Source organism: Excalfactoria chinensis, chromosome 2, assembly GCF_039878825.1.
Source record: "Excalfactoria chinensis isolate bCotChi1 chromosome 2, bCotChi1.hap2, whole genome shotgun sequence".
Classification (NCBI taxonomy): Eukaryota; Metazoa; Chordata; class Aves; order Galliformes; family Phasianidae; genus Excalfactoria; species Excalfactoria chinensis.
Genome location: NC_092826.1, coordinates 25,231,828 through 25,303,916, shown reverse-complemented (window position 1 = coordinate 25,303,916; position 72,089 = coordinate 25,231,828). Strand labels below are relative to the sequence as shown.

The window sequence follows — 72,089 nt, the reverse complement described above, 5'->3', positions numbered from 1 at the left end:
ACACTCTGGGGGGTGAAATTTTCTGAGAATGCTAGAGGATGTGTTTTCTGTCAATATGTTTACACATCACATAAAACCAGAATGTTACCTTACTTCAGAAAATATATTCCAGTTCAGTTTACTGGGGAAATGTCATGGGTAAATATTAGAGCATAATCTCTACACAGATGTACTTTGTTTCCCCTTCAGTTACATGCTTGAGACTGAGCATTCTTTTGGAAGCAGTGTTTATGGACACTTAATGATGCTTCTTGTCAAAGAATAATATCTTGTAAAGGGAGGTACAATGGAATAAGACACCAGAAAATAAAATCTTGCAAAGTTTTCCATTTGACTATTAAAATATACATTTCAAGTATATCAGAGATCTATGTAATAATAGAAACAAGGTAAAATGTAACGGAAGAGATTAAAAATTCATCAGTAAATTTGTTTCTGCCTTCCTTCTGGTTTTGGTGTCTGTTTGCTGTTAGGTTAGTTTGCTGCCATTTTAAAATGCCACTTCTGCCAGAGATCTTTGTCCCAGGCGAATGAAGGGAGCCACCCTGCCACCCCAGCCACAATCACTGCTGTCCCTGCAGGTATCCTGAAGCAATGTGCTATTCGTCCATGGAGTTCCAGGTTAAAAATAGGAATAAGAGTATCAGATCTCTTTTTGTGTTAACCCAGCTGCTTCTAAATACTATGAGTGAAAATTCATGTTTTATATTGTATCTTGGCAGTATTGAGAGGAGGTTGAGAAGAACACTGTCTTGGGACTTACTTGCTTCTGTCAGTTTATGTCACAACATTACATTTATTTTAATGAGGGGGTGTTAAATTTCATGTCTGCTTATGATAACTAGGTTAAAACAAACGGAAAAAGACAGGAAAGCCAGCAAACTCTAAAGCATAAGACATTGTTGTAGCTAACAAGACCACTCTATTAGATTAGAAAAGATAATCTATTCAATTAGAAAATAAAAATCATTGACTTTTGTTTTCTTTACATCTTCATTAAGCAGCAATGAAGCCATATCATGCTTCTTAAAGGGAGACTGAAATGTCAATTCCTGTTCCTCTCAGAGCTTCCATGAAGTATTTCCTCCAAAGTTTCCAGTGCTTATTGACTGTAGAGAAAATAGAACCAGGCCAATAACATATTCTAGTATAGCGACCTCTGCAGTGTTAACAGTGTCTATGCAAATGTTATGAAGAATACACTAATAATGCTAAGTAAAAGTTACATTTAGCTGCTGAACAATGGGATCCTGGGCTTTACCCTATCAACCAAGCAGTGCCTGCAGCTCTGCTGTTTGAGCTGAGAGCACTGTGCAGTGCCATGCTGCATGTGCAGTGGTAGTGCTTCTTTATTTGCCATGTATCTTATTGTCCCATGCAGCAGGGTCTGAAGGGGAAGACAACTGCCTGCTGTTGGCCTTGAATCCAAGCAAATTGAGCGGGTTGTATAGTCATCTCCATTACCATCTCACAGAAGTGGAAAGAAACATCTGTTTCCTTGAGAATGCATTTGTCTCCAGATAAGAACCGTCAAAATAAAGCTTTTTCTCTTTTTCCTTCCCCCGCCCCCCCCCCCCCTCCCCACCCTCTCCACTCTCCCCCCCCCCCGCCCCCCCCCCTTTTTTTTTTTAAGCTTTGTTGTTAGACTACATAACAAAATGAAAAACAAAACAAACACACAAAGGCTCTGGACATTGTGCCAGGTTGTCCTTTGCACTTAGAGGGTAAAAGAATTAACTTGCCATTTGCTGTATGACAGACAAATACTAAATAACAATTATAAACTAAATGCCACCCAGCCCATCATTCTTACAGCTTGAAGTAACATGTTATGAACTACAGCTGTTTCTACGATTGAAAAATATACTACTTTGAATTCAGACAGGAGATAATTGAAAAGTAATTTCCATTCAATCTTCTATCAACTTTTACTTCCTTTTATGCTTCACAATTTATTTTCCCTTGGAAATACTACTCTACTAATTAGCAATTTTTTCACTCTTTGCATGACCAAATAAAGTTGAATGCACATATGTTTGTTCATGAGTTTTTCATACTGTTAACTGAGCTATATCACTTTTTGGACAACCTAATTAATGCATTCTCTTCATTAAACTTCATTCATTTTTATAAATCTGCCACTTGTGCAGCATTTGTTTATAGAAAAAAACTGAGGGATTTTTGTATAAACAAGATGTGACTCTAATCTTTTATTCTTCATTTTCATTTCTCTCTCTGATAATTCTGCCTCAAGGAGCTAATAATATCTTTCTGTTTTTCATCACCAAATCAAATAACATATCATTCTCTTTCCACCTAATCACATTGTCTATTCTTCAGAAAAAAGAATTCTTGCAATATATCTTTTAATCTGTCAAATTATTCTTCTGTACTGCTCATTTCTGTAAACACTCAGCTCTGTGTATTTCTGGAAGAATACAAGCCCTTACAGTGTACTTGTCTCTTTCATAAAAGACCTGGAGAGAACTAGACTGCCTGTAGTCAGAGATTGTGCATCCTTGAAAATCTAGAAAGAATCCTCAATCTCCTCCATCTCATATTTGAAATGGATCCTGTGAACTTGACTTCCCTGGTGATGAGCTACTAGTAGAGCTCTTATGAGCACAGCTGGGCAGATTGTATCTAACAGAGACACAGACTGATGGATCAGATGCACTCAACTGCCTGTACACATACCCTTCTCCTGATTCTGACACCTAGAGCATGGTGCAGGAGGGGTTAAAATCAATTTTGCCCTCTGGAGGAACAGTAGTCAGCCCTAACTGATCATGGCTGCAGGTCTCCAGTCCTTTTCATCTTATAGCTGAACCAGGCCCTACTGGGGTGAGGTGAGCAACCTCCAGCCTGCTGGAGGAAATGGAAGTTAAGCTTCCAGTCTGTGCAGCTGTCATGATTTGAGATGAATAATTTTGACCCTGAAAGAGAACGGTTCTTAATGATCAGATCAATTGAATTGGCAAGGAAATCTTGATGACAAGCCCTTCCTCCAACAAAAGCATTGTTTAGTTTACATATTTTACACATTTTACATAACTTACATTTTCCACATAATTTACAGAATTTGCATATTGGATGCTTCTTAGAACAAGCACTAGAATCAAAGACCTCTTAAGTGAGGCCACCAGATATTAACATTCAAGATCAGTTGCACAGCAGATCATATGAGAGCTTTTATTGGGCTTCATCATGACTGCACAAATTCTACTTTTCCTATTGCCTGAAAATAAGGAAGAAAGCAAGGACATCTCTGATAGCCACTGAACAGCTCTAGTCCAACACTGGCTTTGTGCTTTTCCTCCATAAAGCCTCCTGTGTTGTTGCTCTACAGTACAGCAGGATCAAGAACACAGCTTGTTCATTTGAGTATGAGCTCATTCTCCTTCTATGTGTTTCAGTGATTTTGGCTGCATCAGTCTGTTCTGATCTTGAGATATAAACCTTATCCATAGCACTATATGCCACAGGATATGAGATGAACCAGTGTTGGTGCAGACAGAGAAAGAACATTTTATTTTAATTTTAGCATAGCTGATGCACTCTCTCAAGGAACCTTCCAGCTGCTCAGTTCATGCTGATTCACCCTGAGGAAGGATTCAGCTGCAACTTGAGTGCAACTTTTAAAACTGCACAAACTCCTTTGGGTTCAATTAATTGATACAGCCAGTCTTTGGTGAGAGCATTTCCTATGAAGTTTATGTGATATTTTTATGCAAGCTATGCACATTCTGTTGACGTACCTTTTGATAAAACAAAGAAACAAACAAAAACCTTTAATATCCGTGTCAATTTATCTTATTGTTCAATGACTTCTACAGCACTTACAAGCACATCATTTTTTCTATGCCTTATCAGAAGGAAATAAAAATAGACCCTCTCATAAAACTTAATCTCTCATGAAACTTCCTAGACATGAATCAATGCAGGGCTTCCCATGAAGTCTAGTCAGGGTGGCATAAATTATACAGTGTTTGTCACCTAAGTCTGCAGAGAGACAAATAACAGCTTTGGTAGAGAGCTGAGACAGCTACTCACTAAACAAAACCTGCCATTTTTATTGTTTTATTCAACTTCCTTCTTTCATTCTGTTTTGTGACTCCCAAACCTATTAACTTCTTACCTTGGATATCATCACATTTTTACTACATTTGTGCAATGCTTTACTCTGTAAAAGAAACACTTCACAGTGTCCTAGTGTTTTCTGGAGGAGGAGCACAGGAACAAGCTGTCTGACAGCTGTCCAAGCCATCAGAAAATATAAATGAGGTCTCCAGAAAGCACAGCTGCTTTGCCATCTGCACTGCACCTCAGACTTGAGGAACCCATCCAAGGGAAAATCTTCTTGAGGCAATATCCAAGTCACTTACATTTCAAATACTGAATCACAGAAGAGGGACTGGCTGCCTTAGTAGGTGGTTCTCATGGTTCCCCTTACTTCATATCCTCTCACAGGTCAGGTAAGGCTCTACCTGCATGTCACTGCCATTTGCAGATGGTCTTGTCATTGTACACTGTCACATTTCAATGAAGTTCTGAAGTTAGGTTACATTAAAGGAACAGGTCATTCAATGCAGGCTAAATCTCACAGTATCTGTAAGGGAATGAGTCTGTACCACTCCCTTTAGCCTTCCTCTGCTTCTTATCCCCCTTTTGATATATTTTCTTTGTTTGGGCTTTCAGGTTTCCAGTCTAGGTATGCAGGTACCTTCACCAGAGAAATCATGATATCTAAGGTAACTCTAGAGATTCTGAGTAGAAAGAGTGCTTAGCATCTAGAAATAACAAATGATGACAATTCCTTGCAGTTTTTCTCTTATTTTTTATGTCTTTATTTCCTGTTATATTTTCTCTCCTTTCCACTGTTAGGAATATAATTTGCTTTTTATTCATTGCCCACTGATTGAAATCATATCATGACTTTCATGTCCACAGCAAGTGGAAGAAGCAGTGCAGAAGCATTGGCTATATGCATACTACACACATATTTGTGAAGTAAAGAGAAACAGGACGTGGTCTTTGGTTCTGACAAGGGGCACAGATGGCTTGTGGCTATGCAGCTAAACCTTCCTCCTCCTGAAGATATGCTGATCTTGTCCATGCCATCCACTTAATAATTTCTGCCTTGCAACAGCCAAGTTAAGCATTTTCTCATCCAGCACCAGTTATAAAGATCTAGAAACAGATTTTCAGTAAACAGTGAATTCACTGGGGAGAGGATTGCCCTGATACTACTGCTTTGGAAAGATTTCCTGGAAACCTCATAACCCTGACTGGTTTATTCTGCTCAAAAAGAAAAACTATACACAATTTGTACTGTTGGGGAGCTTAACCTAAGCATCCAGATTTATTTCAGTAACAAAACACTTATATGCTTTCTTCCCCTCTCTTCATGGTATTTAAAAAACATAATTCCACCTATTTGTCATTTGTCACCCCACTTTATTATGGAGAATTTGTTATTCTACAAGGTTTCTTAAAACTACTGTAAGTGGCAGAGAGGTGATATACAGAGCTTCAGACTAATTCATAATAATCTAGGAAACATGTAGCAGTGGTGAAAATATGAAAACCTCATGAGAGAAAAAAGACAAGGACAGAAAATTAATACCATGCAATAAAGTTGCACTGAGTTAAGCTTATTCCTCAATTTTCAGGAATGGCAAAATATGGAAAACAACCAAGAACTCCTTCCAAAATCTCTGAGCTCTTTGCCGTTTTAAATTATTCACTGAACATACACAAACTAATAAAAAGGAAGCACATTATACATTTTCCAGAAGATCTTATCCTAATTTAGCACTCAGATTACAAGTAAACCACTTTGCAGTTCACGACAAGGATCAGCCTAAATTGTTTCCAGATATTCATCTCCATTACTAGTTTTAAGTCTAGAAAGACTAATGTGAAAACTGTCACAGCTTGCTTTTCTGTAGTAACAAGATAAATTCATCAGGCTTCCAAAACATCATACTGAAAGAGAGAATGCTGGTGAGCTCCAAGATTAGTACAATATTTCAGTAAGGTGGAGTGAGACAGGAGAATATATGAGTCAGCAAACACGATGTCTCGACTTTGAGATTCATGCTTGTTCTCTTGCAGTTTGTGCTTGAGACCTTCAACTCAGCCCATGTCTGTCTCTGTTCTCAAACCCAGGCTCAGCACAACTGATATCTGATCACTGCCTCTTCCATGTCAGTCATAGCTATCCTTAGTCTTATCATAAAGTTAACAGGTCCATCGAACTAACCTAAAGCTACAAGTCCATATCTACTCTGCCATCTGCTTTGCACTCATCTAATCCTCCAAAAGCAACAGCTGTCCACAAAACAGATGTTCTTTTGCAAATTCCTGTTCTATTTTTTTTTTTTTTAATTTATTTTTTTTTTTCACGATTGCTATTTCAGTATCCAACAATGTCAGTCAAATACTGGTACTGCTTTAGGAGACTTCTGTTCTGGCCTGCCAGTATTGTTTGTTCTGGACTGGGCACAGACAAAAGGTGTTAGAAATGAATTAGCTCCCAGACAAATGGTGGCTGAATAATAACAGAACCTGAATAAGGTCATGGTGGGGAGGTGGGGGCTTTGCCTATGTAGAATTGATGGAGTGAAAATTAACTTCAGGCTCCTGCATCTGTAGAAAATTGAGAATTGTTTTTTGAATATCTGTGAACTGAAAAGTACATTATGTTGTTTATGTTGTGATTGGTGAGTATTTCCTCCATCACTGTGTTTTGAAGAATTCCTGTGCTCCTTTACAAAAGAAGAAATCTGTCCTTCAGCAGTCCATCAAAACCACACTGATCAAAAACTACAAAGATGCTTCTCCCACAAGACCAGAGCTCAACATCATCCATAGCAATATGGCAGCTACAGTAACAAAGGTGGTTTTATGGTATCAGGTCTTCTCTTAGCTTTAATGACACGTTCATCTACTACCCAAAATCTTCAACTATTTCCATGTCCTCTCTGAAGGGAACTCAGTCATAATCATCTTTTTGTCTCCACCTTATTCCTGTTTATCTTATTTGTAAAACTTCGTTCAAATGCCACATCTGCACTTCTTAGATGGAGACTGATTTCTTTATCCCAGACTTTTCTCCTCATATGCCAAGTTAAAATATTACTCAGTCTGTCTGACATATTCTCATGTTTTTGCAAGGAATTCAAAGAGCAGCAAGTAAAAGGTTGCAATTCATTGCATTCTTTTCTTAGTTATGAAGGACCTTTCCTCTTCTCCCTGTGTGACCAGGGATTGTGCACTTGGTCCGTCATGTCACCTTGCAGCGTCCCCTGCTTCAGCCTTGGCACTGTTCCAGAATTGCTCGGGTACCTTTAAGAATTTAAGGAAGTTGAGGAGGGCAGGAAGACAGCAGGCAAGGTTGTTGATTAGATAAAATCAGTGCACACTACCTGAACTCCTGTAATGTTTTAAATACATCACATTGCAGAAGCCATTGCCTTCTAAATGAAAGCTCATGTTCATACTGCATGGATTTTTATGAGATATAAGGTCTCATTTTAATGGAGAACATTGGAGCTGAATATATATTTAAGCCCAAATTGTGAAGCCATTACGTATTTTCCACTCTTCTATGTTTTACTTTAACTGACAATACCCAGAATTGTATGGGATAGCTATCTTCCTTGAGCTACAGACGTTCTCTGTCTTGGTGATCTGCACTTAAAATTCTTCTTTTAATGTTTTCTAATAATATTTAAGTAACAATCTCTAATAATATTGATGCTGCTGTTGAAGTACAATTATCTTTCAGTGAAAAGCGTGCTCTGCTTTTCATTGAAAAATGTAGTTTGCTCAATGATTTCCACAGAAGCTGAGCTTTGTCTACGGTAGCAAAAACATTATAAATGGCTAGTGGTCCTAGGTGTGTTAAAAAAAATAATAACAATGCAGAAGCAAAACTGGCTGAGGGAGAAAAGCAGGAAAATCTCTTTTGATGGTGGTTTTCGTTGTTTGTGTTGAAGTGAGTATGTACAATTTTTCTTTTCTTTAGTTGTATGCTTGCAATTGTATCGGTACTGGGAGGAAAATTGGACTAGGAGATCTTGTAGGTCTTTTCCAACCTATGATTCTATGATACAGTTACTGGCCACACATTTCTAGTGTGTTCATACCTATGAGTCTTACTGCCTGCTCCAGCACCAGCTCCTTCCTGCTGTACCCCTGTGCTGAACCTTGACCTGTAGAGATTAGCTCAGCCTATGGAAAGGGTCAAGGGGAAATTTCATCTTGCAGCCCTTTTGATCTAATCTTTTCTTCTCAAACTTTCAGGAGCATTACCAGAAATTTTGGATTCTGCTAGCAACCAAGTGACTTTTCTGTATATTATACTTGTATTTTCCTTTGATAAAATAATATTAAAATAATCCATTTTGGAATGTGAAGCGATATTACTGAATTGTAACTGAAGATATGGTGAAAGAAGATAATTAATTATTTTGGTGTTAAAACGTGTTGAAATGATGACAAACATATAAGGGCATTACTTCACATTCTAAGTGCATGCAATATAAAGGCACCAGCATGACTTTGAATTTTAAATAGAACACAGAATCAAATAATCATGCAAAAAAAACTGTTTGAAAAGATTTGTGCAGATCAATGAAAGACCTTTTGCTTCTCCACCCTGCTTCTAATATTACCTTCTATTCAGACATGGAGTTATTCCTTTCTGGCTACCAGGGTACTCCATTTGATCTTTCCACACAGACGAAGAAAGAATTATATTTATCACAGCAGTTGCAACACTGAGGTAGCACTTTTGTTCAAAGCCACACAAAGCTACAGCGGAAAAGCACAAAAATAAATTAATTACAGAACAGTTACAGTACTTTTTGTATTCCAAGAAACCACAAAATACTTTTAAGCACATCTGTATGGTAATGCTTATTTGTGTCTTCTCTTGATCCTCAAGCTAATGTATCCTCCTCCTAAAACTGACAGTACTTTCCCACCTGAACATCTGCACACATGGTTCACCTTTGCACCCACATCTGTTCAAGCATTCTCATCTAATTATTCACCTCGTTCTGTTCTATATGTATGAAAGGCACAATGCATCAAACATCATTTTGGCCAACTGCCCTTTTAAAATCCAGGTTGTGAACTGATTATCTCTGTTTAACCTTGATAAAATCCCTACAGTGAAGAGCCTCGACCCCAGCTATTCAAGTTGCTCAAGTGGCTTCTCCTGTGTCATAAACAGCCAACATTTTTTATTACATATATTAACCTACATTGCATTGTTTAGCTGTGTTTCAGAAAAAATACACATTTCTAGGAGGTATTTGGGCCTTTAAATATTTGCTAATTAATTACAATCTGCACATACCATATTGTGCTCTGAATTCAAACATCTCCTCTGTTCTAGATGCTCTGGAAATCTTGTATTTTTAGTTTGCATTTTCACCTACCTAAGTATCATGGTTTTAGGTTTAACCCATGACACTAAGCAAAAGCAATGCTATGCCAGGAGACTCACATGCTTCCCATACTCAGGTATTCAGTTTGCTGTCAAGACAAAAACATGTGTTCTCAGTATCTAAGTATGGTAGATGAACCTTTCATTAGACAGATTTTCTTTTAATGAGACTCTGAATCAAGTGACTTGACAAACCTGATTTTCTCTCCACAAATAAAAAAACTCATTTTACCTTAGCTACATTATTGTCCAGCAACTAGATGTGAGTAGATGTTATAGTAACCCATTATTTCTGCAAAGGCTGTTATCGTTTATTTCATGTACAGAACACCAGCATAGAGGGTTTCATGTGCTTTGTTTTACTGAAGCTTTTATGTTGCTCACTGAACTGTGATCTTTAAAGGAGCTCAACTCTGATACCTTTATGTCCTACCTGATTTCCATCAAGAACACTAATAAGTAATGGGATCCTTATCCCATTACTGTTCAAATATTTGTGTTAATGAATTATAAGCAACACAGGCTGACACGTCAGCTCTGAAAGGAAGCCCTAGTGTTACACTCCCTCAGTTTTGTACTTGCATTTCAACATTTATTAAAAAGATTTGTAATGACTATTCAGTGGTCTTTCATTTATTTTCCTCTAAAGCCTGGAGGGAGATAGATCTCCGTAGAACCTCGTTGACATCTTTGACACTATCTGGACTTCAATAAGGCCTTTGACATAGTACCCCACAACATCTTTCTCTCCAAATTGGAAAGATATCGATTTGATGGGTGAACTGTTCAGTGGACAAAGTTCTGGCTGCAGGATTGATTCCTGAGAGTGGAGGTCAGTGGCTCAGTGTCTGGATGGAGATCAGTGATGAGTGGTGTTCACCGGGGGTCAGTGCTGGGACTGATACTCTATAGTATCTTCATCAGTGACACTGGCAGTAGTCAAGAGCACCCTTATCAAGTTTGCTGATGATGCCAAGCTATGGGGTGCAGTTGACACATCAGAGGGATGAAACGCCATTCAGAGGGACCTAGACAGGCTTAAGCAATGGGCCCAGGTGAACTTTATGAGGTTCAACAAATCCAAATGCAAGGCCTTGTACCTGGATCAAGGCAACCCTAACTACTATACAAGCTGGGGGATGGAAGGACTAAGCACAGCCCTGCTGAAGAGGATTCAGGGATACTGGTGGATGGATGAGAATCTGGACATGAGCCAGTGATGTGCCCTTGCGGCCCACAAAGCCCACTGCATCCTGGCTTGCATCAAAATTAGTTTGAAGTTTGAGGGAGGTGATCCTGCCCCTCTACTCTGTGCTGGTGAGGCCTCACTTGGAGTATTGCATCCAGATGTGGAGTCCTCAATACAGGACAGACATAAACTTGTTGGAGCATGTCTAGAGAAGGGCCACAAAAATGATCCAGGGGATAAAACACCTTCCCTGTGAGGACAAACTGAAAGAACTGGGGCTGTTCTGCCTGGAGAAAAGAAGGCTGCGAGGTGACCTGATGGTAGCATTTCAATATCTAAAGGGGATCTACAGGAAAGAAGGTGACAGACTTTAGTTGGTCTGTGGTGAGAGAACAAAGGGGAAGAAGTTTTAAGCTCAAAGAGGGTTGATTTAGGTTGGATTTAAGGAAAAGAATTTTACAGTGAGAGTGTTAAGGCACTGGAACAGGTTGCCCAGAGATGTGGTTGATGCTCTGTCCCTGAAGCCCCTCAAGGCAAAGCTATATCAGCCCCCGGAAAGCCTGATCTAGCTGTGGTGTCCCTGTTCACTGCAGGGGAGTTGGACTAGATGGCTTTTAAAGTTCCCTTCCAAAGCTAAAGATTCTATGATTCTATGAAATAAGTTATGAAAAATTATGGACCGTTAAAGACAGACAACTGTGTCTAAATATGAAAACAGATCATGGAAAGTAAATGTTTTGTTGTTTCTGTTGGTGTTCTGTCTTATTTTAGGTTGTTCAGAACAAAACAAAGCAAAACCAAACAAAAAAACTTGCTCAGATTGTAACATTCATCACAATGATTTCTCTTGCTGCTATTTATGGCTTGTGAAAGCTGCCATTTTTCAGTGATCAAAATCTGCTTCTCTGATTCATCATCATGAAAAGAGCTCCATCCTCTTTATCATCAAAATATAAGCCTAAGATGGTTTAGGCTGTACTGCCTAGAAACTAGCACTGCGGGACTCAGGCATGGCTTTCCCTGTTGCCTAACTTCCAAAAGAAGGAAGCTGGGTCCTGGAACATGCATTTTCAGGGTTTAGCAAAATAGAATTTAGCACATCCAGCCACAACTGATGCATTTTCTTTGTCATTTCCAAAGGTGGCTTTGCATTTTTACTCTGAGTTTGGTGATCTTCACTACCAGAGAGATTCCAGCAGATCTCCTCTAAGAAGTCTGTCTTCAATAACCAAAACAACACTTTTTGCTGGGAGACTACCTTCTAAAATAATTTAATAGTCTTTCCAATGGTTTCATCCATGTCTGATTAAGTTGCAAATTTCAATATGCTACAGAGTTACAGTAGACTAAGATTTAGACTAGACTACACTAGAATAGTTCAGTTGGAAGGGATCTACAAAGATCATCTAGTCCAATTGCCTGATCCCTTCAGGGTTAACAGAAGTAAAAGCATATTAACCAGGGCATTGTCCAAGAAGCTTGAACACTGACAACCTTGGGGCACTGACCCCTTGTCTAGGAAGCCTTTCCCAAGGGTTGACCATCCTCATAGTAAAATAATTTTACCTAATGACCATTTTGTCATACTTTTATGCTGTCCCCACATTTCCTGCTATCAGTTCCCAGAAACAGAGCCTTGCACCTCCCTCTGTGCTTCCCCTCCTCATAGAGCTGCAGAGAGAAAAGAGGTCACTTCTCAGTCTCCTTTTTTTCCAAACCGGGCAACACAAGTGTCTGAATTAACTTACTAATTCCTTGCTTCATCACTCTTTGCACTAAATCGCATGCACTCTGGATATGATTAGTAAACAAAGTAATTTCAAGTGTAAACACTTCAGCCTTAGGGAGAACTGAACCAACCAGTGTCAGCCAGGGAAAGGGAGGAAACTTGAGAGTACATGATAAGAAGTGAAAAGCCAGTCAGAACAAGGATCTGGGTTAAAACACAGCCCAGAGACCAGTGATAACTTAGGGAAAACAAACATAGCTAGTTTGACTACATTACTGCAAGAGTCACCTTCTAACCTTCCTATAAATTGACTGAGCTGTGTGGTTTACCCCCTAATGGAATATTAATCTCATTTTGTTGTAATGAGTAAAAGCAGTCATCATTTAAACTGCAAACATGTAAGATAACTCTCAGAAAGGCTTTCTTTATGCCTATGGATTACAGCAACAAACACACAGATCTTCTTAATGGTGACTGTAACCTATTCAACAAGGTTTTACAGAAAATATTAACAGTCAATGATCACTATTAACCATGCGCACTCTTGCAGGTACAGCCTGAAATACACTTTGAACACTGGCTTTATTTCCTTAATTCATAATTCAAGAGCCTTGTTACTTATGTGCTGCCTTAGCAGCGCAGCTGGCCAGGGTTGTGCTTGCTTCCTGGTTCCCTGGTGTGCCTCCTCCCAGAAGCAAGCAGCAGTGCCCAGGGTGCCCAGTGCCAACAGGTGACTGACAGAGAACAAATAACAAATGCTGTAATAGCAATGATAACTTTTTTTCTTTCATTCATTTTTTTTTCTCATTAAAAATAATTATGCATTAATCCCTGGGGTTATTAGATATAGATACTAGCTAAATAGTATCTTCTTGCCTTCTGGTCACAATATGTCTACAGTGACCCCTCACCATATGCTAAAGTGCTGTAAACACTAATTTTAACACTAAATCTTTTGAACAATACCTAGCCTACATCATTCTCAATGGCATCCCATGAAATTAACTGTCTGGGAGGCTGCAGTATTGCAAGAGAGTCCTTACAGTTAAGTTTAAATCAGTTCAATCGGTGCACACGTGGTTTCACTGGGAGGAGTGGATATCAGTCTAAGACATGAAGTCTTAGAAGAAACTGTCAACTGTTTCTGTAGTTTGTGTTCAGTAAAAAATAATTTTGTCACTCAGAACATTAATACTCACCAGTAGCCTTGGAAGATTAAAACTGAGATGGTCTTCCATGCTTCAACTCTGTTGTAGAAGATATATTCTTGAAAACTGTGGTCTAGAAGACACTAAACAGAATCTTACCACATTTTAGGTATTTCTATATATTTTGTTGGCAGACAGGTATGAGCAGTGTTGAAAACCTGCTGTACATCCAGAGCTCAAATCCCACTGACATTTTTTGTTATACTTATGAAAAAGCAGAAGGTGGTACAGCTCAATATCGGGTTCCTGCTGTTAAAAATAAAGATCAGTCAAAAGAATCAGAGGGAAAAAGGGAAGAACAAAGGAAGGAAGGAGTGCACATTAGATCAGAACAGAATAATTTCTGAGTTTAGCCTTCCTATTGGCAAATCTTTGAAGAGGATTAAAATATTTCCGCAAAAGAAAATTTCATTAAAAACATCCCACATCAAGCATGATACAGTTGGTTCATATGTATTCATTAGCTGACTGCTGATTGATTTTAGCAATGAGGGAAAAAAAAGAGAGAAACTCTTTTGGCGTATGCATATTTTATTCATAGAAGTGTGTAAATATCTGAACCCACAGCTCGTAGGGCACAGAATCCGTGTGCAATGGGAGTCTTGGTTCTTGCTTTAGGCCCATGTGTGCTAAAGATGTGGGAGAGTGGCGCTGTAAGAGCAGAACAGACACAGCTGCTATAAAAGTTTACACGCCCTGTTTCACAACTATGAACTTCGGCAAAGGGTGGCAGTTACAACACGCTTCTTGTGCCAAGTCGTACTTACACATTTACATATCTGTCTTTGCCCTCCTCCCTCTCTACAAATGCTCAGATGGGTGCAATGAAAGATGTCGAACAAGCTTAAGGCACGTTTCTCTTATCTGACATACGAAGAATGGACATGAGATACTTTCTCAGGTATGACAGGAAAGCTGAAACACAGGGGGAGACAATGGTAAATGCAGAATATTTCTTTGATGCTATAAACCTGCATGCTTTCACTGAGAGATGACATCCTTAATTCAGGTTGGATATCAGGAAAAGGTTCTTCACCAGAGTGTGGTCAGGCACTGGAATGGGCTCCCCAGGACAGAGGTCACAGCTTTTTCTGTTGGAGTTCTAAGAGGTCTTGTGACAACATTTTCAAACATATGGTCTGATTTTTGTATGGTCCTGTGCTAAACTCAGTGATTCTTACTGATTCCTTCCATCTCAAGCTATTCCATGAATCTATGTTTCTTACACAGAAAGCTTTGAGGGGGATGAGGAAATGCTGGGGTGGATGGCAGGACAGCGCAGCTGTGCACTAGCAGAGGCAGAGGAACTGATGAAGACAGACAGCCTCTCTCCTATCAAAGTGCAAAAGAGTACAGTGATCTCCAGATGGTTTCTCACTGTTGTTCTTTCCAAGATCTTTTCATGTAGCAGAAAGAGCTATGTCCCATTTTATACTCTTTATTCCTAAGACCAAATCAAAATTCCTCAAAGTCACAGATCCATACTAATGTTCAGTTCAAGAAGACTGAACTGAACCTTGATTTCATCTAGGATTAAGGGGAGATGATGGTGACACCTGATTCTAGCTAAATCAAAATTACTAACCGATATGAGCTCTCAATTTATGGTGGCGGGAGGTATCAAGGTAATGAGTATTTCCATATTAGATTAGCCCACATCTAATAAGCCAGAAGATCTGTCATCCAATCAACACCAAGTTGCATATTTTTACTGTTTTAAGTGAAATTCTACATGGAAACAACTTTTCTCAAAGTTTGTTCTTAGCTCTTCTTCAGTAACTTGCAGCAATATCAGGTAAGGTGTGGTGTCAACACAGGCTGGCACGCTAAGGATAACACTGTCCTTTTCATTAGTTACTCCATTAGGAGGCAACAGATTGGAGTGGCTAAATTAGTGAAGCATGATTTGAAGGAAGGTGATAGCTTCCTTTTAGCCAACTCACATAAATGGAAATGAATAAAAAACAACAATAAAACACAGAAAGGTGATCAGGGAAAAATGACAACTTCCAGTGCAGCACAGATTTAAAAAAAAAAAAATAGCAATGAGTTTAATTCTGGATTATATTAAAGATGTAGACATTCTGAAAGAAAAGATACTGACATCTGTAGAGAACAGGAGAGTTTAAGAAGGGAAGGCATGGATGAGTGGGGGAGAGAAAAATAACAAACAGCAGAACCTTGAGGAGTTTGTTGGCAGATAGAGATGGTAAGGCTACGAGTTACAATAACACAATAGCTCTGCTCCCTGACTTTAAAGCACATCAGAATTAAAACCTTTTATTTCTAGATTCGTCCCCTGAAGGTGCTTCATGTCTTCCTTCAGAACTAGAGGCAGCTCAAAGGCGCTGTGTTCTTTCTGTGGAAAATGCTTATTCTTTAAGATTTTATGTCATACTATTTATAAAACTTCAGTTATCTTGACGCTAGAACAGGTTGCCCAGTGAGGCTGTGGGTGCCCCTCTCTGGAAGCATTCAAGGTCAGGTTGGATGAGGCTTTGATCAACCTGATCTAGAGGGAGGTGTGTCTGCCTCTATAGCAGGGGGTTGAAACTACATGATCTTAAAGGTTCCTTCCAACCCAAACCATTTTATGATTCATTATATGATCTCAGTTTTACTTACTGGATAAGAGGTTGATGAAGTGAAATTAAAATGAAATAAAATTCAGTGATAAATGCTCTAATTGTTAAAATATCCTGAAGTGAGTGAAAAAAACAAATGCAAACTGAAACTGAGTGACCTTATGAGCTCATATACCAATGCAAATCATTTGCTGTATTCCAACTGGGAGGTTACCTCATAATATCTTAGTGACAAGTTACACAGAACTCACTAAAAGGAGTAACTACTGGTGCAGAACTCATAAAGGCACCCAGCACCACTGACTGGAATCTAACATAGGTACTGCAGCATCAGTCTGAAGTCACCGTACTTAACTCACTCATACTTTCCAGTAAAATCTATGAAGCATCTGCAAGCCTATTGCAGATTTGTTTTTTTTTTCCTTCTTGAAGCAGTTTTAGTATAGAACCTGATTTCTAAAAGCATATTGTGAGGTCCTATTAACCCTGCAGGAGAGTGACAGCATTTTGAAGTCAATACTTCCAACATCTGGTGTGTGGTCCCTGCTCGAGAGGTCACATTACTTCCCTTCAAGTGGTATGATAAAAGGATGAGAGTCATATTTAGCTACTAGTTCTTGAGTCATAGGAAAGTCATGATGTTACAATAACAATTTTACTCTGTAGGAAGGATGGAGTGGTACCCTTCTCAATAGTTTTGGTGCATTCATTCAGGAAATCCCAACTCTCTAAGATGAAAAACCGTCTTTCTTAAATACAAAGTTAATTTTCCAAAACAGTGCCGGATATCCTGTAGTGAAGATATCCTGTGGAAGCAGGATGAGCTTAGAAGAAATGAGGTGATAATGAGTCTGTTTAACTTCATCTTGGATTTAACTTTTACAAAACATTGCAGTTCAGAGAATGCTTTTAGTGGGCTACATGGAAAGAATCAGTAGTTGGCAGAATATTATTAGGAAATTATCTAAGTAATCTGCGTGTAATAGAGAATATTTTTGCAACTATAACAAGTATTTAGAAACCAGTGCTCCATAATATTAGCTTTGCTAGGAATATAAGCTCTTTTTAATTTTAACAAACAACAACATAAAAGAGAATCTATTTTGTTACAACACTCCAACTTTGAACATTTGTATTAATGTGAAAACACAGTATTTACTGACTTTCTAAAAATAAAAATTGACATTTAACAGCCCCCAACACTTTTCCACAGAGGAGATTGTTATAGATTCAACATCTCATGCACACAGTTCTAATTAGAACTAGGAACAAAATGTACCTTTCCCTCTGAAAATACATTGCATTAAACTGTATTCAAATACATGAGAACATGTCACTATAATTGTTTACACTGCAGAAATACTTGCTTTGCTATTCTGTACTTCAAAGTAATTTTTCCAGCTGAGAGCGTTGGTTGTAAATCATCAGCAGATTTCTTGTATGGAAAAACTGTCATACACCAAATAGAGGAACACTGGTAAGGTGATAAATGATGGTGCAAACCATTTAATGAAATGAAATGAAAAAGATATTTGGATATTTTATATGCATTTCAGTGGGCTTTTTGGATTTCCATCTGTGTAGAAACTGAAGGGAATTTTTCCAGTGAAGATAAAAAGTCCTATCTTCAGACCTCAGCATCCCATGATGGGTCCAATTTGAAAGTTAAGTACTTAAGATTTTTCCACAAAACAAACAAACTAACTAACAAACAAACAACAACAAAAAAAAAACCTTTGTAAAATATTTTCATAGATATATTAGCACTTCTTTTCTCTAATCAATGTATTTTTCGTACACCATTTCTGCACTGAGAAGTAGCCAAATAAAGTGGCTGAAAATTGCCATCTAGTGGCTTTGCAGTGAGTGTCTCGAGCTGGGTGATGGCACCATGCTGCAGTCTAAAGCAAAAGCGGTTCTGGTATGGTCCTTTTCAGGCCACGACGGGAAAGATTAGGAAGTCGGTAGGAGAAAACAGCACTTTCTCCCTTAATTTGTGTGCTGCATCAGACTTGTGGGTTTTCATTTGTATCAGCAGAAAGATTTCCACTTGTAGAAAGTCTCTTCAAAAGCACTGACCTTTCATGAAATGCATCACTAAGCACATCATGCTTATGGCTTTAACAGTTACTCAGGCATACAGTTAGCTCTGTTTGGTATCTGCATACATACTTGCATATTGCTGTATACAAACGTGTGTGTGTATCAACACATTGCTCATCATGTTGCCTTTTTGGACTTGGCACTCTGTAAATAATTTTACGCACACTTCCTAGCAGCACAGTTGAATTTTAGTTATTAGTCAAAGACACTAAAGTTATTGCTGTAAAACTGGTTTCTACATCTATTTCCTTGTTCTTTTCATTCTTGAACTCTTTTCCATTTCTGCACAATGTTTTGTATGAGATACAAAAACCCTGGCTTGTATTCCCTTCTTCAGATGAGTTATTCCTGATATGACCATCCCAGTTCACTCAATTTCTAAACTAGATGTGGTAGCTCTTTTTCTTCTATTCCTTTAGTGTACTGTCATCCTAAATCTGTGGGGGGGGGGGGGGGGGGGGGGGGGAGGGGGGGGGAAGAAAAAGAAAACAAAACAAAACCCCATCTTTTCCTTTTTATTCCATTAGAAACTGTGATCTTCTAAAATAGAAGATTTATTGCATGCAGGTTGAAATGGTGGTGGCAGCACACTGAAATACTCCAGTTATAACTGTTTTTCCAAGGTCCTTGAAAGCTGGAGGTCTTTCCAGTTCCTGAGGATAATAATGAGAGGAAAGGAATGCAAAATAAGAAACAGAAGAAAGGTTTCTGGAAATAGCCTCACTGAAGAGCCTGAAGGGCTCAATCTGAGTTAAATGTGAAGGTCTTGAATCAGACTTTCATCTACCAAATCCACTTACTTGTGTTTTTTCAGTGGTTTATTAAACATACATTAAGTCTCAGTTCACAGCGATATGGCTGACAACTAATCGCTAACATGAACGAATTTATCATGGGGGTCTGAAGAGGGCTGACTGTATAGGATAACTTAGTGAGAAAGTTTGGCTTGTATATGAAGAGAATTATCAATGATTGCTAAGATCTTGCTCCAAAATTTGGTGATGCTCAAAATATTGAATTACTTTTCTTATGAGTGCATATGTAAACCTTACTAGAGCATGTTCTCCATATTAGATCGGATGGTTGTTGCTTTTTTTTTGTGCATCCCAACTGAATTTAATCTAGAGTTCATATTCTGTAAAAGATAAAGCTGCATATACTTTATATGATGTGACAAATACTTCTTGTCATAACAGAGGCACTTGAGACATCCCTGTCAGCCAGCTGAGTTTCCTGTTCCCACAGTGGTTGAAGTGAACCCGATCTGATGCATTTTGCAATAGAAGGAGGTGCTCAGTCATTTTCTGCTTTATAGCTGTATTTCAGTATTTACTCACTGAAGCAGCAGTAACTTCCATCTGAGAAGATAACAGTACAGAAAGCAATTTGTCTAGTTTAAAATAATTACACTTATAACTGAATGGAACAGCACAGGTAGATAACTCCTCTGAGAGAACACTTTCGAAGGTTAGGTGATGGCTACATTCAAACTACAAGGAGAGGTACAGCTTTTTTTTTTTTTTCTCTGATACCCATTTCTGAGCATCTTCTGATATATGCAGGTCTCCCTAAAAGTAATGCCTCCTATTTATTTCCATGGAAACAACAACATATATGGAGCAGAATAGCACTATTTGATAGAGCAAATTCTCAGCTACGAGACACTATTTTTCAACACATTCACCACCATTAGTTGATTTGCACAGATGAGTTTATCAATACATTCTTCATTTTGTGTTGTGACAGCCATCCAGAACATGGCTTGTCTTCCACATTGCTGTCACCACAGCTGAAACACAACCCCTCACTGTGCTCACATCCACTGTTCAGTCTTCATAAACATTCAGTAAGTGTTGATGAATGCCACTGGTTGCCATGTTTTCTGCATGGAGGAATTCAGTGACACATGTTTGCTTCATCTGCACTTTCACAGCAGACCCCCATTGTGTGCCCCTCTGCTTCCATCTGTCATATGGCAACAAAATGTTACAGAACCTTGGTGGGAAGGTTCGACCTCTGCTGCAATACCACCAACATCTGCCTCTGACATTGTGGGCCAACATAATAACATAGAAGGCATTACTTTCAGTGAAGCCTTTCCATTCAAAATTCAATGTATGACCTCTTGACAAGATTAACTGTCCCCCCCCCCCCCATCACCACTACCTTGTTTTCTCATACATTTTTGTGCACTCAGCATTTCTCTCAATAGCCTAGCTTGAAAAATAGTTTGAATGTAATTCAGATTTATAACAGGAGAAGAAAAAAATCACACCAAAAAAACCAAACCAAACCAAAATAAAACTCAAACCAACAACAACAACAAAAAAAAAACAACCATGAAGAGCCCTTAACATTTTTACATATACAATTCAGTCTTAAAGTTGGAGATATTTTTACTTGGCTCAAGGAATTAAAACTTGCATCAGCTCATCTGACAACTGATTTGTGTACTCTTTGTGACAAAAGAAAAGAAAGATTTTGATTGATAAAAGTTTTAAATGCCACTGGATTTGTGACAAGAACAACACCATCAATGAAGTGTAAAGCCATTTTTTTCTCTCTTTTTTTTTATCTGTAGGATGTTTGTTACAGTCATAAAACACTTAGTAGCTCTTGACAAATGAAGAACATTTCCCTGTTACCTGATAAGCCAAATGACTTATCTCAGTAGGTCTCTGAATAAAATTTCCAGATTTGCTGATGAAAATAGGAAATAGGTCATTACTGTCTTGGTGAATGGGAGAGATTTGCAAGGAAGCCTTTAGAAATATTAAGGAAAAACTCAATTCCCTTTTTTTGTTCTTTTTACATATGCTCCTCCTCAGTGGTTGGGGAAGGGATTGTCTGCATGGATTGTTTTGGAGGAACACAATTCCAGGTCTGGGAACACCTGTGTCACAGCAGACAGAACAAATAAATGTGTTGTTTTATCTCAGGGAATAGTATACTTAATCTCTACCTGTGTGGATGAGACTCTTGTATAAAATTAAAATTAATCTATGAAAAGCTAGATATTCCCCTCTGTTCAAAGGGGAAAATAGCAGGAAATAAATAAATAAATAAATATGGTCTACTTCTCCAAAATGCATTTTCATATGTTACCTACTAACAGATATGGATAACATAGCCCATAACTGTGATGGCTTTGAAAACTTAGGACAACTATAAATAAGAATTTCTAAAAAAGATCCCCTGTAAATAAACTGAAGCAACATCAAGCACGTTGCCACAGTCAGATGCATTCTGCCCTTTGCCATGTCTTTTCTCCTGGTATCATAAAGCCTTTACAGGCTGCCTGAATACTACAGCTTTTCAGAATTATGAAGATAATGAAGACTTCTGTGGCTCTGTGCTCTTTTTGGTTTAGATACAGACACGTTCTTTTTGTGTGTCTTTGGTAAAATGAATAAACTAAACTAAAAAAAAAAAGAGAATGAACTCTCCCCCCCCAAAAAACCTGCTGCTTCCGCAATGTCTTGGGTGGAGGATCTCACTACTTTTCAACACTGTAGAAAAATAAGAAAAAAAAAAACCAACAGATAATCACTGTTATTACCATCTATTGACATCTGTCAAAGGAAGTCAGGTAGAAATTATTAAGGCTGAAAATAGATAGGTTATTTCTACTGTCTATATTTGGCACTGAAGCAATTATTTTGGGTGAAAGTCTCCATTCAGTCAAGCCCAAAGACACATATTACCTCTTTCTACCTCATGAAATATTGAGGCATCCAATGCATTGGTCTTTTTGCATTATCCTTCCCCCTGCACTCTCCAATAATCAGTTGAAAAATATGTTCTAAGTGAAATAGAACCACAATAACATGTGAAAATCACTGAGAGCTAATAGTGACAACTGTTACACACTCACATATCAAATACTTGTATCTTCAAGACAACATGACAATATAGGAAACATTATAAACTATGTCCAGGCAGCATGAAAATACTGTAGAAGAAGCTACATAGAAAATAGGATGTTCTTCCAATAACTCTGAAGGAAAAGAAGTGGCAAAACTATCTTCATCGTGTTTCTAAAAAGCTGTTGAATAGTTTTCCACCACATGTTCCTCTTTTTTAGGGAAGAAAAAAAAAACCAACAAAAACCAAAAAACCTCTTCCAAGCTCTTCTAACACATAACACACTACCCCCAGAGAAATCTGCTTCTGCTTTCCAAAAATTATAAGTACTGAACAGAAATGTCACATTGAAAAGTTACTGAGAGCTGTTTTAAATATCCCAGTCCGAAAACCAGTACAGTTTTTCTCAATTCTGTATGAAATGAAGTCTGTGGAAAGCATATCTCAGTGGTCATGCAAAAAGCTCCTTCTCTTTCTCTTAAGGAGGAAGAAATGGAAATAGAAGATTTTCAATCATTTAAGGCTTATAAGGTGTTTCATCAAGAATGCCAACACTGGCTCTTTTAGATGCAAGAGTGGGAGAGAAACAGAAACACTTAGTGATCCACCCTGAAACTCTCGCAACCAAAACTGTTGTAGTGGTACCAAGAACTAGATGTTAATCTGAACAGCCAAAAAGCATGGGAGAATAGAGTCTTGAGAGGTTCAACTACAGAATAGTGTAAGCAATAAAATCTAAGGTAATCTTGTGAATTGGCAAGGAAGGACATAAAACAGAAGATGAGAACTGCAGAAAGAAAATAAAAGTAGAAAGAAATAAAAAATTCTGAAGGGAGAAAACAGTCCTATCCTTTACTATCTATATCTGCATCTACAGCATCATGTTTTCATCCCTGTTCCATTTTATAGATACATATCCAAGAAAATAAACTCTCCATTATGTTGTTGATTATATCCCATGGTAGCCAATGCACCACAAATCTATTCGCTTTCTAACCAACTTCAGCTCTGCTGTTGTTTCTCCCCTGGCTTTGGTAATGCGTCATAGTAACCCTGGCTACAGGGCAGCTATTGATTCAAAATCCAAATACAGTGTGAGAGAGTTTTACTGCACAAGAGGTTTGCTGTGACTGACCTGAGCAGCCCCTGTTTCAGCAGCAAAGGAATTCAAGTATTTGATCACCTTATACAGCAGGTGGATGTTTTCCTGTATTTGTTCATGAACTTGCAACTGAGTAGAAACAACAAGGTACATGCAACACACTGTCCTAATGGTGTGGCACAAATATAGTACTGGAATAGCATGCAGCCAGGCTAATATATTTTCCCATTGCCAGAGAAAGAACAGCAGTATAAAAATCACAAAACTAATAAAACAGTTTTGCCACTAATGCCATCACTACAGTTGTTATGCAACAGCAGCACAGACAGAACTTCTTTGCATCCTGCATGTTCTGCAGCTACCTGGTATCCTACCTACCATGACTGATGCTCACATATTTTTCTCCAAGCTTTTTATTAACTCATTTTCATGTCATTATAATAGTAGCTCTAACTCTTAGTGGTGCACTGCTAGTCAAAGACAGTGGTCTGAATTAAAACTTTGGCTCAGATGAATTATTCTTTTTGAACAACAAGAAAAACCCTGGTTTTGGAATTATTTTTCAGCACACCTACAGTTGTAAAAATTTGATTACATACTCTAAATTATGTTTCAAGACTTTTTCACGAGCACACAGTTTGTGAAGAGTCTATACACAAACTTGTAGAGATAATCTTTTTTACATCTGACTGAAGTTATACAGTCATTTATACTCAACTGAGTGCAGGGTGCAGGTAAAACAATACCCGAGCAAAGTAAGAGCATTTCATTTAAGTGTGAGCAACGAGTAGCAGTGAGTCATGCCCAGGAGAGCTGGTTTCAATCTGTTCCAGGCACGAGCAGATTTCTGCCACTCCCAGCAGTGCTGTCTGTACAACCTCTTACAAAAAGGCTGCCTTTTCATTCAGACCTGTGGAGGAGGATTTGTGGGTGTTTACCTCTATTTGGTGTCTTCCTCTGTAGGCTTTCTTCTTGACTCAAGAAGATGTGGCACTGAGGGGATGTAATTGTCATGATTTTTTCTCCAGGATGTAATATTGATAGCTTGAGTAGTATTTTCAATAAATTTCAGGGCTGAAAGGGTATTCCCTGATATAGCATATCAAAACAATCACAGCAAAGAAACATTTCCTAGTCATCCTCAGACTTTGTTCACCATATTCTTTTCACATCAATGCCAGAAGACACTTTTCATTGCAGCCTACAGAACAAAGCTCCCATCTGACAAATGCCATTAAGGTTATTAAAGGTGAGATTCCAAGAAGACTCCAGCCTTCTAGAAGCGTATCCTTTCTCAGTGAGTAAGGCTTCGGAGGGAAAATATTAATATTTACCAAATACAACTAAGCAGTGCTGTCTTAATAGCCAAGTCCTCCAAACTAGAAGTACTTTAAAGTTTATGAGCCATCAACCTCAGTTGGAAATTTCACATTAATTGAAAAGGATACATATATTTCAGAGTGTGTTCTGATCTGAATATTTTGAAACATTCACACAATAATTTTTTGTTATTAAAATTTAATTTATTCTGGGGTATGATTGCACTCATAGCTATCGATGTAAAAAGTGCATATTTTTACATATTTAAGCCACCTGACCAGGCTGAACAGAGCTACATCCAACCCATTTTGCTTTTCTGTGTAGAAGAAATGGGGTACTGTTCTTAATTCATCGTGAAGGTTCTTATTCTACATGATAAAGACTTCATACCGTGTATGTAAAAGATCTTTCACAAGAATACTTGCTTAATGTATGATCTTACTAAACATATTATAATTAATGGAAATTACTTCCCTGGAAGCATTCAAGGCCAGGCTGGATGGGACTTTGAGCAACGTGGTCTGGTAGGAGGTATCCCTGCCTATAGCAAGGGGTTGGAACTACATGATCTGAAAGGTCCCTTCGAACCCAAACCATTCTATGGTCTGTGAAAATATTAATGCAGTTTGCTAGGCCTTTAATTACTTGCTTACAAATCACCATTTAAAAACAGAAAAACAAAAATATAACAAGAATGAAAGCTGACATTCCTTCATCTTTCTGATTTACTGGGTCCTTTCAATTCTTTTTTTGCATAAGAACATGGAGCCAGAGATAACTTATTTGTAATAGATATGCTAATAAGGGTTGAAATGTTTTACATTTAACTGCGTGACACTTCCAGTTGCAAAAAGAGATGAGGTACTATACACAGTGATTTCACACTATGAACACTTGGCTGTACTTCTCTATGAGAGGAGGTTCAGACTTGCAAGTTCTTAATCTTTGTCTTACCTCCCCACATATTTTGTATTTTTAACACAGAAAATGAATTTTTAATGAAAGTACTCCTGGAGACCATCCTGCTGTTCTTTTCACAGCAGCAAATCTTTGTGCTAACTTTGCACAGGGAGCTATAAGCTAAGTTTCTAAGCCAGCTAAAAGGCAGGCAGAGGAAAGGAATCCCAAGTTACTAATATCAAATGAGGGCAAAGATCCAAACTTCACTTGTACAAAATGATTTACATTGTCAGTTTGGATCTGAACAGAAGAAATGAGAAAGAGTTTTTGCCTAAAAAATACTCTCCTCTGACTCCTTACTCATGTTGTCAGTTGCTCTCATAACCCAAATTTGAAAGAGAAAATTATTGAGTCATATCATAGAATCATAGAATGGTTTGGGTTGGAAGGGACCTTTAAGACCACCGAGTTCCAACCCCCTGCTATAGGCAAGAACACCTCTCTGTAGATCAGGTTGCTCAAATTCATATCCAGCCTGGCCCTGAATGCTTCCAGAGAGGGGGCATCCACCACCTCACTAAGCAACCTGTTCCAGTGTCTCACCACACTCACAGTAAAGAATTTATTTCTAATATCGAGTCTAAATCTATTCTCTTCCAGTTTAAAGCCATTTCCGCTTGTCCTGCCACTACCTGCCCTTATAAAAATTCCCTCCGCAGCTTTCCTGTAGGCCCCCTTCAGATACTGGAGGGCTGCTATGAGGTCACCTCACAGCCTTCTCTTCTCCAGGCTGAAGAGCCCCAACTCTCTCAGCCTGTCCTCATAGGGGAGGAATATCTGGGGTTTTTAAGTATTTTAAGTATTGACTTTATTTTATTCCATTTTTAATTCATGTTTAATTGCTTTCCTTGACTTGAAAAAGAAGTAAACAGAATATACATGCACATGCAATCTCTTAATAATATATTATAATAATATTGAAAATGTAAAAACATATTAGGAAAACAAAGAATAATCCCTAGAGAAAGTAAAAAAACAAAACAACAACAACAACAACAACAAAAACCACAGCAAATCCCTAAAAACAAAAGAAAACAAAATCCACACCCACAAAACCAACTAAAGCAGCTGTGTTTCTTTTTGTAGCAGTAAAAATGTGCACTTCCTACTAACAAACTGACATTGACAATGCCTTATAATTTATATGAAATTATTAAAAGAGAATGTTTGCTGAGGAAAACTTTTATGTTCTTGCAGTGCTTCAATAAAGGAAAAAATATAACTGACAATGTTCAGAGCAGTATGGGCAGTATCATTATCAAGAAACAGGAGCTGGGACTATGCCAAATTGTTTGGCAGCAGTAGCAAGAATATGCCCTAAAGCCTACTCTGTGATGAAGGACATTTATCATACTTATGCAAATATGATGTAGGAGATAAAAGAATTTTGATAAGATTATTTTTACTCTCCACCACCCTCCAGAAAACAACCTGGATCTCAGCTTATATGTACATTTGGGTATTGATGATATCCAGGTGCAGACTTCAGTGTGCTTCTGCACGTCTTTGTGAGGCCATATTCGAATGAAAATGCTCTGTTTGTGCTTTGAACTTCATGGTCAGGCAAGCAATAACATGTGTAGCTACCCTAATAGAAAAGCATTTTAGAAGATATGAATTAATACGGAGGATAAATGAAAAATAAAAAAGACTAACAGGGTAGATTCAGGATAATTCAAAAATTGAAAGTCATTCACAAGTTCTATCTTTGGTCTGCACAGTTTCAGAAGTGTTTAGACAATATAAATAAGAAAGAGGTACATCAAAAATATCCACAGATCTCACTTTGCAGAGCCAGACAGTGAGAGAAAACAATGCTATAGGCAGGAAAATAGTGCAACAGTTTCCAAGCACTTGCAAACAGGATTTTTTCAAGTATTCAAAACATTTAATGCACTTTATTTTGTACTGAGCTAGGACCGCTGGTATGCTGCATAGCAGCATGCTTAGTAGCCTTTATCTCACTTCTGATATCACTTTTTTAGGATTCAATGTGTACACCAGTATTTGGAAACACGGCACAGTAAGTGGGGTTGGTATATCATGGATCTGAAATAGTTTATTGATGCACTAGCTGCACTAGAGATACCAGAAGTATATTTCTTTATCACATTTTCACACATTTGTAATGAGCTAGTTCTTAATATTAGCTATTAATAATCTTAACTAAGGATAATGTGTTAAAACGGGAAAGTAACATTTCTGTATATATGCTGTTTGCATTGTGCTTGTAAAAAGAATCTCAGTGAATGGCGAATTCAACTCTCGTGAATTTACATGCATGAAAATGATTTTGAAAACAAGTTCTACCAACATCCATATCCTGCACAAGAAAGTCATCGCAGCGAAAAACGTGCTCTAAATATACAGGCATCTAACATTTATACTGATTATGTAAAATGGTTTATGCAATAAAGAAAACTAATAAGTCGTAAAATTTAGCAATGTGATTGTGAATCTTTGCTAATTAAATTTTGCAAACTGCTGCCCACTAATGAGCACGCAAGCTGATTTAGTAGAATTAGTCCTTTGTATTTGACAGAGTAATATATCCCTCTTTGTACTGCAGGGACAAAAGAGAAGTGTCGTCAGGGAGCTGCCTGCCTACACACACAAACACTCTCTATAGAAATTGCCATGTTGTTGGAAGCATGGAGGAATGCCACTATGAAAACACAGGAAACCCAAGCCAAGATTTGACATAGCTAAATACAATTATCTGACACTTTCCTTCAGATTTGAGAGAGGTGTTTCAAAAAGCCACTGCTTTGTTGCTGCCTGCTAAAAGCCCCTATGGCATTCTTTATGATTATTAGTGGAACAGAAATTAAATGGCAACTGACCCGTACCATGTTCACAGGAGTCACATGTTGCAGAGACCCAGATACTACATCTGCATCACTGTGTGATGAATGTCACGTACGTTCCAATTAGGATTTGCTTTGAAGAGCCAGTAGAGATGAATGAAGGAATTTTGATGAGACTTTTTAAATTAGGCCACATCAGGAATGAATGGTCTTCTTTTCTGTTTAAAACTATTTATGATTGGTTTGTAGGCTTCTGTTCTAGGAAGGAAAAAAAGAAGACAAATGATGCTGTAATATTTAATACAAAGAAATGAGGAAAACACAAGTGCAAAATGCTCAGTGTGCTTGTTGAAAGAAACTATAGGAATTATAATCTCAGGTTTACTTTGACTATCTCAGATTCTGGAAAACCATAACAATGCAATTTTTAATCTGCAGTAGCATAACGTCAGACAACATAAATCTGCTAACAGAATTAGTCAGGAAGAACATTGTTTCTCCAGTGAGATATTCTTATTTCATGCCTGCAAAATATTACCACACTGTCATCCATGGTCTTTTAAGACAAAGCCAAGCTGATGGCAAACTGTTAGTGCCATCAACTACTTCTGCTTTCAGCAGCAACCTAACACTGCTAGCACCCATTTCCCACCCTTCTGTTTCTGGCAGCAATCAGCCCTTTTGTAGCAATCTAACAGGCCACAATAAGTCATGTGCTGTTTGGAGATGTCCAGGCTGAAAAGTTCGTTATAATGATCTCTAGTGGTTTAACTGATTCAGTGCATCTGAAAAAATCAAACGTTATTGCTTTTCTACACATATTACTCATGCTAAACTATATACTGCCTCATAATGTAGAAGTCATAATTATTACTTTCACCCAAGTATTCCAAATTACCTTTTTTGTATAAGACATAAGAGGAAGTTATAATTTCCCCATTTCTTAATGCTCTCCAATAAATCACATCTACAATTTAAGTTTTTTTTTTTTCTTTTCACTCAAAAGACAAATGGCATGTCAACAAGGCCAGCATATCTCAGCCAACACACACTGTTGTTCTGGGGAGAACAAGTCTCCAATTATCAGTTTCTATCTGTAACAATTGCTCACAACTTTGTATTCCACAATGAGTGCTTTACATGGCTGTTTGATGTTAGAATATGTGTCTTGATAATCTCCAGTGCAGCCTGAGGAACTGGTGTCTGCACAGCTGTTTTTTCTCAGTCCATTGAATTTACAGGGCCATGTTTTTCATAATCAGAGGTGTTTGCTTCCCCACATACAACCTAGCTAACTCTTTTTGGAAACCCTTCCCTTAAGTGTTCTCTAATGATTTCCTTGCCACGATAGAAAAAGAAGATGTAGGAATCAAAATCAGGTCCGTGCCAGCAGCCTGAGCAGCAGTTGAATACCGGTCAGGCATAAGACATTTCCATTTAAACTTCGTGAAGACTGATTTAAGGTTTCTCTACAAGGAAGCCTTGAATTGCCATTGTTCAGCAGTATTTAGCATTTTTTTTTTCTGTGAGGCACTAACTAGCTTGGGCAGATGGAAGCTGGATCTCCCTACACCAGACAAGGAGCAGCTCAGGTTGTCGTCCTGCATAATCATCAAACTTACCAAAATCAAGTGAACCTAAAATATAACTGCATCTTTAGGCAGACAAATGATTCTGGCCATTGAAATTTCATTCATAGAGGCTTGTCCAAATAATAACCCTCTGTCTGCTGTCACTTTCTTATAAACAGCATAATTTAAGATGGTTTCAGGAGCATAAAATCAAATCATTCACAGTGGGTAGATCTTCTAATAACAAGACACTTTTATCTCACAGGCAGCAGTGTTTCAGTACTTGGACTTAATTAGGACTAGCAATTGGTGATTTTGCTGTAAAGAAACTGAACAACAGAAGCTTTTTTAAAATAGACTGCAATTAAAATCTTTAATATTGATTCAGATTGTTCATTTGGAAACTTTCACACACAGTATTTTGCTTTGCTACATATTAAGGTGCATAGAGTTTGAGGTAATTTTTGCTTTCTAACCAGTAACTTCCCCTTTGAATTCCAGAGCTGTAGTTACAGAAATGTCCTTGTACATCACTGACAGAGGAAGCAAATTTATCTTCTGGGATTTTGAAAAACATAGACACTTAATAGCATCTTTAAAGGAAAATAAACCCTGTCTTAACCTAAACTGTAGGGGGAGGATAATGAGGGAGGCTAACATTTTTAATGAATTAACTGAGAGACATAAAAAGCCCATAGGAATGTGAAAGAAAGTGAAGAAGCAGAATACATTAAATGATAGGAAAGTCCAAGTTAGAATTAATATTTGAAATTAAGAAACTTCAAATGCACTGTCAGCATTCCCCTCTAAAATGCACGCCTACTATACAACTTACCCTACAAATACAAACTGGTTTTTTATGAAATCTACATTTCTTTTACCAGTTGTGATGTTTTATCATTTCAGGTCTCTATCTCCTTTCATAAAAATTTCATTCATATCAAAACTCGCTAGATACAGATCACCTTGAATTTTCCTTAAACTTGCTTTCCTCATCAAGATATTTCAGTGTCACACAAGCTTTCTTGTACGCAAATACTTCAAAGCACAAAGACAAAGTGATTTGCCCAGGACATAGAAAATAAATGACAGAGCAGATTAAAGGTGACAGATGTTTTGAGGTCTAAGTCAATCAGAACATAGCTGTAAAAAAGTTTATAATCGGGTTAGAAATTCACAGAGTACTCAGAAACGTTTTTATATCAGACGCGGTTATATAACTGCTTTTATTTTATCTACTTTCTTTTAGTTTGAAACCATTTTCCTTTGTCCTATCACCACAGACACTGCCAAAATGTCTGTGCCCTTCTTTCTTGTTGCGCCTTTAGATACTGAGATGCCACTATCCAGTCACATCACAGCCTTCTCCAAGCTGAACAGCCCCAGCTTTCTCAGCCTCTTCTCATAGGAGAGGTTTTCCATCCCTTGAATCATTTTTGTGGTCCTAAATAATGAACTTCAAATATTTTGTTACAGATGTACAAGTCTTCATTCAAAGTCCTTGTCAAAATTCTGTATTTCCATCTGGAAATTTTGTCTGAGCAGAAAATAAGACTTCCTACTGTTGGGGATAGCCATATTCTTCAAATTAGAGCATTTGGTGCAGCAAAACCACAAGAAATCCTACAAGAATAGCTATTCATACACCTGTCTCCACTTCCATTCTCACACCCAGATTTTGCTGGATTCACTAAGCAGGAGTCAGTTGTATATAAGCCTGACAAATATGAAGTATAGCATTACCTAGGGTTGTTGTTGCCAAAGTGCAGGACCTGGCACTTGGTCCTGCTGGACTTCATCCCAATGGCCTCAGGCCAGTGATCCAGCCTGGCCAGATCACTCTGTAAGGCTTTTCTAGGCAGAGTGACCCTTCCTGCCAACTTGGTATCAACTGGAAACTTACGAGGATGAACTCAATCCCCTCATTCAGTTCATCAATAAACATATTGAACAGGATAGGCCCCATATCGACCCTTGGAGAACACCACTCATAACTGGTTGCCAGCTGGATTTAATTTCATTCACTTCCACTCTGGGCACAGTCCTCCAGAGAGTTCCTTATCCAGCAAAGAGTGTACCTCTCCAAGCCATGAGCTGCCAACTTCTGCAGGGAGGTGTCAAAGGCTTTCCTGTAGTCTAGGTAGACTACATCATCAGCCTTTCATTTATCCACCAGGTGGGTCACTCAATCATAGAAGGAGATAAGGTTGGTCAACAGGACCTGCCTTTCATGAACCCTGCTGGCTGGGTCTGATCCCCTGGCTGTCCCACACATGATGTGTGATCTCCCTCAGGATGATCTGCCTCATAACCTTTCCTGGCACAGAGGTCATGTTGATAGGTCTGTAGTTCCCTAAATCCTCCTTATAACCCTTCCTGTAGATGGGAGTCACGCTGGCAACCTCCAATCCTCTGGGACCTATCCAATTGACCAGGAATGCTGACAGATGATGGAAAAGTAACTTGGTAATCACCTCCACCAGTTCCCTCAGCACCCTCAGGTGGATCCTATCTGGTTCCATGGACTTGTGAAAAGTCAGGTGGAGTAGTAGGTTTCCAACTGTTTCCACTTGAATTCTGAGGGGACTTACTCTGCTCCCTAACCAATGATGCCTCCTCCAGATGAGGAGGCAGTACATCCCAAAGAGAATTGTTCTGACTTTTAAAGACAGATGTGAAGAAGGCATTGAGAACCTCAGCTTCTTCTGTATCTTCAGTGGTGACATTCATCCAAATAGAGGATAGAGATTCCCTTTAGCCCTCCTCTTACTGTTAATACATTTGTAAAAAAGATTTCTGATTTCTTTTACCCTAGTAAAAGAGTTACCAAGTTGATATCAAGCTGGGCTTTTGCCATCTTCATCATCATATAACACAGGGGGACAGCCTGGTCCTGTGCCTTTAAGACTTCCTTCTTGAGGAGTGACTAGATTTCGTGGATGACTTACCCCAGTGATTTCTGTTCCAAGAAAGCACATGCTTTCTGCAAGCATTCGGATCACACACTTGCAAATCTGCTCTTGGCCAGTCAGTACAGATCTGCACCATAAACCTGAGGGAACAGGGCACTCACTGTGACCCCTCAGTCCATGAATTTCTGGCTCCTTCCTTGACCCTTGCTCACAACTGTTCTGCCTCAGGCTCTGCCTTTTACATGTCTGGTGTTTCCCTCTCTTCCTAGATGCTAGGGGCTATTGTCTTAACTGTTTATTGCTTCCTAAATTAGACTGTCAACATAAGCTGCTAATGACCTTGCTAATCATACAGCCCCAGGCCAATCTCTTTGACTTTCTGCATATCTAAGGCAATTACTGATTGTCCCTAGGGTTTCTATCACCCTCTGGTCTCCTGCACCAAATGTGTTGTCAGAATTGTAAGAACAGTTGTGTAACAATTTTCGTATCTGCATCTTTATTTTCCACCTCATATTGGGTTAATTTAGTCGGTTCTCTAACTGCAGATGAAGTCAAGATCTCATTTATTTTTCAGTCCTTTGGGAATGTTTGATTTTATTTTTTTTCTTTTAATTATATCTACTCAGAATTTCTGTTACTGTAATTTGTTGTGTACTCTTTTCTCTGCGTACTTCTGAGAAGAGACTGGTTTTATTTTCTCTATAAATTTTTATTAGATATATAGATACTCCTTACCACAGTGGACATCTTTGCTGACTCATGCTTGGTCTGCTTGCTCTCCTTCAGACCTTGGGTCTTTTTCTATAAAATTGTTCCTAGCCAATTGGCCTCCTGTTAGAATCACAGAATGACCTGGGTTGAAAAGGACCACAATGATCATTTAGTTTCAACCCCCCTGCTATGTACAGGGTCGCCAACCACCAGACCAGGCTGCTCAGAGCCACATCCAGCCTGGCCTTGAATACCTCCAGGAATGGGGCATCCACAACCTCCTTCAACAACCTGTTCCAGTGCATCACCACCCTCTGCATGAAAAACTGTTCTGCTGTCGAACTGAGTTACTCCATCCCTAGTGGATGAAAGGCATTGCATTTTTCTTTGTTGATCTTCCTGAAGTTCCTGACAGTGTATTCCTCCAAACCTGACAGCTCTCAGTTCTTCCAAGTTTGATATAATTTACCCATCAAGGTGTTTAAGGTCACCCAGCTGTGGGATTACAAAATCAACACAAGCTGGCAATGTGTGCTTGCAGCCCAGAAAACCAGGATGGTGGTAAAATAAGCAATTGGTTACAGCTTAATATATGCTTAATACACTACTTGTTCCCATGTGACCTCATCAAAGGCTTTAGCTTTCTACAAAACACTTTTTCTCCCTTTAAAAAAGAGTTGCTAATAACTGCGTACTTTACTGTGGCACTCCTTTCTCATTTTGAAAACATAAGTATGATCATCATTTTCCCATTAGCACTGAAGTAATTTCTTTGTATACATTTATACTCCATCATCTCTATCATTAAGCAATAAGGTTCACAGCAAGAAATATATCTTTTCTTTTTTTTCTTCTTGAGATAATGAAGCCAAATTTATGTGCCAAGTTAACCACAAAAGTTCATTCTGAAGGAAGTTAAAACAAGTCGCAGGATTTCCATAACACGTTTGGAAAAAGATGCTTCTCTAGAATTCTACACCAGACCAAAAATCATATATCAGGTTTGGTATTTACATCCAACTGAAGCAATAAAACTGTGTATTTCTTTTTCTGAACTTGTGTTGTAATTTATTATTGGGTGTGTGGACAACAATTAAGACCATAATTATCTAGAGAGAGTTGAGGAAACAAAATAATCTGAAGTGTGATCTTTTCAACTCTTGGAAACAAAAAGCTGATGTCTCAGAGAAGTATTCTTTTCTCTCAAGGAGCACGGCAACTGAATCATATCTATGGCCTATCTAATTCTCCAGCAGTGCCAGAATCTAACAGCATGAAACATTTACAGTGGCCCCCATGGAGAAAACATCAGACAGTTTGTCTGTAGCTTGTAACCTGAAGAAAGGCATGGGGATTTAGACTGAATTTAGATTTTATAAATGAAATTGTAACCAATTCTAATAACAGCCATTGCTTTCTTTAAATTCAGAATACAAGTAGTGAATACAGGACTTACCTATCTCAGTGAAACTTCAGAAAGCACACAAAAATTTCAGCTTTTCTGCTGCATGTCTAAATGATGGAAAATAGATACCCCAAAATAACAATTCAACGTTAGCAGGGAGAAAATTTAAGATTTTCACTGAAATTCAATTTAAATAGACATCATTTGGTGCAGAGGATGAAGTAACCATTGTTACATGGTGAAAAAAATAATACCACTCATGCAGGATTAGAAAAATGCTTGTACAATATTCCACATGCTTCTCACCTCTGATTAAAGCTGAATCTACTCACTGCAATCTCTGAACTCCAAATTACAGTAAAATTTTGCAAAGTCACTTGTGGAGTCCCATCCTGAGTAGCTGGATATCTGCTTAGCTTATGGTTGTTTGGACTGTGATATTAAAGCATATCTGCAACACGTTACAAAGGAGGTGAACAATTATTCAGTTGAAATACTAAAATCAAAGTAGCTTAAATGGCATGGAATGTTGGTGCAGCTAACACTCATGCTACTTTTGGTTTTCTGGAAGTATTTGGTAGATAAACTAATTTGTTTATGTCTACATGATCTTTGGAATGGATAAGCAGAGATTATCACTTATTTAGTGAATGTTTGTAATTTCACGAGTGTTTGATATTTTCTGGAGCTTGAATATTCTCCAAACACTTGAGATAACAAAGAATGTGTAGTAGATATAAAAGTAAAAACAGTCTTATTGAAAGGTTGGTATTTGTAACATCCAGAACTTCACTTTGGAGTGCACTTAATCATGTCTTATGCCAACCCAGCACAGACATGGGCAAAGAATTTAATTACCACCAGGCAGTAAGAGGAAATGTGAAGCAACAGAAGAGAATCCAAAGGAGAGCAAAAAGAAAGATCAGGAGTTTAAAAAGCAATTTTGATAGAAGATACTATACTTTGCTGAAGATACTATATAGAACACATAGAGATCAGGGAATTAAGTAGGCATTTCATGGTATTATTTCTAACAAGTGCTTTACCTGTCTTCTATGACTGTTTGCATGAAACACTTCAATTTCATTATAAAGCTTGAAGTCAGAGCTTGGTAATTCCACTTCTATTTGTGCAGACATAAATGTGCTGTTTATTCATCTTGCAGATCAGAACCTTCCCTCTTGAGGTATTTTAAGGTTTTCATGTATATTTGTTACAGTTACTGCTGTGATAGCATCAACTTCTACCTGAAGTCAAATTTCTGACCTGTTTCCTGGCATTCCTCCTGTCCACAGGAGAAGGAAAAGCTTCATAATACTATGTTTTCTATCAAACTAGGTCTGGAATCAAGAAGACCTGACTTGAAAATATCTGGTCATTCTATTCAATGTATCTGGAAATGTGCATGACGTTTGCAGTCACAGTAATTAGTACTTTTTAATTCTAAATCAGATTACAACTTCACAACTAAAGGGGAAGAAAAACATTTTCTTTTTTACTGCCTCCTGTCCCATGGATCTCTGTAAATTATAGAATCATAGAATTGCAGAATGGCTCAGGTTGGAAGGGAAAACAAGGATCATGAAGATCCAACCCCATTGCTGCATGCAGGGCCAGCAGCCTCCATATCTAATACTAGACCAGGCTGCCCAAGGCCCCATCCATCCTGGCCTTGAACAGTTCCAGGGACAGAACATCCACAACCTCCCTGGGCAGCCAGTGCCAGCACCTCACCACTCTCTAGGCAAAGAACTTCCCGTTGACATCCAACCAAAATCTTCCCTCCTTCAACTTAGAACCATCATAAATTAAATACGGATAAACAGGCCATAGAATTAAAAACGTTTATTTAATTATTGCGCTCCCTGGTGGTCTAGTGGTTAGGATTCGGCGCTCTCACCGCCGCGGCCCGGGTTCGATTCCCGGTCAGGGAAGGTGTTATTTTTCAGTCGGCCTCCGCCGCTAGAACGGCGTCACGGTTGCGGGCCCCCCTCGGTGTCAGGGTCCCTGCTGTCCCTTGTGCCATCGACAGGCACTACTGAAAAGAGCCCGGTCCCATCAATTTGATTCCAGCACCTTAGGTCTGTGTAAAGATTGATGAGATCCTCTGTCAGTCTTTTCCAGGATGAATAGTTCCAGGTCTCTCAGGCTTTCCTTGTATGGGAGATCCTCCAGGCCCCTAATCATCATTGTGGCCCTAAACAACGGTAGTGACATGCAGAAAAATAGTGTTCTGTAGCTGTGAATGTGCTCTGTTAGGCAGCGTCATTGTGCTCTTTCTCAGCACAAGAAGGACATGGAGGTACTGGAGCAGGTCCAGAGAAGGGCAACAAGGCTCGTTAAGGGCTTAGAGAATCAGCCCTACGAGGAGAGGCTAAGGAAGCTGGGGCTGTTTAGTCTGAGGAAGAGGAGGCAGAGGGGAGACCTTATCGCTGTCTTCCAGTACCTGAAAGGTTCTTACAGTGAGAGTGGGGCAGGTCTCTTCTCACTAGTGACATGTGACAGGACGAGGGGAAATGGCCTCAAGTTGCGCCAGGGCAAGTTCAAGTTGGATATTAGGAAGAACTTCTTTACAGAAAGGGTGGTTAGGTACTGGAATGGGCTCCCCAAGGAGGTGGTTGAATCGCCATCCCTGGATGTGTTTAAGAGCCGTTTGGATGTGGTACTCAGGGATATGTTTTAGCAGAGGTTTGTTGTTGTGGTGTTGTTTTGTGGTTGTTTTTTAAGAGATAGTCTACTGGTTAGGCTGTGGTTGGACTTGATGATCTTCAAGGTCTTTTCCAACCTGAGTAATTCTATGATTCTATGATTAGTAAAGGAAGTAGCTCCAGCTGTAAAAATGAAAGCATGTCCTACGATAACTTCTCCCATTACTCATGTGCTCACTTGGACTTGCAGAGATAGTTAGAACTTTTATTCTGGGCAGTATTTGAGTATTTTCTATTGTAAAAGCCCTTCTAAAGCATTTCAGTTCCTTCTGGCAGTTCAGTCACTCAATGTGCAGCAGCACTGGAGTACAGTTTTCTTTAACCCAGGAGTAAAGGGAACAAATATCAAAAACACTCAGTATTTGCTTAAAACCAATGTTGCTGTTCTACTGAGATTAATTTACAAACAGGATTCCAGTGTGCCTGAGATCGAACAATCTACCAACCAAATAATTTACACAGTTACTGAAATGTAACAGAATATCATTTATATGAGCTTTCTTCCCAATTTAAGGTTTACTATGTTAAGTCTTTTCAGCAGAAGACCTAGGCTACTCTTACTATATCAGTAAGTTATTCATTTTCTAGTCTTTTTGTGTAACTAAACAAACATACTTTTAATTCTGTCGCTTGTGTAGGAAGTGAAGCAAACAAATGCATTGCCTTCCTTGGATTAAATCAATATTTGAAGTGTAGATTTCACTTTATGGGCCACAACTGCTTCTTCAAAAAACATCAAACACCAAACTAATGCAAAATTTTTAAAAAATAAAATAAAATAAAAGCAACCAAAACCTAAAAAAACCCAGCCATTCATATATTACCACAATAACATACCTTCGGTTATTTCTAAATCTGAGGCCAAAGGACAACAACAAAAAAGCCTTTGAGTACTGTATAAAAATTAACAACTACCGCCTTGAGATTTTCTTGTACAATAATATTGCTATCCTTATTCTAAAAACACAGCCTTGCAGGAAGCAGATTCATTATGTTTGATAAGGAATCACATCTGACTCGAAAATCAAGAGAAGGATTTCCTTATTGCAAATGCTGGACCCTGACGTATTCTAGAGCTTACTGATGACATTTCTCAAATGAAAGATCTTGAGAGTTAGACTGAAAAGTTTCTCATATATTTTTAATTTAAATATCACTGTCTTTTAAGGTAACCCACATTGAGATTTTTGCACAAGGCACAGAGAAACAATGGCCTAAACATTTACTTGAATTGGCATTTTTGGGGAATCGGAATTAGCCAAGAGGCTATGCTGCAAAGCAGCTGGAATGTATTGCATTAAATTTCCATATACTAAATTAAAAATATAAACATACCAAGTTGTTACTGGAACTGTTTTCTGTATTGCTTTTCATCCTCATTTTTAACTTCTTTGTTTGTTTGTTTGTTTTTAATCTTACTGTGTTGTTTCCTCATCATAAGGATATTAAAGAACTAAAAATTAGAGTTTTACATTTGAGTAATTCTTAAGAGGTAGTAGAGTTAGCAAAATGAAATGAATAAAATATGAGAAAAAGAAATAAATGCCCAAGTTTAAGCGGCCTCTTTACATTACACAGTGATTTATCTCTGAAGTTTATCTCAAGTTCTTTACTATGAGAGTGGTGAGGTGCTGGAACAGGCTGCCCAGAGAGACTGTGGATGCCCCCTCCCTGGAGGTGTTCAAGGCCAGGTTGGATGCACCCTGGGCAGCCTGATGTAACATTAAATGGGGAGCTTGGTGGCCCTGTCTGTGGCAGGGGGGTTGGAGCTTCTTGATCCTTGAGATCCCTTCCAACCCGGGCCATTCTATGATTAAACGTCCTCGCATTCGAGAAATAGGCCGCTCTCGGCGTTGTCCGGCTGGAATTTCAGAAGGATATCTGGCTCCATCTAGTGACAGATATGTCGCACATCGGGCTTCACTCTGAAGCTACACAACGTCCGAGTCTGAGCTCCGGGATTCGGGCAGCCTAAACATATCCCTCTCGCACCTGAGTTATTTGTCCCCGTGTTAAACAACAGTGCGAACTCTCAGTACATCAGGGGTTTGAGAATTTATTCACGTTCGTATCAGATAGAAGTAGGAAATGGAAAGTGGAGCAGTAATTAAGATGCACATGTGGTAGGATGTAGATGTTCTCCCTTCCAAATGACTGAAGTCATCACAGTGTCCAGCCCTTCCCCAGCTGTTCTCTCTTGCAACAAAATCTTCTCTGATCCCTACTTTTAATCTATTTTTATTCTATCTTATTCTGCCTGAAATTTTAATAACACGTCCATCCTTTGGTATCCTGCCTTTTTTTATCCCAGTCCAAGCTTTTCTCACAGCTTTCAATAACATCCATCCTGGTCAGTGGTCATTTCCTCATATTCATTTTTCTTTGTGCTTTTCATTGTCAGCAATACACATCCACATCATCTTCACTCATAAAGCAGTGGGAAAGTCAACAAAGCTAAAAATACCAGAACACCATGCCATCAGAAGTGCAGTTTTTATCTTCCCTGGTTGTTCTATTTCTAGTCAGGTCAGGAAATGTAAACAATAGCTCCAGAGCTCGTTGATTTTCAAATTCATTTTTGTGTTGTTTGCTCTACAATGAACAACATACAAAAAAATATATATACACATATATTTCATTTTGGATGCTTATATGTTCTGTTTATAGATAGGAGTGTTTTATGGTAGTGATGGTTATTTGTTTTGGGGGCAGATTTCACATGTTAAATCCCTGTTAGTCCTCGTGAAGAGGCTCTTCTCACTTTTGTGTACTTTATTATTTCCTCATGATGCATCATGCATTTAAACATAATGTTTGTACAGCAGAAAATAACACAGAATATTGTGAGAACTGGTGCAACAACCTAGATTCAATGAAGGAAGAAATAATGAGGGGTCTCCCTTCAATACACTGAATATGCAGGAGCTCTTTCCAAATTAATTATTATTTAACAGGGACTTAATGTAGTTAAGAACACGTTACTATCCAGCAGATTAGAAACCAACTTGAAAGTGACAGCATAATACAAAGAGCTTTAATGATTCTAAATTAATTCTCTTTCATTCTGGGTCTGAATGTTTAACATTTCACACACTGCTTTTCTCTCAAGTCAAGATCAGATGCAATAGGCATTAAAATCTGAGTTTTCATCCTGCTTTCCAGAACCCGTTTTCAAGAATAATAACTTAGATAGGTGGTGGCAGCCAGCAAAGAGAAAATAACAAATCATAGTAGGAACATTCTTCTGCATTTAGTAAATTCTTTATATCGGGGTTTAAAACTGATAGAGTTCAGAAACCGAAAACGTAATTATGTCACCAGAATTAATCATCCATATGCTCAGTGCTTTTTGTCTTATGATTTGCAATTATCTGCCATAAAAAGACAGAAAGCAGACTTCTGGTGTGATCCGCATTGCAACACAAGCATACTCGGCCATGCCAATTGCATTGGAGTGCTTAGCTGCTATGTTTAAAGAGCAAGAAGCAAAGGATCTTTCTGATATCTATCACAAACTTGATCCTATGTTAGCTAAATTCTGAATTCATCTTTGTGTCAGTGCTGAAAATTATTCACACCAAAGTAGCCCAGTTTGGTAACCAAGTGCATAAGTTTTGTAAAATTCCAGCCTCACTTCTGAAAACATTCCAGAGCTTTGTTAATTCTCTCAAATCTTCCATAGTTTTTCAGCTACTGATAATGGTTTTCTCCTGGCTTCCCTACACGGAATTACCACTTTAACTCTCTGATAAAATCCTTCTTATTACAATGGTATATAATTCCCTGAACAAAGACCAAAAACCAGGAGGCTTGCTGACCTACAAAGCTGCAAGATTAATTTTTGAAGGCATGGGAGGGGAAGGTATCAGTGAGATATGTTTGTGAACCCAATATCAAAATAACACTCCTAACAAGGCATAGGAGTAAAAGATGCATTTCACATAAATACAAAAGTTAGTCAAGATAGGAAAGTTGGGAGTACATAGTTGCTGTGAAGGCTCTAAGCAAAGTCAGAGTGCATTAGCTGGGAGTGTTAGCATTGGGTGTGCCTGCTGGGTACAGAGCTGTTGTTGGCACAGGAATACGGCCTCCCGTGTACAAAGGCTTAGCTATCTGCAAGATCTTGCTTTAAAAAAGCCACTCAGCATGACAGATGGATTGTGTCTGTTCAAGTGTAGCCTATCATAATTCACAATTCTCATATATTTTAAGTATCTGTAGTGTATTGTGTTCAGATGGCAAGGTTTTGGTAGTGGGGGGGCTGCAGGGGTGGCCTCTGTGAGGAGTCACTCCCCACGTCAGAACAGATCCAGCTCCAGCTGCTCCAGATGGGACCGGTTGCTGCCAGAGCAGAGCTGTCAGCAATGCTGGGTGTGCTCTGGGAGTGCAGATTTAGGAAAAGGAAAAACTGCTGCACAACAGCAGCTGGGAGAGAGCAGTGAGAAATGTGAGAGAAACAGCACTGTCAGCGCAGAAGGATGGCAGGAGGTGCTCCAGGTTCCAAAGCAGGAGCCCAGGAGAGGCCCATAGAGGAGCAGTCTGACTTCCTGCAGCCCATGGGTACCAGGTGGAGCAGATCTCACCCTTGCAGCCTTGGAGGAGCCTGCTGGGCAACAGCAGACAAGGCCTTAAGGAGCCACAGCTAAGCTACAACTCTGCTGCCCATGGGAATACATTGCTGGCTACTTAGAGTACTCAGGTGCTTCAGGTGTGTTTCATATCCATCTTACAAGAGCTGTGGGTATCCAGGATCCTCAGAAGAGCAGAATCTCAGTCTACATCTTACAGTCAGAATTGTTCTGCTTTTGTTTCAGAAAAGAGGGATTTCAATAGATCATATTCTGGAAGGATTTTTAGGAATGGGTCACATCCTTCCATCAGAAATGTACTGCAGACATCCCAACATTTACCAGGTTTAAGGAGTGTTGACGTGTTGAGCTTTCAGTGCCAATACAAATATATGTTAAAAAATCCAGAGCACTTGGACACGTTGCATTCCAGAAGTCTCTCAATCCATTTGCATACTATTGAGCTACATCAGAAACTGAAAACACTTTTAATCTGCCTAACATACCGTTCCTAACTATTTTTACCTAGCTGATATAAGTAAATAAATAAATGCATAGGTAAAAATAATTTGCCAGGCAGAACAGCTGAAAGAGAGTAGACCAAAGGTTATGTCTTTAACATCACTTCTGATTTCTCAGTAAGGGAGGTGAATTTTCTACTGACTAGGTAGGAATTAGAGAGTGTTAAGTCAAAAATCTTCCACACGCAAACAGAAAGAGTCACACAGAGATGAAGAAAACTTTTCATGTCACACAAAGAATCAGCTTTCTACACTGACAGTAGTGAAACGGGAACCTGATTATTATATATGTAAGCAATTGCACAGTCAAGACTTCAGTGACTTTGTTTCTGGGTAAGCAAAACCACAATTTCAGGAGGGATCTGCCTGACTAAAGCCACAAAATCTATTTCTAAATGAGAGTAACCGAATTCATGTGATTTAGGCTCCACATTCCATGGGCATTCCCTTACTCACTCTTCTGCTGACTCTTTGTCATTTGTTCTCCAGCATTAAGCTCGTGTTCGGGAGCTGTCAGTGCTGCTAAAAAAAGAGAAAGAGGAAGCTCACAGAAAATCTGAGGATATGGCAAAAATGTGTATAAAAAAAGATAAATGTTGTTCAGCTCTTCTGAGTAAATAATCATTGTATGTGTTTGCCATTTTTTTTACCTTTAGATGAGTTGAAAACACACTAAAAAGCCCAGAATTTTTTGTGTAGTTCTTTCCAAGTTTATTTTCTTTAGTAGAGGTGAAGGAACTGGAGGTGGTTCACAGCGGTCTCATGATGACCTCTTGTGGTTAAAACATACACACATTTTGTTGCTCGGTTTCTCAGAAACTCTTGGTCCCAGAGGTTAATATGTGCTATTAGATCTGAATGGCGCTGTGTTGCTGATTCTGCTTTAACCTGAGTTAACTTCTGCTCACAAACATGCTATCAGTATTTGCTTAGCTCACTGCTGGGAAATTCTTTTAAAAATATCTCAACCTTTGTACTCCACAAAGTTATCAGTGAGAGTATTGTATTTTCCTGCATGGCAGTTCGTTAAAGCTAATTTGTAGCTCTAATTAACTTCCTTAATTTGAAGAACTATAATTTTTGAATAAAAATCCCAAAATGTCAAAGAAATCACACAGCACCAGCCACTAGTTGCAAGAAATTACATCATTAGGTACTGAAAGTGCTCTCTCGTATCTTTCATATAAAAATGCAGTCATTGTATGCACTGTTTCTAAGTTTTGTAGCTGAAGATGTCTCCTTTCCCCCACAACTTTACTTGTAACAAAAAAAAATCAGAGACCTGAGCACTTCCTGATGCCTCTGAATATAGCCTAGTAATTCAGATAATATCCTCTGACACCTTATCCAACAGATGAGGTGACCTTTCTCTAACAGATAAAATCACTCAGTAGTTTAGTCTGCTTCCCTAAAACCTCCAAAAATAGAGATTTCATGAAACAAGTTTGCTGAGTGATAACACTTCATGAGATGGTCCTGAAAGTGGTATTTTTGGATCTCGCAGTAGCACTTTCTGACTGGACGACCTCCAGTGGTGTTATTTGCACCTGCCAGTCAGTATTTACATGACCCCGAACCTTACTAAATTTAGGATCTACTGCAAAGCCATTTCTGCACTGGCTACTGCCTGGAGCTGTGGCAGTTCCTCAGCAGCCCAGCCTTGGGTTGCCAGCAGCTTGGATGTCCTCCATTGTCCAATAGTGGCAATCGCAGCTGGGGAGGGCAGGTTCAGCTGCTGCGAGGCACTCCTTGTTTAGCTAACGCACACGTTTAGAGATGTGTAGGGTAAAAACAAACATTGCCAATGGTGTACACAACAGTGAGTCCCTTGTGCTTTAATTTTCTCTTGCTAATTTTCACTTGAAAAAAACAAAACAATAGTAACAGAGATTGTTGAGTGGAAAAAGCCAATAGCAGAACAAAAAGAAAGCAGGTTGCAGGCTTAAAGTAAATGTGGATATCTTCACATGGCAATAAGGAAGAACTTACAGAGATAGCATATCTTGAAGAACGTCCCTGGATTTTGAAACATCATCGGTGAACCTACATCAGGGTTTTGCATCCTGTGTATTGGAAATCTGAACACGGTGAGCATGCAGAGTTGTGGGACAAATCCAGATTGCTTGTTTAGGGATTGGGCACCACATCTTCCTTATTCATCTTTTGCTGTATTAGCTCCACAATGCTACACTGACTTACCTAAAATCATTTGCCCAGATTTCAAAAATCAAAACTCTACATAGCATTTGAATTCTCAGATAATTATACTTGCATATCTGAACAGATGAGTTTTTAAATGTCTAAAGTACTGTCATTGTTTCTCCTGCAACTGGTTATAGTTGTGGAATTAACCTTATCAGCTGGCGTCAATTTTAATCCAACCCTTCAGCTACAAGCACATCTTGCTCAGCTCAGCTGCCCAGCCTGGTACCTTGTAGCTTCTTTGAGATGACTGGGATCTCCAGACCAAGGAGCCAGGTGACACCAAGTTGGGAGGTAGTGTTGATCTGCTTGAGGGTAGGGAGGCTCTTCAGATGCATCTGGATCACTGGGCTGAGGTGTATGGGTTGACGTTCCACAAGGACAAGTGCCAGGTCCTGCACTTTGGCCACAATAACCCAATTCAGTGCTATAGGATTAGGGATGAGTGGCTGGATGACTGTGAAGAGGAAAGGGACCTGGGGATGTTGGCTGATGCTTGGTTGAATCTGAGCCAACAGTGTGCCCAGGTGGCCAAGAAGGTCAATGCCATCCTGGCCTGTATTAGAAATAGTGTGGCCAGCAGGAGCAGAGAGGTGATCATCCCTCTGTACTCAGCACTGGTGAGGCTGAACATTGAGTGTTATGTTCAGTTTTGGGCCCTTCACTACAAGAAAGACATTGAGGCTCTGGAATGGGTCCAGAGAAGGGCAATGAAACTGGTGAGGGGTCTGGAGCACAAGTCTTATGAGAAGCGGCTCAGGGAGCTGGAATTGTTTAGTCTGGAGAAGAGGAGGCTCAGGGGAGACCTCATTGCACTCCACAACTTCCTGAAGGGAGGCTGTGACGAAGCGGGGCTTGGCCTCTTCTCCCAGGCAACAAACAGGACGTGAGGAAAAAGCCACAAGTTGTACCAGAGGAGGTTTAGATTAGACATAAGAAAAAGCTTTTTCTCTCAGGGAGTGGTCAGGCACTGGAATGGTGACTCAGGTCAGGGAGGTGGTGGAGTCGCCGTCTCTGGCAGTGTTCAAGAGGTGTCTGGACGAGGAGCTACGAGATATGGTTTAGTGGTTTGTGGTAGCAATGGTAATGGGAGGACGGTTGGACTAGAAGATCTTGTAGGTCATTTCCAACCTTGTGATTCTATGATTCTATGATTCTAAGCCAGATAGCAGGTGACCTTCCTATGACAGTGTCTGCTTGGAGAGCAAACACACAGAGATCTCATGTCTCCTTGTGTGGCAAGCAGAGCCTTACTACAATCCAGAGCAATGTGGTATAGACAGCAGTCGGTTGGTGAGTACCAGGTTGTCATCACTCAGCTCCCAAGTTAGGGGCAGAAACCTTAAAGGCAGTTGGTTCACCCTGCAGTCACATTTCAGCACAAGAGGTCAACAGTAAAGCTAAGCCACGTGTCTCCAGCCGGCACCATGCATCAACCATCTTAAAGCACCGAAAACTGAGCCTCAGTGTTGAGATGCAGATGAGGCTGCTGCTGTAGCTCTGGTGCTGACCTTTCAACCACAGCGCAGCTCCTGAGCTCCAGCTGACTGCACAGAGTGCTGTGAGATCTTCTCTTCCCGCAAAGCCTGCTGACATATGTTGCATGTGATAATGAATTTGGAGAAAACAAGCAAACAGACAAACACAAAAGACTTTCTGTGTTGATTACAGAAGCACAGCCACTTTGAAGAGGCAGCCCCAGGGCACATAAACCTGAAAGACAGAAGACTTAACAGTTCAGTATAAAATATATAAAATTCATTGATAGATTCAGCACAGTTTTGACTTTAATTTTTATTCAAAATCAGAAACTAATTTGAATTAATGAAATGAAGATTTCCATTTTCATAGTATTTATTTTGTAAGAGGAAAAAAAAAAAAAAATAGGAGTTATTTCCACATCTGGGTGGATAATAAACAGAGTGCTTGGTTTGATCTTCAACAAACGATGTATACGCCATTTTTGGCTTCCCCTTTCTGCAATAAGAGACTAATTTTCTGGCTCTGGCAGGAGGGTGCTGGGTTTACTTGGTGGCTGTTGTGTAAGCATCAACTATACTGGAACCATATAAACTAAGAGCAAGAAACAGGAAGAAACTAGTTGGTAAAACATAATCATAGGCTGTCAGGAAAGCAATGACTATTTGTCACTCCTTTCAAAGAGGAGGAAAACAGTTGGTGGCAAATACTCAGTAACATCAAGAACCCAGCAGAGAGACTGAATTTCCTTTTCTCCATGCCGGGATACTCAGAGTTTTACTTCAATGTGGACCATGGCTACTTGGAAGGACTGGTCCGAGGGTTCAAAGCTGGGATCTTGACTAGTGCAGACTATGTCAATTTAGCACAGTGTGAGACATTAGAAGGTAAGTCTGCTGTCTTCTTTCATTTACGAAGAAATACTGTTCCTTGGACTGCTGAAGAATGGAAGGTAAAAGAGTGTTGAGAGCCTTATCTTAAAATACAGACATATCTCTGATCTCCTTTTAAGTACTGTTCTCATGCTTAAGCTAGCAGATTTCCATTGAAATTATTGTTCAGGATTGTGTAGACTGTGATTTGCAAAGCAATCCAGATAATGGGGGAGTTTTTAGTTTACTGATAAACTGGCAATCTCACAAATTTTATCCACTGGACAGACCTGTGCAAGTATAGAAGTTTGGTATCATTTCATCTGGATAAAATAGTTTGCAAAATCTTATTAAAAGCTCATACTGAATCTCCGTACGAAAGATATAATTTTAGTACGTTATTACTTCACAAGTTTGAGAACAGTGGGGGATGTTCTATTTACTCAGCAGAGGAAAGTAGATGTCACAAAGGTAGAAAACTTATTAGCAAGCTTAAAGGGAGAAAAGAATAAGCTTTACTCCTCCTCCCTCCCCCCCACCCCCCCACCTTTTCCTCACAAGGTGACTTTGTCACAGTAATAAAAAAACACACAGTAGTTTCCAAAACAGCTTTCTATGGCCAAGACTGGTCACAGCCTGATGAAGACAGACTTGTGCAAGAATCATATGACATACCCTTAGACACTTGGCAGGGAAAAATGCAACAGAAAAAAAATCACCTTTCTAAAGAAACATGAAGTTTCCTTCCTTGGCTTCAAATAATAGCTACGATTGTACACTGAAATCATATCTATAATACAGAGATACTAGACTCATATGAAAAAGGAACAGCAAGAATTAATAATAATGCTTTGTCTATGTGTCTATGTGTGTGGGTATTTAGCTGTCGTCTGGATAAAATTTCTCACAGTTAAATAAGAGATTCTCTGTACAGTCAGTAAGATCCAGAGACTCATCAGCTGACCAAGTGCATGTGCCCTCTTCAGCTGATAAGTTAGAGAGCTGCATCAACTCTCCATTTCACACAACAGCAGTTTGAACATACACAATACACTTACCCTGATAATTGAAATATATTCCCTTCCTTCCTTCCTTCCTTCCTTCCTTCCTTCCTTCCTTCCTTCCTTCCTTCCTTCCTTCCTTCCTTCCTTCCTTCCTTCCTTCCTTCCTTCCTTCCTTCCTTCCTTCCTTCCTTCCTTCCTTCCTTCCTTCCTTCCTTCCTTCCTTCCTTCCTTCCTTCCTTCCTTCCCTCCTTCCTTCCTAAGAAGGAATATAATGTTGGATCACAAGTGTACAGTAAACAAAAAACAGGCCCTTACCTCTAAAGCAGAAAATGGTGCTATGTATGTACCCTGGATCTTCTTTCCAATTAAAAGGTCCAGCATATGCATTAGTGCTGTAGCACTGTATTTTAATTGTCGTAGAGTGCCTTCAATTCATGAATTCACATTGAAATGTAATAAGTTGACAACATTTTGCATTCTGTGGCATTGCACCAGACCACAAAAACTGGACTAAGATTAAAATATTATAAATATTCTAAAACAAACAGGCAGAAACTGAATCAAAACCGCTCCAAGTAAGCCATAAATAGAATCAAAAAGATCTTTTAATTTCAAAGTGGTTTTCGTATCTCTAGAGGAGAAACCATAATGTCAGTACAGGAGAACCAAGAGAAAAAAAGGAGTTTAGAGCTTGACATCTGCTTGATAATTACAGGGAAAGTATAACAGTGAGAGGGAAAGAGAAAAAGGAGAGTGGCTTCTGATATCACTGTGGCCTCTCAATTCAGGGCCTCACAGAGAGGCAAAGAGGTCTTCTGCTTAACTTAGATATTCTTTTGGGCTTGTTTGAATCAGTATTATTTTCATGGAGCTGTCTTTTGTGCTGCAACTCTATCTGGAAGCTCTGCAACATGGTATGCTGCTAGCTTGACCCTATGGCATCATCCGTTCCAAAGGAAAAGCTGCTGACACCCTTTGAAGTAGAATACAGGAGGTTTTACATCCAGTGCTTTATTCTTTCCTTGACTTCTTGTGTGACAGAACAAATGCTGCTCTCTAGAATGTGCACTAAGTCACAGAAGGATAAGCAGCCTAGATCCGCTCCCACCTCGATAAAGCAAGTTACTGACTTGCTATGCTAGAATGCCAGCATGCAGTGGCTGAAATAACAGCGTAACTGAGATGTGATGGCAGCTGGCTGTCACAGTCAGGAGTCACACAAGACTCCACATGCTTGATGCCAAGAGCTTGGACAAACACTCAGTTCAACTTCTTGCAGAACTTTTCTATCTTAACCACACTCAACTTGAACCAGCAGCTCTCTGAGCATTAGTTCCCTTTAGACATACATTCGGTAATTTTTGCTTAATTGTAGATGGAAGCCTGTACTGAAATTATTTGACACTGGTAACATGACCTCTATCTATTGCAGGAAGATCTAGAGAAGTGCTAATAGTTCCAGAGCACTAACAGAGCACAGCTGTCCTATCAAAGCAGTGTGTTGTTGTAGTCACTGGAATGAGCTGAGGTGGCAGCAGAACCCACATACAAAGCTCTAGGGGTGATCTATCTCAAAGTTTTAGTGCTGGACTTAGGAGTCAGAATTTGCACTGTACTCGTATTTTTGCATGAAGATTCACTGTAGGCCATTTTACTGCATACTAATAAAGTATACCTATGGGGATTTAGGGGAGAATAGTTACTATATTAATAAATGCACCCCTTACTAAATTCATATGAACTTCTCTTATAGACACACCTTTAATTCAGCCACTGTGAGTGTTGCAGTTAATTTCCCTAAACATCTCTATAGCTTTTATCTGAAAATCTAATCATTATTAATGCCAAAACCTCATAATATGATCCCAATAATTTACAGTAGCTTTCATATAACATTTGGACATAATTAAACAATATAGTAGGGCCTTTTCTAAAAGGAAGTGCTATACCACTTTGAACACTAAGAACTGATTCATATCTTTGCTTTCATTGTGGAAAATAGCTATCACAGGGATTCTTTTAATTATTTTATTTTATTTTATTTTATTTTGTTTTGTTTTGTTTTGCTTTATTTTATCTAATTTTATTTTATTTTATTTATATTTTGTTCATTTGCTATTATAAAAGCTTCTTTCAGCCTTGTGGAATCAACCCCTTTTTTTTTCCAGCTACTGGGGTTGAGAGCCCTGGCAGAATATGTCATGATAACCCAAGTTTCTGGAACAGTTTCTCAGGATCTGTTAACAGCAGCCATAGATCAGACAAAGCCAAAACAGAAAAGCTAAGGGAGTATAACTGTTCCCTTTCAGGCACTCTTCTGAAGATCTCATTTGGAGATGAGCCTAAGTCAGGCAAGATGAGTTCTCTCTTCTTCAAGCAGTTTGATCACACTAAATTATAGTCTTACATGAGATTTAAATGATTCATATGAAAACTGAAGATCTTAATCCACAGGATGATTCCCACTGATATATAACAGAGGAGCATAAAGCAACAGATGCATTATAATGGTGCAATAGTGGCATCCCGAAAACATCTTTAAAACTGAAACAATGAACAAAGCTGACTAGGAAGGAGCTAGAGAAAGCAGTAATTAACACCATGTAACTGCCTGGTGTAACTGTTAATTAAATGCACTAGTAAGATTTCCAACAAAGCTGTCAACTACTTGTGGTTTCTTGTGGCAACGAGTCTTACAAGTAGAAGGCAATACTGTTTGAAGAGACCCTTCACATGAAAATAAAACCTTACAAATGAACATGCAAAAAGTTATTTGATTTGGTTTGTAACAAAGTAGTGACAGTTTATTCTTCCCTGAATCTAATTCCAGATCTGAAGTTACATCTACAGACAACAGACTATGGCAACTTCCTTGCTAATGAGTCTGGTCCTCTCACGATTTCCACCATTGATGATAAACTGAAAACAAAGCTGCTCACGGAGTTTCATTACTTCAGAAACCATGCTTTTGAACCGCTCGCTACTTTTCTGAATTTTATCACGTAAGTAAAGTTACCACACTGCTTAAATTATAGATGCAAAGCAAGAACGCAGCATCAGGTTAAAACAATGTAAACACAACCTTCTGGAATTTGCATTAAATTTCAAAACAGTGGAATTACTTTGATATGGCAACATTTACATATTGTATTTGCTAATGCATGTTCTGAAAATACTTATTTTGAAGAACACAAAAAGAGCAGACTCTTTACTGTGTATGGGTCTGGAGTAGTGGTAGAGATTGAGAAAAGCCACTGTTATTTTCAATCATTATTTAATTCAGAAATTAACATTGCAATAATTACACCTGTGAGGGTGATTAATGAAAGATTAACAGTTTCCAGGGTGGTGATTTAACTCTTGGGCAGATGGTAAGTTCTAGATTGTGTTTGAAGGGGGAAAGAACAAATTGTATAACTACCATACTTCTTATACCATTTAAACACTGAAATAACAACTTGCTGCAAGGTACTTAAATCCAAGCAGCTTTGTTTAAAAGCACAAGTGCTGTTTAAAGCCAAATGAAGAGAAAGTTCTGATCTCGCTGTAGTTATAAACAGACAAAACTTGTAAATAAATGACTTAACATTAAGGAAAGAATGGGGTTCTGCTTTATAACAGCATAACAACATGGATTAGTGAAATGTCACCAGGATATTTTACTTAACTGTTTACTCCCCTTGATCTTCAGACAAGACCACTAAACTCTTCAGCTTACTTTCAAGCAGTGTTTTTATTGTAACACTAAAATAAACAATCATCATTCTGTTTTTGTTGTTGCTTATGTACAAAAGTGACTAATCCTTTTTTGGCTATTATACCAACAGGATACTAAAGAATGCCCTGGGACAGTTACAACCTGCATCCATGCAATATCTAGGTTTTGTTTCAGAGAAATGAAAGTGAAAATGACAAGTTTTTTTTCCTCATACTGATTGACATGCGTATGTAAACATGTACATACACTCTGCCCACAGCTGTTTTGTTATAATGATGGAGACAGTAGTTCAAGATATTTAGCAAAACCATAGTGTCACTGAAGTATGTATCACCAGATCCTTGATCTCTGTCACAGATGTTGTGTGGGATCATGTTAATTTCTATGTGTCTCTAGCTGTGTTCTGAACCAACAATAAAGCTGAAGAGTAGCATCCTTATTACAAGAATCCCAAGGGAATAGCTTTCATATTTCCATTTCTGAGTTGCTGACAAAACTCTTAACAGTCTCCAACAGTAACACTAGTAAGAAACTCATAGAAAACTTCTACTGAAAATTTTCATCAAAAAGGAAGAAAATTGTCTTAACCTTTACACATTTTTCTCTTTTTAAAGCTGGGAGAGAAGAAAGGTTGGTCCATCTACATGGATTCTGCAGTTTTAGTGCCTACATTCTTGTGCACTCTATAACAAAATCACAAACTAGAGAATCTTCTTAGTCATCTGGTTTATGTTTTGATGCCATATGTCGTCACTTATTATATCAAATCTACATTCAACAGCTGTTATGCTTATTATATTCATGTTTCTGTTTCCTTTTTGTTGTTGTTGTTCAAGTGTCTTTTGCAAACCAGTCACGTGGATTAAAAACAAAACTGGGTCACACAGTGTGCTATTTAAATCTTCAGGATTTGACAAATGAGTTGGTGATAGTGAGTGAAGGTACAAACCTGCAAATACTACAGTCATTTCTGTCATCGGTGTTCTTAGTAACTTTGAAAAATCTGGCTTTTATATTTTTTCAAGACAAAATTCATTACAAAGTTAAGGTTTGTTTCTTTTATTTTTCTTTCAAATACAGATACAGCTACATGATTGACAACATAATTCTTTTAATAACTGGCACATTACACCAGCGACCCATAGCTGAACTTGTTCCAAAGTGTCATCCACTGGGACGTTTTGAGCAAATGGAAGCAGTCAGCATTGCCTCAAACCCCACTGAGCTGTTCAATGCAATTCTGGTTGACACACCATTAGGTAGGGAATACTAAATTATTTCTTATTTGCTTCTTGAAACTCCTAATTTCGTATTCTTAAGAGCAGCTGAGATCAACTAACACATTTTCCACTGGATGTGCTGTATTCTGGTAACACGAAACGTGTAAATAATTGGCTGATAAACTGGATCAAGTTCTTCAGGAGGGGTGTGCAAGACATTTTCTGGCAACATTAATTAACAACTTCTATATCAGTCTTGGGAAGCAGACACAAAGAAAACATGCTACTCAAGAGGAGTAATGGATATCTTTTATACTCAAGTATAGCTGCTGATTTAGAACATATAGATTTTTATTTCAACACCTGCATCTATAATTAAAACACGTAAGATGAAATCTTGCCTATTCCCCACTAAGGAGCAAGGAACAGACATCTACTAATGAATATTAGATGTTGTGGTAGAATCTAGAATCTCTCTCCTGAGCATTTGGGCATTATAAAAGCACAGAGTCAATCCTATCCTGAAAGAATAAATCTAAAGGCAAAACAAAGCGAGGGCTTGGAACATCATATCCAGAAACTGGGATGAAATTTTGCTCAAAGTGGCTACTGTTGGGAAGGGTACAGATAAGATGGATCTGAATGGGTTTGATCATGCAAGAAAGAACTGCATACCCTCATCCTGAGTACTGTATGTGGTTTTGTGTCCTGCTGCCCAACTAGGTGTGGTGGGCTGCTGGGTTGGCCTCAGGTAGCAGCCAGACTCCCACCCAGCTGCTTGCTCTCTCACTACCTCCAGTGGGACATGGGAAGATTGAAAAACATTTTTGTTGTACACAAAACAGATCAACTCTCTGAAAATTAAGATATTGCCTTATATGTAGGTCTGACTCCTGATTTGAGCATCAGGAAAGAGGCAAACAACAAAGATACAAACATTTAAACACTTACAAAAATCAGCTGTCCTCCTCCTTTCCTGCTACCTAGCTCCAGACATTTCCCTTTTCCCTTCTCCAGATCAGTCCAGTCCCTCCAACAAGGCAGTGAAAGACATGTGCAGGGGCTGATGGTCAGTAGATGGTGCTTTTTTCTGTAGCTTTTTTTTTCTCACAAGTATCTTTGGCTCCCAGGTGAGCTTTCCACACGCTACAGCTGCTGTTAGGATCATCTGCTCCAGCACACAGTCTCCAGAAGGGCCAGAGAATATCTGCTCCAGAGACATGGAGGTGAGGCATTGGTACAGGCTGCCCAGAGAATCTATAGATGCCCCATCCCTGGAGTTATTCAAGACCAGGATCGATGAGGCCCTGGGCAGCCTGATGTGCTGGATGACAACTCCATCCATGGCAGGGGACTGGAACTGGATGGATGATATTTAAGGTCCCTTCCAATGTGAGCCATTTGGAGATTCTATGATTCTATTACATGGGGCAGGTCCCTCTCCTCTTCTGACAATGGTGTTCCCCCAGCAGTTCTCTCTCTTTGATCCCTTCTTCACTCTCGGTCCAATATTTTTCTTCCCTTTCTTAAGCAAGTTTTCACAATGAAAAAGAGAGACCTCAAAACTTGGCCAGACTCACATGCTTTCCCTGAACACCATCTTTTGTTATTGGTGTCTGAGGCAATATTTTCTCTAATGCGGCACTGGCCAGCACGATTGACGTGAGAAATTGGCATAACTTTGCCAATTATGAATATACTATTTTTAAGTGGCCCAACCACACAAATGAACTGCATCCCCTGCCTGCCAGTTCAAAAGCTTGCTCTTCAGACAGTTCTAGAAGAGGACTAGGATCTGCAGATAGTCAAGGTCAAAGACTGCACTCCTTTCTAGTTGCATCCTTTTGCCTTTCTGCTTCTGACAAACACAGTGAAGGAAGAGGTAAACTAGGAAAGTGGGCTCACCTTAACAAATGCAGAATACCTGCAACATTTAGGTCAAAAGTTATCTTTCAAATTCCCCACTAGAAAATCTCCCTAATGATAAAATCATCTTCTTCAGAGAAGATTAGGGATTTCATTAACATTTCTCATCTGATGATCTCAGGAGATGTGGACTCTGGCTGCTGCACTGATTCCCTTTGCAACAGATTGTCATTAGAAAGGAGGGAATAAGGGGATAAGGAGAAAATCAAGAGGATTTCTCTTCCTCTTTCTTATACAACAGAAATGTCAGACTCTTGCTCACACACTGGTAGCTGACTACAGACAAGAGTTGCAAATTATCAGCATGTACATTTATATGGTTGCAAATTATCAGCACATACATTTATACTTCCATGTAATAAACTCTACTTTTAGCTGCTTTCTTTCAAGACTGCTTGTCTGAAAATGACCTGGATGAAATGAACGTTGAAATAATGCGCAACAAACTGTACAAGGCAAGTTCTTGCAACATAATAATATTACTTGGCATTTTAAAAGCATCTTACAAAAGGAGGTCAGTATCATTAACCCTGTTTTATGGATGGGGAAATAGAAGCATGGTGAGTTGAAGCAAGCTGCCTAAGGTCACCTGGCTGGTGGCAAGTCTGGAAATCGATTCCAGCTCCTTTGATTTCTACTCCAGAGCTTGGAGAGATTTCAAATGTTGGGTCTGCTTCCAAATCCTAATTTAATATCTCATTAGTGAAAATGCTGTAGATGTCAGATGAATATCCGGATGCATTTGTTTATGAATTTATCTTCCAAATGCCGCAGAACTGTTATCTCTCCTACCTAATCCTAGGCAGCCTTTTGGCTAGCATGAATGTTTATTTATAAATGGTAAATGTGATCTGAAAATGTGTAATTGATTAGAGTCTAGAGGGCATTTTTGTTTAATTTTCATTCACGTTTAAAATTATATTTAGTATTGTTACAACATATTGCTGTAAGGATGTGCATCTAATTTGTGCCTTGTGATTTCAAGGTACTTTCCAAATATTAACACGCAGGTCAATAATCTTATGCTGGTCTCTTTAAGAGCTATACATATTTCATTCTGTTAATGGTTCCATGCAGCACATTCTCTCCAATTTCATTTTTGTCTTTCAAAGGGGATGCCTCAGACTGCAGGAAATAATCTTACAGTGATCTGATCACATTAAGGGGAAAGAAAAAAATGCTTCTGTTTTTCTTACAACTGATATTTTGAAATTCCCAATGTGTATTTGATTCTCAAATAGCCTGCTCCTTCCTTTAATTCATGACAAGACCATTTACTAATAAATTAGGCACTTCTCTTTGTTTACATACGGATCTGATTCATATTTACTGTGTGAATGACCATACGTTTACACTTACTAAATCTAACGTTTATTTATTTCTTTTTCTAAGTATCAGGGGATCATTCTGCAAAGACTTTCAAATTATTAATATATCCTTTCTCCCCTGCTTCAGCTATCAATGCAATCAATTGTATTTCAGCACTGTTGTCAGGCAGCATTATGCACATCCTAACACAGAATTTCAAGCAGCAGAAACCCCCCCCCGAGATGTCTCTACTTAAAAATCACTTAATTGCATCACTACTGACAGCTTCCCTGCATGAGACTGTGTGTCAAACATACTTTGATGACATAAACGTTCCCTATGATGGTATTCTGGAGCAGAGCGAGACAGAAGAAACAGCTCTATGAGATATTTCAGGTCCTTCCTTCTCAGGTATACTGAAGTGGGTGAAAGGGACTGAATCCCCAACAGACCCGAGGGGTATATAGATTGGTATTACAGAAGCTTTGTACACTGTTCTGCTCTAATCCAGGGTTTTGAAGCATGGAGCAGTAGGGATTAATTTGTGTACTCTCATAGTACTGGCCCAACACCCGTGGCATATACCCAAATCCCTTCCTTCACAATGTAAGTGCAGTTTCCTTCAGCCATCTGCTTATTATGCAGGAGAAACTCAGTGGAGCTAAAGAACATTATGTAGAGAGCAAAGAAAGCATAATGTTTGTCTGAAAACAGCTTTTGAAAGCATTTAAACATGTAGTAAGAACAAAATAATTTCATTTTAATACTAAATCCAGCAAATTAAGCACACACTCAAATTCAAACTAACAGGTAGAATTGTGAAAGTTTACAGAAGAACTTAAAAACGAGATTTGTGACTACGTGGTCCAGGTCTTAAGCAGCATTTAAAATACTTCTCTGCTCCTTTTATGTAGTCTTATCTTGAGGCATTCTACAAGTTTTGCGAAAAACAAGGAGGTACTACAGCAGAAATAATGAAGCCTATTCTTGAGGTAAGAATAAAATGAACTCACTGCACATTAAAGTACTCCACGATGCTTTCATAATTAATTCACTTTGCTTTTCTTGTTCCTTTTGTCTCCATTTGCAAAGCTATTCATCAAATGTTTGAATAATAACAGTTTTGCTGTGATATATCCTAGATGTACTCTTTATTCTAAAATGACTTTCACTTCTTGACTAGATAAACTAGTCCAGGGAGGAGGGAGCCTCTGTTACTATTTTTTTCTATAACAGAAAGCAGCATAAACACGCTTTACCAATCTCAGACTATTGCCTGCTCTCTGTAATTAAAGGGGCATTTACATTTTCTAGCTCAAAATTGAACTTGATGTACCTACATTCCGCCATTATTGTATACTTACTACAATGATCTTTAAATGTAACGGGGCCACCATATTCATTTACTCTTTCATGAAAATTAATGGCTGAAGTTAGAGTTGATTGACCTTCAGATCTGCTGTCACACAGAAAATTCCAGGATTTATTTTTAACTCAAATCAGAACAGTTTAAAATGTAATCTTTCCTTGACATACAGCGTTCCCAACCTCCTATTCCCCAAAGTATACCTGCAGCACAGGAAATGTTACTGTCTTATCTTGTTGTAAAAAATGATGAATAAATTCCTAAAATGGTGTTCTCAGCATTCAGCTCAATTTTTCCCCCCATGGTTTATCATAACTCTGCAGTGTCTGAGATTGGCAAAGCACTGGCATAAGCAGCCCAGAATTTGTGGAGTGTCCTTCTCTGGAGACATTCAGAACCTGCCTGGATACCTTCCTAGGTGACCTACTGTAGGAAACCTGCTTTAGCAGGGAGGTTGCATTAGATGATCTCCAGAGGTCCCTTCTGATTCCTACAATTAAGTGATTTTGTGATTCCCATACAGGAGTCTTTTATTTCTGGATCAGCATAACTTATACCCTGGAAAGTGATGGAATAAAACTCACTGAGATCTTACAACCTCATGCTAAAAATTTGCATTATGGGAAAAAGATAACTTGGGAACTCATCTCTGAAGGGAAAAATGAGCCTAAGTTACATCTTAAGAAATAATGTGCTGATGTGAGAGTGCAATCTCATATTTTATTTAACCATTTCATAATGTTTTGGTTGTGTTCTAAAGAAATCATCCATAATAAGTTGAACTGATCAGAAATTAAATGTTGCGACTATTCCTTTTCTGAAAAATAAAAATGAAGAGATTGGCTGGCAAAGACGTGTCCCAGTGTATTCAAATTTCGCATCAAATTCATTTGTGGCTAGACATTCATTTTGAGAGAAGATTATTAATGGAAAACAGGTTAGCATACTGTTAAGCTCTTCTTATACCAGCGGTAACAGTTTGGTCTGTGATAAGTTTCTCTAAAATTCCTATGTAATGTCAATTAGCCAGCAGGATAAACTTTCTAGATTTCCTTTTTATCTTATTTTAGTAATCTGAAGGCAACCTGATCAGTTTAGAAAAAGTCAAAGTTTAATTACTCAAGATAATGCTTGTTATCTATTCTGACCCTGTGAAAATGAGTTGGCTGTATATAATTCCTCACCTTCTTGACCATCAGTCATGGTACTAACTGTCCACACTAAAAGCACTGGTAATGTCTTTTCTTTGGGCAACAAGCACTGCATGTCTAGCCCTGCAGGTCGCAATACACTGTGGGACTGCGCTGTACCTGGTGTTAGGCCTGTTGGTAAGACACCGCACACTCTCAGGTAGCAGACGTACACCTTCCATTTTCCATAGAGAAACTGAAGCAATTAGCAGATGGTCATCCTGTAACCCCATCTTTACCTGCAGCAATGAAACGCCCCGAGTCATTAAATAGCTGCCTCGTGGCATTATTCACTATGAATAATTCCAATAAAATGCTGCAAATCTAACAGCTAATTTCTATATGGCTTTGACAGGTTAAAAGAAAAACATTCATCTTTACACAAACCAGTTTCACTAGGGTTGATATGCCCATTCATATTAACAAGGAAAGTCAAATTTGGCCCAGTTATTCATTAGCTAGAAAGCTTTTCAAGCACACTTATTTTCTTCTCATTATTTCTGTATTGTTTATTCATTTTCCTTATTCTGAAGTCAGTGCCAGAGGGCAGCTGGGTCCCTGTTACAATATGTTCCAGTACACAGAAGTAGGAACTATGAATATGTGCTTAACCACTAAATTTGTAGAACAGTGTTGCAATGGCATGTGTCAGTCTTATTCAACAGAAGAGTGTACTTTTCTGCTCAAAACAGTTCAAAAGTTCGCAGTGTAAGACATGTTGCAAGCTGCCTAAAATCTCTGAATGCTTATTTACAATCAAATTACAATGCGTAATCAATGCTCTTGAAAGAGAAAGAAAAAAAAAAAATCACAGTCTCTTTAGATCTCAAGACAGAAGAACAGATTTTAAGCAGAACTTGAGTAAGATAAATTTAATTTGACATATTTTTACTTCATACTGTCTGAATTAAAATTATGGCGGGTCATATTTTGGTTACACAAAAGAAGAACCCAAGATCTAAGCATCAGAATGTCTTTCAGTCTGTTACTGCAGGGAATGTACTTCATATACTACAGGCATCTAGCCCTGGTAGAATAAAGTAGCTTTTGCTTCTCTGCATTAAAGATTTAACTGTTATGTGAAACACTTGAAAACTTTAACTTACCAAATAAACAGCCCTCTTCACTGAATTAAATTATCGTTTTAAATATGTACATCCAGAAAATATTTATTTCCAAAATTTCCACTCAAGTTTTATTCTGAGTTATCCCAGAACAGTACATGTGATTACTGATCCTTATGTGCATTATTATTATTTCTAAGAGTATTCTTTCAAAACTCCAAAGGGTCTGTAGAGAGATTTTGTGTTGTCAGCATCTTGTCCCTTCCCTTCAGGGGAAGGAGGAAACAGCAGTGTTGATATTTTCAGAACAAAATTCACAGAATAAAAGCTGTGCTTGCAAAACACTGTTTGATTTTCTAGTTAAAATTTAACAAGTATTTGCCAACTAGAATTTCCAATTTGTAAAATAAGATGTTTCTAATAAACAGTTTTCTTTCTTAAGTTTCCATAGTTTAGCTTACTGAAAAATTTATTTTGCAATGACATCTCTAACAACACTGATTATTCTTTGTTTTATGCATTAAGTTTGAGGCAGACAGACGTGCTTTTATCATCACTATTAATTCATTTGGTACTGAGCTCAGTAAAGAAGACAGAGAGAAGCTATACCCAACCTGTGGAAAACTCTATCCAGAAGGCTTACATCTGTTGGCCAATGCAGATGACTACGAGCAAGTGAAGTGTGTTGCAGATTACTATGCAGTAAGCAATCTAATTTTCTAAAACAAAGAATGAATATGCAATACTTAACATCTTTTGATCTCAACAGAATTGTAATGAAAGGTCACATAGGCCTCTGATATGATGACACAGGGTAACTTGCTATTCTAGGGCAATACAAAGTTCCTCTTACCATGTTAAATGATATCATATCCTAATATCCTAATAAAAAAAACTGTTCCTGCTTCTTAAATCTCCTCAAACAGAAGTTCACTTCAGAGCTTCTGCCTCCAAGACTTTGTAGCAAAAGCTTAACCCTTGAAATAGATCTACATTGCAGTGCTACTTTATAGGAGAAAACAAAACAAACACATGGAGAAGAAAATCACACCGAATGGTAACACATCTGAAACAAAGTCAAACATATCTTTGCAGAATATTACAGCATCACATATCAAATTGATGGATTTTGGTTCAACATCAGTGCAGATGAGTTAAATCCATCTGACTACTGGAAATAAAACGATCAGCTGCAGGAGGATCAGAGTACAGCTTTTGGCTCCATTTACAAATCTGGCTCTGACGGATGCTATTTGTACAAGAAGTTCAGTGCTCTCTATCCAAAGGAGGGAAAGGTCACATGTCATTATGCAGTCTCTTTTAGTACCTTCAAGAAATTACCTTAAGTAATAGGAAATGACAGCAAGAAACGCAAGAACAAACACTGTTTTGTTCTTGGTGACTATATGATCTTAAGTTTTGATTTATAGAATATTTCAATCTATAGCTGAGTTCTATAAAGAAAGATAACTTAATGTGTTTTAATTAATAAATCAGTGTAATGCACAGAATACAAAAGTGTTGTTTTCATCGGGCGGATGTCTATGCTTCTAGGAATACAAGGCTGTGTTTGAAGGTGTAGGGAATGACAGTGGAGAAAAGACACTTGAAGATGCATTTTTTGAACACGAGGTAAGAGGTTCTAATCATAATGCATCAAAGTGGAAGTTACTGATGTGGAATAACATTTAAAACAATAATGAGGTACTATGCTTTTGATTCCACATTACTGCATCATTCAGCTCTGTATCAAAAAAAATGCAGAATTCTGATGGCTGTCAACTTTCCCATGAAATAAAATAGAAGGATTTAACATTTCAAATATAATAAATCCCAGGACATTCTTTTGAAGAATAGTTATAGAACTGTCCGTTCTAATAGCCTATCCAAAACCCATCTCGAATAAATCGCTTAATGGAATACTCTTTAAATAGCTTATTTATAAGTTATTTCACCAGTCTTTTATTTACCTGTAATGCTGTTATAGTCTGTTACTAAAACTAATCTGGAGATGATATTTCAATTATTTTTCTACTTGAGAGTTTCCTAAGTACCGTTGTGACTGCAAAGTTACACAGAAATTTTGATGATGAAAGCTACCATCTAAAAACCACACTTGCCTTCTTTGATGTTTTGTCATAATGCTTATTTAATCTTTTCCACAGATAAAGCTGAACGTGCTTGCATTCAACAATCAGTTTCATTTTGGAGTATTTTATGCCTACGTAAAGTTAAAGGAGCAAGAATGCAGAAACATTGTATGGATTGCCGAATGCATTTCTCAAAGACACAGAACCAAAATTAATAACTACATTCCAATTTTCTGAGAATGTATAATGCTGCAGTGCCTGAGAAGAAGTACTTGTTCAAATTAAAGAAGAAAGATCTTGAACTATGATGTTTTTAACTGTAATGTTAATCCTACTTTTACATAACGACATGACAAAAAAGTAGTATAATTAGAGATATAAGTATCAGGAAATGTTAATGGGCTCTTTCATAGCTTTTGTTGATAGGTTTGTTCCCCACTGTGACCATTTTAATTTAACAAATCAATAAAAACTCTCTGCAAGGTCTTGTATGCGTGTTCTTTCTCTGCTGTGGAAGTAAATTTTATGCCAAAGAAATTTGTAAAGCTTAATTTTGGCTTAACTTTGAATAATGTTTTCAAAAGACCACTATTTTATTTCACAATTACTGTCTTCTTTGTGGCAGACAAGATTCCATGAAGAATGTACTACACAAACAGGGGACTTTATCTTTAGGGCTACTCTGAGATTCCTCTCAAGGAATCTCAAGAGCAAACTTCCCAAACCTTTGTAACTGTGACCTGTTGCTGAAGTTAAATGTAAATAAACAACTGGGATGCCACAAGCATATCTTCATTTTCTCCTTTATGGGTCACCTGAGGTGCACTGTGTCAAGCAGTGGGTATCTGATCTACTTCACAACAACAGAATTATCTCCTCCCACCGCACCAAAGACATTGTCTTCATGTGTGCACCAGGAGATATTATGAAACATGAATGAAAATATCATCCAAGTCTGTATCAGTTTTACATCAGGCACAAACAACATCAGCTCTGAGCTATTTGAGGAGCTGGCTAAGATCAGTATCTAAAAATAGAGAGAACAGTTGAAGCCTGATTGTTGCAGGACAAGATTAATTTTGCAGAGGAAAAATTAAGAACTTTGAAAGCCACGTCAACATTCTGCCTTCCTACTCATACTTCATATTTCATACTCATTCAAGGAGTTCACCCCTCTTGTCTTTGAAACAGCCCTCACTTTGATTCTCTGTGTGTCTCTTTAGCTTCAGGCTGTACAACAGCACATCCCAGTCTTCAACTGAGAATGTAATATGATGCAGAAATGAAGTTCATTTCTTGCTGAGTAAACAGAAATATAAATACATATGATGTCAACACCTCAGAATTATGGCATTCAGGCAACACGTATTTGAGAACAGGGAAGTATCTATCTCCCTTTTTTCACGCACACACATGCACACATATGTAAAAAACAGAAAAAGACCACCTTTTTAATAGGTGAAGCTACACTTCTTAAATTGTAACTGTAACCAGTACATCCCAGGACATCCCACACTGATTTAATGGAGAACTGGGAAGGTTTTTACTGTTCTATCACAACACATAGACAATCTTACACTGCTACTTTAATGACTATTTTCATGGAAACTTTCCTTTAGTTCATTGGGAATTTAACTAAAAAGAAATAATACAAATCTTATTTCTGTATGTAACCAAAACAAACAAAAAACCCCTAATTTGTATTATTCCCGTGCACTGCTTCTACTACCTTGCATTCCTTAATAGGTTATTTCCCACTCTAATCTATGACCAGCACTTTCCAGTCCCCATGTACAATGCAAACTATGCCACATAATGCAATAAAGACAGCAAGGGGGCTACAGTGTCTAAAATGTTCATTTTTTCCACATGGTTTACTAATTCCTTTTAAAAATGCAGAAGAACAACACAATCAACAGATCTAGTATGCAGAAAGCAAACTCATGCATTGCAGCACAGTTGTAAGAATACTTTTCCTGCGCTGATAATTCAAACCTCCTTACTTGAACAGAACAAATCATCTGGCTTTCTGCCAAGAATTTTATGAAGTGATTTGAAGGGGAAAGAATCTGTTCTCCACCCTAAGTCATTCTGTGCCAGGGAAGATATGCAGCTGCTATTGCTATGGTCTGTGTATACTGTGAGCTCAGAAAGAAAGCAGGAGTTGCAGCTTACACGCTTATGTTGACAACAGAATGGTTCTTCATACTATGAAAAGGACAGCATTGGTATTGACTGGATCTTTTTCAAATCAACTTTCTAGGTGCTTGCTAAGTAAGGATGGATGCACTAGGCATTAATTACATTTCATTTAACAATAAGCAACAGAATCAACAGACCACAATGGGAACTGGGACGTCAGAGTAACAATTCCTCATAAATTCAGATTTTTCTAAAGACAGTATAATTTAAGTTGCTCTTGTTAACAAATTTGTCTCCTTACTAGTGTGTATATATATATATATGTATATATACATATCATATATACAAAAAAATATGATCGTAGATAATTTCTAACAATACCTGTAGGGAAAGTCTAGATCACAGAATCACTGTTGCAAGTGTCAGTAACTTACTAATGATCTCTCAAGTTGTTGAATAGGGGAAAATAAGACAATGAGCTATTTTTCTTGTTCTTTCTTGCAATTCTCAAAGTTGTGTTCATGCCCTGAAATGGCTATGCCATTCCAGGCAAGTTTGTTCAATATGGCTATCATGAATATGCCCCTCTGCCTGGATCTTCAGTGACAGATGAAAACCAGAAAAAGGATCAATCTTCTGCTGAGCTCTGATCTTTACAAATCCTTCATTTTCATCGTTTGCTGTAGCTCAGGCTTGAAGTCTTGCCATCAGCTCACAAACAAATGTGAGCAACACCGCATATGGACAGGACTGCAGTGTTTGAAGCACTTCCCCTGAACATTACATCTTTCCTGCAGAGGTTTATAGGATGAATGATATCAGAATATGGTCTTCAGACTCGATCTGGACGAATAGTCAGTTGACAGTGGTAGAGACACACTTATTCTGTTTCTATCAGTTCCAGCATAACTTATCTTACTTGACCTATTCTGAACATTTCTGTATATTGAAGCTAGTAACTGTGCAACTTCATTTTCTTTCATACTTAACAATGTAATGCATGCTGTTTTTAGTAAGCATGCCTAAGTTACACAGTATATTTAATTTTTCAACTATTCTGCTTAATACCAAAACAGCAGAACCAAAGTACATGAGCAGAGGGATAACTGGCCATCAATTATACCTGTATTGGAATTATAAAGCTGCTAACATGAAAATTAATATTAAGGTTTAAGCAAGCGATAAGACAAAATCCAGTGAAGTGCTGGACAACTGCTGGATAAATGGTGCAATAAAAATTACAGGAAGAAAATGGCAATAGCATATGTAAGACAGTCAACAGTTTATATGACACAGAAACTGATCTCAAATATTGGAAATTATTAAATATATTGAAATATCTCCTGATTGACAAAGAAAAAAACAAGTGAAAAAGCAAGACAAAACCTCCAAAGATCCCAGGTAAAAGTTTTCATACAGATGAAACACACTGAGAAACATTTGACAATCTGTCATTGTTATTGCAAACATCCTAGATATATCTGCCATTTTTATCGCGTAACTTATCTGCTAAAATGAAACTTTAAAGTTTCAAGCCTCTTGGAGAAAGGCCTGAGGCACTAACCTTGACAAGAATTTTAAAGTACAGCCTCATAAAAAAGTGATTATCCCAGAATATCTGTTCAATATTGTTTTTACACCCAAGTGTGGCTCTCACCCTAGGGATGGTCGAATCTGTTGTCACCAGAATCTGCTTTGACTACAAATCTTCATGAGATCTTGCTTTGCTTTATCGTAACACTGACATCTATCAGTGTCACAGTGCAGCTGGGAAAAATACCATACAAAGCAACAGGATTTTTCTATGTGTTCTAACTTGTTGCTCCTAACATGCACGTAGCAGCAGCTCAGACTGAGCTTGAAAAGCAGCAGGAAGCAGTTGCAAGGTCTTGGATAAAGTTATGGCAATATTTTCTTGTTTTCAAAATTATAAAACCTAAATGTTCTCATCTTGTTAGGATTAATTTAAAAGTATGTACTGGGATTTTTATTCATTCTCTGTAATGTTGTTCTCTGAAACATCTGTACGTGCATTTACACTCACAACATCAACATTTTCCGTTGAGACTCACGCCAACAAGAAAGTGTGGGAGCCAAGACTCAGTCAATCACTGTAAAAGACATTTTAAAATGCTGCAATGCAATGTGTTCAAAAGATTTTAAATAAAATTCATTAAAATCAAACAAAGCAAACTTTGTGCATTTTCAACTGATTTTAAGTACTACTTCTTTGGGACAAGTATTGCATTTTCAAAGTACTTCAGAGCACAGAAGGCAAAAGAGATTACTCAAATATTCAAAGGCCAGATCTAAACTCATGAAAATTGTTTATGCCTACAGCGATACTTCAGTAGAATGCAGCTGAGCCCTGCATGAGCAGTGTTCACCACCCCTAAATGCATTAAAAAACAAACAAAAAATACACCACCACCAACAAAACCAACCCCCGACCCCCCCAGAAAACAACAAAACACCTCAAAACCCCAAAAACAAAAACCAAGTGAGCAGTGGACAAAAGCTGTCTTTTCTCTGGGTGAAGCAGACAAGGAGGTCACATAAACTCTGCCCTAGGTAAAAATATTATGAAAACTGAAAAAGTTAAAATTATTCTTTTAAAAAGCTTTCCCCCTCATCTAGGTTTTACAAAACTAAAGTGTATATATCTATCATCTGCTACATGGGGAGTACCAATGCTGTTATAAATGTGTAGAAATGAATGGAACCCAAACAAAACAGATTAAGCTTATTTATTGCAAACATTATGACTTTTGTAGATGTATGAAAACCACTAACAAACTTCAAATTATCCTAAACAGTTATACTATTTTCTTGCTAAAAAAAATCAACCAATTATTTTTAAAAGTATATAAAAGTATAATGAAAGCTGCTGTAATTCATAACCCACCAGTGGACAAAAGAAAAATGACAGTATTCCTTGAGCATTCCATGGGAGCAGAGCTAGAACCTCTGGCATCAGTATGTTGTTTCTACAAAAAATAAGAACCTGCATCTGTTCTTAGAACTACCCAGAGTGTTCAACTGTAGCAGCCAGGCTGCAGGGAAGAACTGCCGCGCAAAGTGCTTAAACAGCATGCTCACTGTACCCATTACAGGTTGCAAAGTACTGATTGACAATGATAACATTTTCTTAGAAACCTGACATGTAATTTTGTTTATGGCAGATAATACCAACTTCTTTGAGCACATTTCAATAACACTCCAGGCTGGCAGAAGCTTAGAAGTTCTGCCATCACCATTATCGCTAACTCCACTCTCCGGTCTTCATGATGTACTTTAAGAGCTCTTTGAGGCTTCAGAAGTTTGAGTGTCTGACTAATTAAACAGATGTATTCAATTTATTATATTGGGAGCCAACCACATGAAGCCTCCTCACTTTGATTAATATAAGCGTGTGGAAAGCAAACAGTGGAAGCTATTGCAGTACAGTAAGTACAGCTGCATAAAGTTATGTCATAGCTTACGTATGAAAGCTTCACTTATACAATCACAGAATCACCGCAGTCGGAAAAGACCTCTAAGATCAAATCGTCCAACTGTCTACCTACCACCAATTTTGCCCACTAAACCATGTCCCTCAGCACAACATCTAACCATTTCTTGAGCATCACTAGGAATGGAGATCCACCACTTCCCTGAGCAGCCTGTTCCAATATCTCACTACTCCTTCTGAGAAGAAATTTTTCCTAGTAGCCAACCTGAACATCCCCTGATGGAACTTGAAGCCATTCCCTCTTATCCTACCATTAGTTAACCAGAAGAGGCCAACCCCACCTCACAGCAGCCTCCTTTCAGGCAGTTGTCAAGAGTGATAAGATCTCCTCTGAGGCTCCTCTTCTCCAAACTACACAATTCCAGTTCCTTCAGCAGCTCCTCAAAACATCTGTGTTCCAGACCCTTCATCATCTTCATTTCCCTTCTCTGGACATACTCTGGGGCCTCAATGTCTTGCTGGTAGTGAGGGGCCCAAAATTGAACACAGTACTTGAGGTGTGTCTTTCTTACCAACTGCATCAGGAGCTTATCTTCCACACATTCTAGAAGCCTCCTAGCCTGTTTCTTCTGTGCTGTATTGTATTTTCACCATATATCAGAAAAGTTGAAATCCTCCATGAGAACAAGGGCTGGTGATAGCACAACTTCTGCCAGCTGCTCAGAGAATGCCTCATCCATCTCTTCATCATGGTTAAGTGGTCTATGACAGATCTCCAGGACATCATCCCTTTTGGTCTTCCCCATGATCCTTGCCCATAGAGGTTCAACCTTATTATTACAAGCCCTGAGCTTGTAATAATGGTGCATGATGATGCACGACTGCTCTTGTTCATTGTCTGTTCTGTGTTTATTGGTGTAGATACACTTCATTGGAGACATTTGTCTCTCCCTTGACCCCAGATTTGTTCCCTCAGGCCCATCTCTAGCAGGCCTGGTTTTATCCCCTTCTCATTCACACCTAGTTTAGGGTCCTGTCAACAAGCCCTGCAGCTCCTGGGCTAGGATCCACTTTCCCCTTTGAGACATGTGAGACTCAACTGCAGACATCAGGTCAGGCATAGAGTAAATTTCTATCATTCTTACATCATTTGAATGTGTGAGCTTTAACACTGTTTCTTAAAAAGAGCAACTGCTACAACTTCCACTCTGAAACAGTGGTTATCAGCCTAAAAGTAATCATATCAATGCAGATTTTTTTTCCCCGCTGTTTTTAGATCAGTCTTTGCTATTGAATCACAGCAGGTAAGAAGCAGTTTACAGTTAATCTCTCAGGGCCTTTTTCTTACCAAAGAACAAAGCAAGTTTTGTATTTAAACAAACTCTTGCCAAAAGTATTGAGACACTGATCAAAATGCCTACATTTCCAGTCAGACCTACTCAATCTAATCACATGTGCACTAAATACTATTTTATCTAAGCGTCTCTCAGCAGATCAAACACCTTATTGCAAAAGTCTTCAAAAGGTGTGGGCCAGTCTTTGCACAAACATTCCATCTAGCTGTCCAAGTCTTGTCCTTAATGTGAGCAGCCTTGAGTTCCTTGGAAATAACTCTGAAAAAAGTTACCAAAACAGATTACAACTGTTTGTTCAACAGCTCAGAGTAGTGTGAATTCTACATCCCTGAACTGGATTTGAGACCCTGCAGGAAAACATGTTAATAAGCAGGAAATAAAAGAAAACTAGAAAGTTTTTCCTCATGTGAATTAAGTGCAAAGGAAGCTCCTGTATTCCATATCCAGTTGAGCAACTTTACGAATTTTCAGACTTGAGATATTTAAACCATAGTTTTATAAGAATGGTACCAATGCTAGAATAAAGCACAAAGCTAACTACAGGTGGAAAGTGTGGTTTACCAGTAGCCATTATTGACTGAAATTGTCTGAGCAGACCACATGCTGCTTTGATGATCTCAAGAAACAAACAAAAAATATGTGCTACCTAACTCAAGCAAGTGCATAGAGAATTAATATCAGAAGCCTCTTTATAGCCATCTTGGACTTCCAGTTCCAAAGGAAAACAGGAATATCCATATTGTTCTTAAATACCACCCAGTGAATGGTATCTGATGCAACTTACCCTTACAGGAGACAAAACAGAACAGCTCAGTAGGCAAATTAAGCTCATCTGATGTTTCTATTCTTGCTTGGAAGCAGGATGATTCTTGAATTCTCATGCTATGAAAAACAACAAATTTTGTAAATGGCAGCTCAGAATAATAGACCATCACTTTTCTGTGCAAAATAAACAGATGTGGTTCAGTATCTCAACAGATTTAAATATTTCCAATGACGGAGAAGTTACTGTAGTTATTTGTAACCATAGCTACACACACTGGGAAAGTGGGAGGAGAATTTTAAAGTAGAGACAATAACCAAGTCATGGAACAGTTTGGGGTTGGAATGGACCTTAAAATTCACCTGTCTCCAACCCCTCAGCTGTGAGCAAGGATGTGTTCCACTAGATTCGGTTGTGCAAAGCCATGCAGGTATACTCATAACCACTGTTGCCATACTAATGGTTAGGTTCATTTTTAGCAAGCTGCTGTTTATGTGTTGAGCTGGACAATATGTAAAATGAACCATTTCAGATGCTGATAGAAGGCAAAGTTGACCAAGCTCTCTGTTTTCTAGCAAATTTAAAGCACTGCAATATTTTTTAATTGCAGGCTTTGTTTCTTTGAGAATAAAAACAACAGCACAGCTCACTATCAGTAACGAGCCTCTGAAATGCTACAGACAAAATATACTTAGAAAACAATATTCACCTGTATCATGATGAAGTGATAATAATTAAAATATAGGAGCTCTCACAAGGAGCGTTCTGCTCCTTGATTTTACTTACAATATGTAGATATATTTTAATTTGAACTACAATATCTGTAGATTTTAATCTAGATAACGAGGCCTCTTATCCACTATCAGAATACTCAATCAAAGGACTAAATACTGAAAGACTGCCAGATATGTGTCCACCTCACTAGATGTGCTAACATTAAGATTTTTTTTCTTCCAATGCACTGTCTGGACTGTTCAAGGAACTCAAAATGGAACATGACACTGAGCAAAGATACAGATATTGTTGATCAGCAACAAATGCTAAGCATAGTGCATATTTTATTTTGCAGAAGCAAAAGTGGACAATTCAGTGCTGCAAAAGGTATCTATAGCTAATCAGAATCTAGAGGCTGCTCCAAGGAGAAGATGCCAACAGCTGCATTAACTTATCAATTAAAACCCTCCACAGGGAGAAGACTTTGGGCTTGGTTTCTGTTGCCAAAACTCCTCTTTATATTCAACAGTAGAACAGTTGAAATAGTTTTGGCTGGCTGCTGAGCAATCCAGGCTAATGAAACATTCTAAACAGCATAATTTTAAGGCATGAGCTTGCGGGACTGAAACACTGGAACTCAGATGCAAATGGGCTCTGCAGCCAACAGATTTAAGGTCTCTGGACTTCTTGTACATATACAGAGTGACTCAGAATGACAAGAAACAACTTGGTGTTGCATCAGATCCTCCTGCTGAGTTTAAGCAAGACCTAGTCACTAACTTGTTTCAACTGAAACAATTCTGAGCAACAGGCAGACAGAAAGCCAGCAAACTAGAAAACCTTGGAATCAAATAACAGGTGAATTCAGACATTTTGAAGAATCAGAGGCTGAACAGGTTTTGCTTGAGGCAATTTTAGAATCAAAAGCTTCAAGCATGCCAGAGTTCTGCTTTCAGTGCCAAAGTCCTAATTGGTTTAAGCCCTATAAACAACACGGAGTGGAAAAATATTAACACATTTGCGCTAGCGGATCAAAGAACAAAGTGATTTCCCAAGGCTGCTTTGGCAAAAGGGATGAAAACTGAACACATGGCCCAGCCCAGCATTTCCATCAGAAGATTCTTTTAAAAAGATGTATTTCCCAGATAATCTTACCAATAATGTAAGATTATTATTAATCCCCCCTCCATCACGAGCTGGTTAAATTATCACCTAAGAATGCCCTAAAAAAGACTGGTCTTTCATTGTGCTAAACCTAAACATAGTTTTTCTTTGCCATCCACATTTTCTGGATGTTTGATAAAATCTACTGGCTTGCTCTGGACTCTTTCCAATTAGCACACATCTTCTGAAGTGCAACAATTCAGATTAGTTTTGGGCACAGCACCAGACACATCATTGAGAATTATTAAAAACTCTCTCAAAACATTTCAGTTTGGGTACTTACAGAGTACACAAGATAAATGTAAAGGAAAAAAACAATAAAACCTTTTTGAAAT

At 38.4% G+C, this 72,089-nt stretch overlaps 1 protein-coding gene and 1 non-coding gene across 2 annotated transcripts; both read left to right on the top strand.

Moving 5' to 3' along the window:
• Nucleotides 1-36,791: 36,791 nt before the first annotated feature.
• On the top strand, nt 36,792-36,863 carry TRNAE-CUC (transfer RNA glutamic acid (anticodon CUC)). Its single transcript has one exon. It is a non-coding gene; the product is annotated as a tRNA-Glu (tRNA).
• Nucleotides 36,864-47,164: 10,301 nt separating this feature from the next.
• On the top strand, nt 47,165-62,402 carry ATP6V0D2 (ATPase H+ transporting V0 subunit d2). The gene is made up of 8 exons (XM_072329873.1): nt 47,165-47,294; nt 51,114-51,285; nt 53,082-53,260; nt 55,523-55,602; nt 57,370-57,447; nt 60,601-60,777; nt 61,630-61,707; nt 62,241-62,402. Exons 1-8 carry the CDS (start codon nt 47,165-47,167, stop codon nt 62,400-62,402), a joined length of 1,056 nt encoding a protein of 351 aa, XP_072185974.1.
• Nucleotides 62,403-72,089: the final 9,687 nt, after the last annotated feature.

What these genes read in the sequence shown, in the direction of transcription:
- ATP6V0D2 (XM_072329873.1), top strand. Translation starts at nt 47,165, where the DNA reads ATGCCGGGATACTCAGAGTTTTACTTCAATGTGGACCATGGCTACTTG. An exon ending in TCTGGTTGACACACCATTAG is followed by an intron (nt 53,261 to 55,522) that starts GTAGGGAATACT and finishes CTCTACTTTTAG; the next exon opens with CTGCTTTCTTTCAAGACTGC. An exon ending in GTGTTGCAGATTACTATGCA is followed by an intron (nt 60,778 to 61,629) that starts GTAAGCAATCTA and finishes CTATGCTTCTAG; the next exon opens with GAATACAAGGCTGTGTTTGA.